Source organism: Dama dama, chromosome 1 (genome assembly GCF_033118175.1).
Source record: "Dama dama isolate Ldn47 chromosome 1, ASM3311817v1, whole genome shotgun sequence".
In the NCBI taxonomy this organism is placed as follows: domain Eukaryota; kingdom Metazoa; phylum Chordata; class Mammalia; order Artiodactyla; family Cervidae; genus Dama; species Dama dama.
In genome coordinates this window covers 29,366,269-29,437,713 of record NC_083681.1, presented here as the reverse complement: position 1 = coordinate 29,437,713, position 71,445 = coordinate 29,366,269, and the positions used below count along the sequence as shown (strand labels likewise).

Here is a 71,445-nt window from a genome sequence, read left to right as displayed (position 1 = left end):
ACAGGTTCGATCCCTGGTCTGGGAAGACCCCTGGAGAGAAAAATAGCAACCCACTCCAGTATTCTTGCCTGGAGAACCCCACGAACAGAGGAGCTTGGCAGGCTACAGTCCATGGGGTTGCAAAAGAGTCAGACATGACTTAGCAACCGAATAACAACAACAACTGAGTCTGGCAAATGGCTTTACGTCTCTAAGCCTCCAGTACTGTGAATATCAGATGATATCCTGCCCCTGCGTCCTGTTTTCACTCCGTGTGGTCCCCAAGATAAGATTTAGGGTGGAGTGAAGAAGAGCAAAACCTTGAGCATCAAGTGGTTGACTCTCTAAACCTGGCTGAGCCTTTTTGTTTACTGATACTCACGATTGCTCCTCCAAGGACTGTTGTGGGGGCAGGTGGCTTAACCGCCTAGAAATTTTCTCGTTGGGTTTCTTTTCCAACCATAGTGGCTTTTGCATCTTCCTCTCCCTCCCTGCTCTCTCACCTTTTAACATCTAGGTGGGGGATTTTGTTCAGAGTGTGAAACAGTCTTCTAGATCGTTCAGGTCTTCAGAGGTGTGAGGAGTTGTTTTTGTCCTTTGGTGGGGAGGGCATTTTCTGTGTAAGCAGAGGCGTGGGGCTGTGACCCCTCATACCCTGGGGCTACTGTGGTAGCCAGGGTCTGGCCTGAGCGTCCAGGGAAACTTGAAACTGGATTCCAGGGTGGGTTCTGGGGCAAGCTGCAGAGCCAGCCTAGTTGCTACATAGCCAGGCCCAGCAAGGAAAGGAGGATAGGCAGTCTCAGAGATAGGCTGAGAGATGTGTGAAGGAGAGGGCTCAGAGCAGGGTCTACCCAGCAGCACAAAATCTGGGTGGACAAAGAATCTATGGAAATTCACTCCAAGTTTTAGGGTGTGGTGTGCAAGGCATAGCCAAGAATGTCATGGAGTTTGCAAATAGAGTAACTCTGAGTCTCAGTTTCTTTCTCAATGAAATGGGGATAATAGCAGTTATTGCATAAGGCTTTTGCAAAGATTAAATTAATTAGATACATAAAAAATCTTTAGTACAGTGCATGGTGCATACAGTATACATATATTATGTGTATATATATATATATACACACTATATATATGTATATATATACCACAATTTCTTCATTCATTGTTGTTGGACATTATTATTTTCATTTTTGAATATTGTAAATAATTGTGCAGTGAATATGGGGGGTGCAGATATCTCTTCAACATAGTGATTTTGTTTTCTTTGAATGTATGCCTGAAGTGGAATTGCTGGATTAGGTGGTAGTTCTGTTTTTAATTTTTTGATTTTTTAATTTTTTAAATTTTTTGAGAGATCACCAAACTGCTTTCCACAGTGACTATACCAATTTTCAGTCTCACCAGCAATGCACAAGGAAATGTCCCTTTCTTCCACATCCTTGCCAGTATTTGTCTCTTACTTTTTTTAAGTAATAGCCATTCTGATAGGTACGAGGTGATATCTCACTGTGGTTTTGATTTGCATTTCTTTAGTGGTTAGTGATGTTGAGCACCTTTTCAGGTACCTGTTGGCCATTTGAATATCTTCTTTGGGAAAATGTCTATCCAGGCCCTATCCAATCTTTTTAAATTGGATTATTTGTTTTCCTGCTAATGAGTATGTTATTTATATACTTTGGATATTAGTCTCTCATCAGATATGTGATTTAAAAATATTTTCTCTCATTCTGTAGGTTGCCTTTTCATTTTGTTGATTGCTTCTTTGGCTGTGTAGAAGCCTTTTAGTTGGATATGGCCGTATTTATTTATAGGGCTAAATATATATAGCCCTGTATATTTAATTTGTTGCCTTTGCTTTTGGTGTCATATCAAAAAATTGTGGTCAAGGCCCATTTCAAATAATTTTTTCCCTCTGGTTTCTTTTAGGAGTTTTATGATTTCAGGTCTTAAGTCTGCTATACAATTTTAGCCAATTTTTGTGAGTAGTGTAAGATAGAGATCTAGTTTTATTTTTCTACATGTGAACATCCAATTTCCCCAGCATCATTTATTGAAGAGACTGTCTTTTCTTCATTGAGTATTCTTGGCTTTCTTGTCAAATATTAGTTGACCCGTATGCGCATGGCTTTATTTCTGGTCTGTTGGTCAGATTTGCTCTGTTGGTCGATGTGTCTGTTTTTATGACACAACCATACTGTTTTGATTATTAAAGCTTTATAATATAGCTTGATATCAGGAAATGTGATCCCTTCCACTTTGTTCTTTCTCAGGAAAGAATGCTTTGGCTATTCAGAATCTTTTGTGGTGTCATATAAATATTAGAATTGAATTTTCTACTTCTATAAAAAATGCCACTGGAATCCTGACAGGAATTACATTGAATCTATAGGTGGCTTTGAGTAGTACAGTCATTTTAGTAACATTAATTCCTCCAGTCCATGAAAACAGGATAACTTTCCATTGATTTGTGTCTTATTTGATTTCTTTCATCAATGTCTTACAGATTTCAGTGTAGAAAATTTTCCTCTCCTTGGTTAAATTTATTCCTAGATATTCTGTTGTTTTTGATGTTGTTGTAAGATTGTGGTCTTCATTTTTTGGATAATTTATTGATAGTATATAGAAACTGCTGATTTTTGTATATTAATTTTATGTCCAACAACTTACTGAATTCACCTATTAGATGTAACATATGGGGGTGTGTGTGTGGGTGTGTGTCTGGAGTCTTTAGGATTTTCTATACATAAAATCATGTCACCTGCAAGTAGAGACCATTTTACTTCTTCCTTTCCAATTTGAATGTTGTTTATTTCTTTTTCTTGCCTGACTGCTCTGGCTAGGACTTCCAGTACTATGTTGAACAGGGGTGGTGAGTGTGGGCAACCTTGTTTCTGATCTTAGAGGAAAAACTTTCAGACTTTTAACACTGAGTATGATGTTAGCTTAGTATATATGGCCTTTATTTTTGGTGAGGTATGTTTCTCCCATATCTAATTTATTGACAGTTTTTGTAATGAACAGATGTTGAATTTTGTCAATACTTTTTCTGCTATCAAGATGATCGTGTGATTTATTTTATTCTATTAATGCTATATATTGCATTTATTGATTTGCATATGCTGAACTATTCTTGCATCCAGGGATAAATTCCACTTGATCATGGTAAATAATCTTTTTAGTGTGCTGCTGAATCCAGTTGCTAGTATTTTATTGAGAATTTGTGCACTTATATTCATCAGGGATATTGGCCTGTATTTTCTTTTCTTTCAGTGTCCATGTCTGGCTTTGATTTTTGGCTGGCTTCATCAAATGAGTTTGGGAGTATTCCCTCTGCTTTGATTTTTGGAAGAATTTCAGAAGGGTTGGCATTAATTCTTATTTAAATATTTGGTAAAATTCACCAGTGAGGCCATCTGGATGTGGGCTTTTCTTTGTTGGGAGATATTTGATTACTGAATCAATCTCCTTCCTAGGAACTGATCTGTTCAGACTTTCAATTTCCTCATGATTCAGTCTTGGTAGGTTGTATGTTTCCAAAAATGTATCTGTTTCTTCTAGGTTGTCCAGTTTGTTAATATATAATTATTAACAGTAGCCTGCTTTGATCCTTTGTATTTCTGGGGTATCAGTTACAATGTCTCCTCTTTCATTAACAATTTAGTTGATTTGAGTCTTCCCTCTTTTTTTCCTTGGTTAGTCAAGCTAAAGTTTTGTCAATTTTGTTTGTCTTTTCAAAGAACCAACTCTCAACATTGTTAATCTTTTCTACTGTTTTCCTATTCTCTATTTCATTTATTTCTGCCCTAATCTTTATTATTTCCTTCTTTCTGCCAATTGTGGGATTAGTTTGTCCTTTTTTAGTTTCCTAAGGTGTAAAATGATTGGGTGGTTTATTTGAGATCTTTCCATTTTCTTAATGTATGCATTTATAACTATAAACTTCCTTCATAGAATTGTTTTTGTTGTATCACATAAGTTTTGGCATGTTGTGTTTCTATTTTCATTTGTCCTAAGATATTTTTCTATTTCCACCTTAGTTTCTTCTTTCATCCACTGGTTGTTCAGGAGAGTGTTGTTTAATTTCCATATATTTTTTATTTTTCCAGTTTTTCTCCTGTTATTGATTTCTAGTTTCATACCACTGTAGTCAGAGAAAATATTTGGTATGATTTCAGTCTTGAATTTGCTAAGACTTGTTTTGTGATCATACATGTGGTATATCCTAGAAAATGTTTCATCTGCACTTAAGAAGAATATATATTCTGCTATTGTTAGATAGAATGTGCTGTATGAGACTATCAGGTACATTAGGTCTAGTCAGTCAGTCAGTCAGTTCAGTCACTCAGTCGTGTCCGACTCTTTGCGACCCCGTGAATCGCAGCACGCCAGGCCTCCCTGTCCATCACCAACTCCCAGAGTTTACTCAAACCCATGTCCATCAAGTTGGTGATGCCATCCAGCCATCTCATCCTCTGTCGTCCCCTTCTCCTCCTGCCCCCAATCCCTCCCAGCATCAGGGTCTTTTCCAATGAGTCAACTCTTCGCATGAGGTGGCCCAAGTATTGGAGTTTCAGCTTCAACATCAGTCCTTCCAAAGAACACTCAGGACTGATCTCCTTTAGGATGGACTGATTGGATCTCCTTGCAGTCCAAGGGACTCTCAAGAGTCTTCTCCAACACCACAGTTCAAAAGCATCAATTTTTTGGCGCTCAGCTTTCTTCACAGTCCAACTCTCACATCCATACCTGACCACAGAGCATTCTTCAAATCTGCTGTTTCATTATTGATTCTTTGGATAATCTATCTATTTGTTGAGAGTGGGATATTAAAGTTTCCAACTATTATTGTATTGCTGTTTATTTCTCCTTTTAGTTCTGTTAGTATTTGCTTTGTATATTTAGGTGCATAAATGTTTGGTACATAAATATTTATAATCATTGTATCTTCTTGATAAATTGACCCCTTTATCATTATATAATGACTTTTTTTGTCTCCTTTTATCATTTTTAGTTTAAAGTCTATTTTTTATGATGTAAGTATAGCAACCTTCTACTCTTTTTTTTTTTCCCCCCTTTGGTTTTGTTTTGTTACCATTTGCTTATATCTTTTTCCATCACTTCATTATCAGTCTACATGTGTCTTTATTAAAGCTAGTCTTTTGTAGACAGCATATTGTTGGATCTTGTTTTCTCTCCTTTTTTTTTTTAAACTATTCAGCCATTCTATGTCTTTTGATTGGAGAATTTATTTACATTTAAAATAATTTTTGATAGGTTAACTACCTATGCCATTTTGTTAATTGTTTTCTGACTGTTCTATAGATCCACAGTTCCTTGTTTTTTATCCTACTACCTTCTTTTGTGATTTGATGCCTTGTGGTATCAGAATGCTTTGACTTCTTTATTAAGTTCTTTTGTGTAACGAGTACATGTTTTCCCCCTGTGGTTCCCATGTGCTTGCATCCTTAGTTGCTCACTTGTGTCTGACTCTGAGACCTCATGGACTATGTAGCTTGCCAGGTACCTCTGTCTGTGAAGTTTTCCAGGCAAGAGTACTGGAGTGGGTTGCCATTTCCTACTCTGCTTTGGGAATCTTCCCAACCCAGAGATCAAACCCATGTTTCTTGCATCTTCTGCATTGGCAGGCAGATTCTTCACCTCTGTTCCACCTGGGAAACCTGTGGTTGCCATGAGGCTTACATGCGTGTGTACATGATCAGTTGCTCAGTCATGTCCAACTCTTTGTGACGCCAGGGACTGTAGCCCACCAGGCTTCTCTGTCCATGGAATTCTACATGTAAAAATACTGGAGTGGAGCCATTTCCTTCTTCAGGGGATCTTCCTGACCCAGGGATTGAACCCAGGTACCCTGCGTTGCAAGCAGATTCTTCACTGTCTGAGCCAATAGGGAAACCCAAGGCTTACATAAAATATCTTAAAATTTTAACATCCTGTTTTAAACTGATATCTCAGCTTCAATAGCATTCCTAAACTTTGCATTTTTATTTCTCTTCCCTGTCACATTTTATGTTATTGATGTTACAGTTTACAAATTTTTTTAATTTATTTTTTAATTGGAGGAAAATTGCTTTACAATGTTATATTGGTTTCTGCCATACAACAATGCAAATCAACCATTATGATGCATATATCTTTCCCCTCTTGAGTCTCCCTCCCCCCACTCCCCCATTCCACTCCTCTAGGGCATCACAGAGTACCAGGCTCGGTCCCTGTGTTAACAAATTTTTAATATTGTATATCCAGTAACAGATTATTGTAGCTACAGTTATTTTTCAATACATTTACTTTTAAACTCTAAAACTAGAGTTATATTAATAAGTGAATTACAGACCACCATTACCACAATAGAAAACTGACTTTGACTATGTATTTACCATTACCAGTGATTTTTACACTACTTTCATATGTTTTTATGATGTTAATTGGTGTCCTTTTACTTCCATTCAAAGAACTTACTTTACCATTTCTTGTAAAGCAGGTTTAGTGGTGATGACACCCTCAGCTTTTATTTATTTGGGAACTTCTTTATCTTGCCTTTATTTCTGAAGGACAGCTTTGCCAGGTATAGTATTTGTGGTTGACAGTTCTTTTCTTTCAATATTTTGAATATATCATCCCAGCTCTCCTGGCCTAAAAAGTTTCTGTAGAGAAATCTGCCAATTATCCTGTGGAGGATCCTTTGTATGTGACTTGCTGTCTTTTTTTCTTGCTAGCTTCAAAATTCTTTCTTTGTCTTTGACTTATGACAATTTAATTATAATGTGTCTTGGTGTCGCCCTACTTGGGTTCAGCTTATTGGGAGTTCTTTAGGCCTCATGGATCTGATATTCATTTCTCCCAGTTTTGGGAAGTTTTCTGCCATTATTGCTTTAAATATATTTCGTGCCTTTTTTCTTTCTGTTCTACTGGGATTCCCATAATGCAGATATTGTTTCAATAGTGTCCCATAAGTCCTATATGTTTTATTAATTCTTTTTCATTTTTGTCTCTTTTTACTCCTCTGATTGGATAGTTTCAACTATCCTGCCTTCCAGGTCACTGATTCTTTCTTCCACGTGATTGATCTGCGGTTGGGGTTCTCTGTTGAATTATTCAGTCCAGTCAGTTTAGTCATTTTGGTTGTCAACGCTAGGATTTCTGTTTTTTTCTTTTTGTGTGTGATGTATTCTTTGTGGAACTTTTCATTCTGTTCATATATTGTTTTGCTAACTTATTTAGTTGTCTATTTGTGTGTTCTTGTAGCTTTTGAACTACTTTAAGAGGATTATTCTGAATTCTTTGTCTGACAGTTCATAGATCTCCATTTCCCCAGGGTTGGTTATTGGATCTTTATTAGTTCCTTTGGTCATATGTACTTGATTTTCGTGATCTTTGCTTCCCTACACTGGTATTCACACATTTCAGTAAGAAGTCTTCTTTCCCACACTTTATAGTTTCACTTTGGCAAAAACAGTGGTTCACTAGACCTCTCAGGTAGGAGATCTAGATGTGTCAGCTGGTAACATCCTTGGACAGGTGAAACTTACTATCCGGATCTATTTTTGGATGAGGCCACTGCCCAAGCTCTGACATTGGGGAACTCCATTGTCTGAGGACAATTAGATAGGACTGCTGGCTTGATTCCCTGCGCATGCAAGGCTATAAGATGGGTTCTTTAGTTGTCTGGGTTCTCTGATCAGGCTTCCTAGATTGTTGGTACTGGGTACCGTACTCAGTAGATGGGGATATGAATTAGCTTCCTTGCACTGACAGAGCCAGCATGACTTGTTATTTAGGGACCCAAATCAGACAAGAAAGTGCACTGGCTTTCCTGGCAGATGGGTGAACTGGTTTTGCCCTGCAGACAGGAAAAGCTATGGGATATGCTCTCTGAATGCCACTGGAAGGAGGGTTATAGGATGAGATACACGGCTTCCTATTTGCTCTGGTTAGGTTCCCTGACTGGACAGGCTGAAGGCTGTATTCAGCAGTGAGTGGGGCTCTGAGTTAGGTTCCCTGTTGGGGTAGGTCCTGCAAAGCTATTATTTAGGGATCAAACTTCCCTAGCCTGATGAGCCACCATCATAGTTCTGCAGATGGGTAGGGCCACTGGCCAGGTTCTTCACTCGAGTGGTGCCCTAACCAGAGTTGCAAGATAGCTCTGTTTAGGTTTCTTATTCAGGTCAGCCCAGGGTCTGTGCCAAGCTTTGGGCGGGGGTGTAAATTAGTTTCCCTGCTAGTCAGGGCTGCAGAACAGGCCTCAGGGCTGGCAAGGTTCTTTGCTGGGTGATCAAATCAGACAGACCTGCATGCTAAACTCCCTGGACAGACATGGTCACTGAGTGGGCTCTGCAGATTCAGAGCCACTGGCTGGGTTCTCCAGTCAAGCGCCACTGTAATCAGGGCTGTGGGGTGAGCTCCTGAGATTCCCAGGAGTTCCGTTTAGGTTTGCTGGCTAGCAGTAGTTAGGGTTGTGAGTTGGCTTTCCTGTCTGGGTGGAGGGCCAGACCAGGCTCTAGGACTGACAAGACCTTTTGTTTAAGGTTCCAAATTGGGCAGGCTTGTACCCTGCCTTGTTCCCTGATCAGACTGCACCAACATCTTTTCTCTACAGATGAGTAAAGTTCCTGATTGAGGCTACCACTTAGGAGCAGCTAGTAGGAACTTGGCCTGCCAAAATCCAAGCTCTGGTTTCTATGAGTCCTCCTCTTTTCTCCATCCAATCTGATTCCCAGTGGTTGAGCTCCACAGATTCCCCTGTGATCCCCCTGTGGCAAAACCAGAGTAGGACTCCCAAGACATTGGGGGAGCTGCATGTTCACACTTGCTCCCTTTTCCCTCTGGAGGTACCATCGGCTCAGGGACAACCTCTCAGTGTGGGGCTGTGCCAACCTAGGGGAAGGGCAATGTGGTCAGCATGTAGCTGTTCTTCATAACCGCCTAATATGGTCTGCTGGGTCTCTGTGGTACAGGAGGTGTTTCATCCTCATCTCCATGTTCTTGGATTTTTACAATGAATGTCTTGTCCATGAGTAGTTGTTCATTGCTCTTGTGAAGTGGAGTGAAGTCAATGACCTATGTCATCATTTTGGTGACATCACTACATCCTTTTCTCTGTATAATGCAAAGGTTAAACATTAAAATATATATATGGTTTTAATTATATTGCAGATACAATTTTCTATTTGGCTTTTATATTTCTTATTGTATCATGTGTATATATGATATATGTATGATATGTATATATATGATTACATCTATATATATGATGCATATGTATATCATATGTGTTATGATATATATCATACATATTTTTCATATTATCAAGTTATTGCTAACATTTACTGAGCAGTTACAAAGTGTTGAGCATTGTGTTGATGTTTTTTTCATTAATCATCTTGCTTAATCTCACAACAATACTATGATGTAAAAACTATCAGTACCCTCACTTTACGGATAGGTAGTTGAGACTTAGAAAAGGAATTGGTGAAACTGGTATTTCCAACCCAGATCCATTTGAGGCCAGAATACAGGCTTTTAACCACTACCCTATCCCACAATACTTTAAAAAGTTGTGATATAATTACATACAGTAAAATCCACAGATCTTAAGTGTATAAACTGGTGAGTGTTGACAAATGTATATAGATGTAATCACAGTCCTTTAAAAAATTATATTTATTTATTTGACTGTGCCAGGTCTTAGTTGCAGGACGCAGGATCTTAGATCTTTGTTGCTGCATGTAGGATCTTTTAGCATGAGAATGCTTAGTTGTGGCATGTGGGATCTAGTTTCCCAACCAGGGATTGAACCTGGGACCCCTGCATTGGGAACTTGGAGTCTCAGCCACTGGACCACCAGGGAAGCTCCCACAATCATTTTAATGACTTCATAACTCTCCTGAATCTAATCTGAATATTTAGCTTAGTAAGTAAGGGGATAGCCAGTGGTACCCTGCCCTGTCTTCCCTTCCAGGCTGCCCTGGATACCTCTCCCCAGTCTTTTCACAGTCTGGCAACTAGGAGGCTGGCATACTAGGGGCCTTCAGAACCTTTATTTATACTGGTTGTTTAAGGTTTTGGCTTTTATTTCCTACCTAGCCAATTCCTCTCTTGTGTAACATTAGACTAAAAAATTTCACTTAACACACCGCAGTGAACATACTGTACACCTCACACTCTTTGAGTGACTCCATTATTATTTCCTTAGAATAGATTTCTGGAAGTGAAATTACTAGATTAAAGGGCATGGACTTTTTTTTTAAAACATCTTTTGATCTATCAGTTTTGCGTGTAAAGGTTTTCTCTTTTTAAAATCATTTCCTTAGAGGAAATGTCAAGAACTGGGATTATTAGGGCATAAATATACCAAAGGTCTTTGATGTGCATTCAGGCAAGAGTTTTGCACCCTGATCAGGCTTCACTCCCTAGCTCACCTAGTGAATTTGAGTTTTGCTGAAGGTTAACTTCCCTTGGGCCATGTCTTTTCCATGGTCAACCCTGTGTGGGGATGAATGGGTCTCAGTGGGCCACGCCCCAACCTCTGGATGTGTCAGAAAAGATTATGTGGGGAAGGCAAGGTGTTCATATTTCTGGGAAGCCACCTTGCCTCTCTGGTTTATCTTCTGTCTCGTAGGGAGCTGTTACCTGCCTCCTCCAGCAACTGGAGGGCGTCTTGTAGAAAGGCAGCTCCCTGAATTCATCTCCATGCCTCCAAAGCCAGCACAGAGCCTCGTTCACACTGAAAACCAAAGTTGCTCAGTCGTGTCCGACTCTTTTGTGACCCCATGGACAGTCCATGGAATTCTCCAGGCCAGAATACTGGAGTATTTCCCTGGAGAAGTTAGCTGTTCCCTTCTCCAGGGCATCTTTCCAACCCAGCGATCAAACCCAGGTCTACCTTCTTCAGGGGATCTTTCCAACCCAGGGGTCAAACCCAGGTCTCCCACATTGCAGGCAGATTCTTTACCAGCTGAACCACCAGGGAAGCCCACCTGGTTCAATCTGGTTTCTGATAAATAGTGGTTAAATAAGTATAGTTAGTCACTATGAAGGAGGTTCTGCTCTGTTTGGTTCACTTACAGTATCAAAATTTGCTTTATTTTTATTTATTAAAAATTTTTTATTTTATTTATGTTCTTTTTTCTAAAAGCTTATTTTTAATTGGAGAATGATTTCTTTACAATGTTGTGTTGGTTTCTGCCTTACAACAACGTGAATCAACCATAAGTATACATATGTCCCCTCTCTCCTGAACCTCCCACCCCATCCCACCCTCTAGGTTGTTGCAGATCACCAGACTGAGCTCCCTTGTTATATAGCAACTTCCCACTAGCTAGCTATTTTACATATGGTAATATATATGTTTCTAATAAAGTAGCATTGTAGCAGCATCCAATTTAATGGATCCCAACAGATTGGCTTCTTTGTCTCTATTTATAGATGAGTTGCTCAAAGAGGAAAAAAACTTGCCTGAAATCACATAGCTAATAAGTCTCAAAGTTAACAGATTTGACTCCAGACATGGTATTTCTTTCCACTGTCTTTGGAATGTAATATGTGAGTCACACTGTTTCTATTTTTTAAAAGATATTTTCAATGTGGACCATTTTTATTTTGTTTGTTTATTTTTACTCTGGCTATGCTGGGTCTTCCTTGTGGTACATGAGGGCTTCTCTAACTGTGTCACGCAGGCTTCTCTAGTTGCAGCATGTGGGCTTGGTTGCCCTGAGGCATGTGGGATCTTGCCCCATGGTATGTGAGATCTTGGTTCCCTGACCAGGGATCAAACCCGTATCTCCTGCATTGGAAGGAGGATTCTCGACCACTGGACCACCAGGGAAGTCTCACACCATTTAAAAATAACTGTGAAGGGCGCTGGCTGTGCTCAGATGGAAGGCTGACACTGAGTTTTCAAGGAGAGGACTGTGGGTCAGAGACTCAGGGAGCAGAAAGGCTCTCTCCCCTCTGCTCCCTCACTCTCACCATCACTGTCTTTAGCTTTGCGTCTGTAGATATCAGTGAACTGCAAAGAGAATTGCCCCCCTCACGTTAATAGGATTTCTCAGAGTGGGCTGCAGACCACAGGGCATCAGAATCTCCTGTGGCATGCAGATTCCTGGGTATCTTCACAGCTATTCAATCAGATGTGCAGAGTCAAACCCAGTCAAATCTGCAGTGTAACTATTTCAGCAGGTGAATCTCATAAGCACACCCTCAAGTTTGAGAACCAGTGCCTTAGAAAGAAGTGTCCACAGCTGGAGCTGCAAATCTGGCAGGAGGGTTCACTGTCAGGGACAAGCATTCTCTGCTCAAACTTGAGTGGCCGAGGCGCCCTGCGACCATCCTGCATGCCCGAGGGAAGGCCCTGGGCTGGTCCAGTGTGGGCGTGTCATGCCTCTGACACTTGAAGCTGTGATGTGACCAAATCAGCGGTCCCATCTCAACTGACGTTTGATGCGAGTAAGATGTCATGTCGATTACTGACCAGACTGTCCCTGGACAGTGGAACAAAGCACTGTTGCCTTGAATCATAAGTCTGTTTTTTTTTGCTTTTTCTTCGTTTTCTTAGGAATGTTCTTTGACCTTCACTTTGCTTCTCTTCAGGGGCCAGAGACTTCAAAGGCTGACAGGGGTGTGGAGCGGGGAGAGGCATTTTAGAACATAAAGAGAGGAACTAGGTGGAGCCTCAAGTTTTATTGAGAAACCACCGCAGAAAAATATCATCTGTGGTTGTTCTGGGTAGAAAAGACTCTGGGGTTAATTGATTACTTTCTTCCAGCCTTTCTGTATTTTTAGATTTTCTTTAACAAACATGGAACAATAATACCTACTATTATGATACCAAGTGCTAGACACTGTTCTAAGCACTTACGTGAGTTACCTCATTTCATCCTCACAACTAGCCCATGGTGGAGGGACTATTTTTACCCCCCTTCTACAGATGAGTAAATTGAGGCCCAAAGATGTTAAGTAGTTAAAGTTTTCCCAAAGCTTCACAGCTGGTAAGTGGCAGAGGGAGGATCTAACCTGGGCAATTTGACTTCAGACACTATGGGTTTAGCTGCTATCCTCTACTGTATGTTGTGTTTATAACATAAGAAGGTGGGAATCAGAAAAAGATCTTGACACAAAATTACTCAGAGGCTGCTTGTGTGCTGTCTATTTCAAGCGGTAAAGTAACAACACCAACGTTTACCCGCCACTTACTTGGGACTGACTAATTTATTTCCATCAACTCATTTAATTTTTTATAACTTCCTAGAACTGCATTGCCCAGTGTGGCAGCTACCCGTTTATGTGAGGCCACTGGGTACCTGAAACCTGCTTAGTCTTAATTGAGATGTGCTGTGGATATAAAAATACATGTTAGATTTCAAAGACTTAACATTAAAAAAAATTAATTGGGTTAAATAAAATATGTGAAGATCAATTTTGTCTGTTTCTTTTTACTCTATACTGTATAGGTTGTTGTTGTTGAGTCGCTAAGTCATGTCCGACTCTTGGCAACCACATGGACTGCAGCACACCAGGTTTCCCTGTCCTTCACCATCGGGAGTTTGCTCAAATTCATGTCCATTGAGTAGGTGATGCCCTCCAACCATCTCGTCCTCTGTCGCCCCCTTCTCCTCCTGCCCTCAATCTCGTCACAGAGTCAGACACGACTGAAGTGACTTCGCAGCAGCAGCAACTCTTCACATCAGGTCGTCCAAGTATTAGGGATTCTCTTTATCATATAGGTATTAACTTTTTAAAAACTGCATCTGAGTGGTTGCATGTTTGGCTCACCTTTTCTCTTGGCTAGTGCTGGCCTGAAGGGAGGTGTGTGTTGCCACTGCCTCATTGTCCAGACAAAGAAACTGACGTGTTAAGGAGCCACCGGGATGATCCCGGAGGAGGCAGGATTGACATCCAGGCCTTGGGCTCCACCTTGCCTGTTGCACAGCATTGCTTTCCTCTCTGTCTTCCCAGAGTCTGTAATCCACACTGATCAGGCAATCATGTGTGCCTGAAATCAGTAGTGAACAAGGAGTTCCACCAGATTCCCCGAGTCACAAACACGTGCCGGGCACAGGTCACGTGAGAAGCATGGTGCCACCGCCCTCGCTGGATCCTGTACAAGGTGGCAGCTACGATCACTGCTGGTGCTCCTTGAGTGGTCCTCTGCCAGGCACCGTGTCAGGCACTTCATCCCTATCCCCTCATTTCGTCCTCACACATCCCCATGAGATGGCCCTTTGTAACCCTGACTTTACAGATGAGAGGACTGAGATTTGGCAAAGTTAAAACCATCGTCCAGGGTCACACAGTCAGGGTGGGCTGCATCTGGGACTCAGTCTTGACTTCACCCACATTGAGAGTTTGCACTGTTGAACTTGCCAACCGCAGACTAGGGGTCGGGAGGTAACACACAAACCCAGGGGGCTGTTACAGTGTAGGAAGTAACAGGGCAGCCAGCAGAGAGCAGCAGCGCAGGGCCCAGGGGCCCCTGTGAACTGGCACTGGTGAATGAGGGACGCGAGAGAGCCTTCTGAGGGCTGAGCTGGAAAATCAACACATCCCACATCAAATCAAGAGACCTGTTTGCTACTGGATAAGAAAGACTCACTACAACCTAGACAACATGTCTGCAGGAGAAAGATGTGTGGGTGAGAAGGGAGGTTGGCAGAGGAATCCAGGTCTCCCTAGCACTCAGAAGCTTGCAGGTCATCTGTCCTCAGGACTAGAATCTTTCTGGAAGGGTCTGGCTTGATCAGTCTTGGAGTGAGGAAGGCACTTTCAAAGGAGACCATCAAGTTCATTCCTCTGGGAATTGTCTCCAAATTGAATGAGCAGTTGGTTTCCTGAGGGTTTGCTTCTGGGGAGAATTTATTTCCCTTTAATTTCTCTGTGGTCAATTAATGAGCACAGCTTTGGAGAATGCACTGGTCTTATTGGGGTGGTGTTTGTCCTCACTCTTGGGCACTTTCCCTTTGGCTTTCTGCTTGTGGATCTCAGACTGTCTCCAAGTCTGGATCTTTCTAGAAGGGCTGCTTCTGGCACCTGTTCCCAGGTGCCAGTGGAGCAGTCCTGGATGAGTGGTGCCCAGCTGTGGGTAAGTGCCCAGGGCTTTTCCTGCCCTGCCTGCTGGGGAAAAAGTTCTAATACCCCAGGACTTAATGAACTTGAGGCTTTCTTTCACTTTCCTCCCTTGGTTTTTTCTAGGGTTTAGTGCAATAGCATCTATGAATAGGGGGGAGAGTTCTTGTTTTAGTTTGGTTTGCGGGGTCCACCTTAAAAAGTTTTTTTTAATTTATTTTTTAACTGGAGGAAAATTGCTTTACAATGTTATGTTGCTTTCTGCTGAACAACGCAAATCAGCCATAATTGTACATATATCACTTCCCTCTTGAGCCTTCTTCCCCTTCCTCCAACTCTAGCCCTCTAGGTCATCACAGAGCACCAGGCTGGGCTCCCTGTGTTATATAGCAACTTCTCACCAGCTGTCTATTTTACGCATGGTTGTCTATATACTGGAGAAGGAAATGGCAATCCACTCCAGTATATGCCTGGGAAATCCCATGGACAGAGGAGACTGGCAGACTACCATCCATGGGTAATAGAATCAGACACGACTGAGTGACTGAACCACCGAAACACCACCACCATCACCAGCAGTGTCTAGATGCCGATGCTACTTTCTCTGTTCATCCCACCCTTTCCTTCCCCCTCTGTGTCCACAAGTCCATTTGGCTTGGGATGCATCATTTCTTTAGGGCCTTGGCATCTCAGAGAATTCATAACGCCTAGGTTCTGGGTTTTGTTAGCTGAGAAACAGCCCCTAACTGAGGTTAAGTCATCAAGATAATGTCAAGTTGACCGGCTAGTGGCTTTCTTTTATGACATTTTCCACATCAGAGTCTCTCAACCTCAGTATGAGTGACATTTTGGTCTGAATAATGCTTTGTTGTGGGTCCATGCATTGCAGGGTGTTTAGCAGCATCATGGCCTCTACCCACGAGGGGCACATCACTACCAAAAATGTCTCCAGATAGCCAGGCGTCCCTGGGTGAGAACCACCATTCTGTACAGTCAAGGTCTCTTTCACATTTCAGCAGAGCAGCTACTGTGGGGGAGCCAAAGGAATGAGGGATTGATTGTGTGTGGGGGTGTTTGAGTGTTGGGGTGAGACAGAAGGAGAAATACTCATTAAAAATTTCATCTGTGTATGCCATCTGTGGGCTTCCCCGGTGGTAAAGAATCTGCCTGCCAAAGCAAGAGACTTGAGTTTGATCCCTGGGTCAGGCAGATACCCTGGAGAAGGGAATGGCAACCTATTCCAGTATCCTTGCATGGAGAATTCCATTGACAGAGGAGTCTGGTGGGCTATGTCCATGGGGCTGTGAAGAGTGGGACATGACTTACTGACTAAACAGCAACAATGACGCCATCTGTAGAGCCTGACTCAGGGCACAAGGTTAGAGTCAGACTTGAATTCTAATCTTCCACTTATGAGTCATGTCATCTTCAGCAAGTTACTTAACCTCTCTTACCTTAACGTCCACACCTGTCATGTGGAAATAACAGTGGTACCTAGGAGCAAGGCTAAAATGAGATACTGGGAAAAGTACAACTATGCAATAAGCATTGCAAATTCTTTCCCTGTTCCTTGGGATCTAAGATGGGTTTGAGCTCCAAGTCCCAGCCTGGCTGTGCTCTGAAGCCTGCTCAAGAGGAATTCCCAGGGTGACCTGTGAGCTCACGCTTGTCTTTTCTGTGTGTTTCTGTTTCCACATCATGTTTTCTCTTCTGTTCCTTGGTGATGATCACACTTCTTCCCTTGATATCCACCAAAACCAAAACAGAAACAAAAGTAAAAACTCCCTTGTAAAAAAAAAAAAAATCCATGAGTGTGATCAATTTACTGAAAATGTGTGACCACTTTCAGTGAATGCAGAATTTTGAATTTGTGTCTTGAAATTCCTGTCCTTTAAATTCACATTGGTTACCTAGTTTTGGGGGGCCCTCTCTGACCCTTCAGCTCAAAGCTGAAAGGCTATTACTCTGATTCCTTTCTCCCTCTCTTCCTCACACTTTGCTCTTTCCTTCCCCCTTGCTCTGTCTCCTCACCATTCAGATCCTAGTTCACCTCTCACCTTCTTGGAGAAGTCATCCCTGACATCATTTTTATGCAGTTCCCTCCCTTCTCTCCCACCAATCACTCCTTATCACCTTGTTTTCTTTGTAACACTTACTACTATGGAAGTCATCTAGTCATTTACTAGTCCAGCTGCTTTTTGCCCATCTCTCTCCACTAGGATGTGAGCTTCATGAAGGCAAGGCCATCATCTGCGCATGCAGAACTCCTGTCCAGACTGACTTGGGCTGTCTTGGAGACTCTCTTCCCACAATGAGGTTAGGTCTGTAAGTGGCATCATTTGACCTTAGCCTCCCTCCCCGTCTCTCACCCAGTGTTGAGTTATTTGACAATGCAGCTCATGCTTGAACACGCCCTTTGGACTCTATACCTTCTAGAAAATGTGCTGCATCCACAGCCTTTGATTGGTGGCACTATGGGGAGCAAAGCAACTTGGGTGTTTTCTGGTAGGGTATTTGGTGCAGAAAAAGAGGAGCATGTGAATAGGATGTAAAACCCAGAGCGGTGAGCAAAAGTTCCAGCACCAGCAGAAGAAGGAATGCAGATCTAAAGGAAACTCTGGGAAACAGGAGTCCCACTCCATCATCCTTGGAGGTGTGGGGAGTGACCCTGGCTCCCCATGTGTGTGGGCTGGGGAGCAGAGGGTAAAATCTTCAGATGACTGGAATGTGTTCAGTTCAGTTCAGTTCAGTCGCTCAGTCATGTCTGACTCTTTGCAACCCCATGAATCACAGCACGTCAGGTCTCCCTGTCCATCACTAACTCCAGGACTCAAACTCATGTCCATCGAGTCGGTGATGCCATCCAGCCATCTCATCCTCTGTCGCCCCCTTCTCCTACTGCCCCCAATCCCTCCCAGCATCAGGGTCTTTTCCAATGAGTCAACTCTTCGCATGAGGTGGCCAAAGTATTGGAGTTTCAACTTCAGCATCAGTCCTTCCAATGAACACCCAGGACTGATCTCCTTTAGGATGGACTGGTTGGATCTCCTTGCAGTCCAAGGGACTCTCAAGAGTCTTCTCCAACACCACAGTTCAAAAGCATCAATTCTTCGGCGCTCAGCTTTCTTCACAGTCCAACACTCACATCCACAATGACCACTGGAAAAACCATAGCCTTGACCAGACAGACCTTTGTTGGCAAAGTAATATCTCTGCTTTTTAATATGCTATCTAGGTTGGTCATAACTTTCCTTCCAAGGAGTAAGCGTCTTTTAATTTCATGGCTGCAATCACCATCTGCAGTGATTTTGGAGCCCCCCAAAATAAAAACTGATACTGTTTCCACTGTTTCCCCATCTATTTGCCATGAAGTGATGGGACCAGATGCCATGATCTTAGTTTTCTGAATGTGGAGCTTTAAGCCAATTTCTTCACTCTCCTCTTTCACTTTCATCAAGAGGCTTTTTAGTTCCTCTTCACTTTCTGCCATAAGGGTGGTATCCTCTGTATATCTGAGGTAATTGATATTTCTCCTGGCAATCTTGATTCCAGCTTGTGCATCTTCCAGCCCAGTGTTTCTCATGATGTACTCTGCATAGAACTTAAATAAGCAGGGTGACAATATACAGCCTTGACGTACTCCTTTTCCTACTTGGAACCAGTCTGTTGTTCCATGTTCAGTTCTAACTGTTGCTTCCTGACCTGATATAGGTTTCTCAAGAGACAGGTCAAGTGGTCTGGTATGCCCATCTCTTTCAGAATTTTCCAGTTTGTTGTGATCCACATAGTCAAAGGCTTTGACATAGTCAATAAAGCAGAAATAGATGTTTTTCTGGAATTCTCTTGCTTTTTCAATGATCCAGCGGATGTTGGCAATTTGATCTCTGGTTCCTCTGCCTTTTCTAAAACCAGCTTGAACATCTGGAAGTTCACGGTTCACGTATTGCTGAAGCCTGGCTTGGAGAATTTTGAGCATTACTTTACTAGCGTGTGAGATGAGTGCAATTGTGCGGTAGTTTGAACATTCTTTGCCATTACCTTTCTTTGGGATTGGAATGAAAACTGACCTTTTCCAGTCCTGTGGCCACTGCTGAGTTTTCCAAATTGCTGACATATTGAGTGCAGCACTTTCACAGCATCATCTCTCAGGATTTGAAATAGCTCAACTGGAATTCCATCACCTCCACTAGCTTTGTTCATAGTGATGCTTTCTAAGGTCCACATGACTTCACATTCCAGGATGTCTGGCTCTAGGTGAGTGATCACACCATCATGATTATCTGGGTCGTGAAGATCTTTTTTGTACAGTTCTGTGTTAGGAATGTGTTAGGGACATATAAAAAACTGATATACTGGGGACATTTTCCCTTAAGAGGATGATCAAGACCAAGGCCACACAAGAGGATTATAGGAGAAGTCTTGGAAGAGTTGATTCTGTCCTTCTGGTGTCCTGTAGCTCCTAGCCTGGAGGACTCTGAGGCTGGCCCAGGTGGGTAAGGAGGTGAACTGGAGAGCCTTTCCTAGAAGTGTCAGCAGGTGGCGCCCTAAGCCAAGCATGTCCTGGAAGGCTCAGCGAGCAAAGTTCTCCAGGCCCCTTGCCAGGAAATGACTCACCAGGATGACTTCATCAGTGGGCTGTTCATCACCAGGTTCAGTGGGGTGAAACCAGGAGGACTGCATCACCTCCTTATATCTGAGGTGAGGGTGCAGCTGGGGGTTCCCTCCTTGACTTACTCATTCATTCGACATTCATCAACATTCTAATGAGTGCTGGGTCTAGAGGGACACAGCAACCATTTCCACAAAGATACCTCTGTCCTGCTTCCTTTTGAGTTTGGGAAGTGGAGTGGAGGATGGGGGAGTGAAAGCCAAAGACTGGTGTCTGAACATGGAAAATGGGGGGTGTGAATGACAAAAGCCCAGCCCATGGTTCTTTCTTGCACCCTCCCTCCTTTGAAACTGTGCACGACTTCTTGACTGTTCTACGTCTCTGGCACTTATTGCAAACTGCCCTAGAGTCTGATAAGCTTTTTCTAAGTACATATCTTATCTCTCCAACCAGCTGAATGGTCAAAGATGCTAGGTCAGGAATGACGTCTCATGCGTTAATACTATCTTACTAACTCCCACTCCAGCTACCGCTTTGCCAGAATTCAGTACAGTGACTAGAACATAGGGATGGATGTTCAATAAAGATATGGTAATAATGATAATGGTGATGATGTTGATGATAAATCCATGGGCCATCTGTATTAACGTACTAGGAATGCTACAGAGGCCCTGCTGAAGTAAGCCCTGAATGTCACAGATACTAATAAAGATGTCAAAGGTTACTGAGGCAGGGTGGTGCATGGTTTGGACTTGAGGCTAACCAGCAACTCTGCTTTTGGAAGTAGTCATGTCTCAGGAAGCAGATAGCAAAGATAGCACACCCTTCATTATCATCCTGAATATTTCAGCTGATGATGAATTACATTTATCATAACAGTGTAGGACCCACTAGGCAAGCACTTAACCCTTAGCTCCTATTGGTTTGAAACCTCCCAGTGATAGAAGGATGTGGGGCAGTGTTACTCCCTGGGCACAATTATAGGTAGTGATATTCATGATTCATTCATTCATCTGTGCCTGCATTTACTCATTTCTTGAGCACCCACTATGTGCCAGATACTGCGCTAGATGCTGAGATGCAATAATGAGCTGAAACAGATATGGCCCCTGTCCTCAATGAATTTAAAATCTTGACAGAGGTCCATCCAGTTATCACACAAATACAGAATGACGACTGTGATAAGCACACGTGCACACAGTGTGATACAGAGGAGAGGAGCATGGCAAATGAAAGCTTGTTTTAGGAGAATTTAGCCAGGAAAGGAGCCCCTCTGTCACCCCCAGGCAGGAAACCAGCCTGGTAACACGTCTGAGCAAAGCTAGATGTGGTTTCTACTGAGATCACCTGACTTCCGTTCTCTCAGAGGCTAATTGACTGCTTTGTATTTGAATTTCAGGGATGTCATGTCCTGAGGGGCAGCTAGAAACTAAAACTCTGCCACATTAGGGGTTTGATCAAACAGCAAGATACCCAGTTGGTTGTCAGGATTCACTGATCATCTAATCTATCGTTTTAAATGGAAAGAGCTACTGAAAATAGGGAGGTACACATTTTAGTTCAGATGATCAACTCATCCTGGTTAACCGGGGGCTTACCCACTTTGGGCATTGAAAGTCCCACATTCTGGGATTGTCCTGGTTTTAGAGCTGAAAACACCACATCCTGGGAACCCCCAGGGTCCTGGGCAAACCAAGATGGTCAGTTATTCTAGTTCAAGCCTTCACTCAACTCTGCCTCTTGGTTTCCTCTTCTGTAAGATAAAGCATCTGGATGAGAACAGGGGTTCTCAGCCCTGGCTGCTCATTAGAATTACTAGGGAAGCGTCTCAAAGATACACGTGACCAGCTTCTCTTCCACAGCTTTGACTGGGGTGAGACCCAAGCGTCAGTGATGCAGTAATTCATCCCCAGGCTCAAGTGCTGGCCCATGTGGCGACTGTTGTTCGTTCCCCCCTCTCCAACTTCTCCATCTCCCTTTGTGGCTCTCGTGGTCTTTCTACCTTGAACTCATAGGTTCCTAATGCTAATTCTACCCAGCTAAGCCTACTAGGCCTAGATCAATCAACAACATCCCTTCTACTGTCCCTCCTCTGTCTTGGCCTTCCCCTTCTCTAGCCTCTCTCACTTCTCACTAGAGAAGCTGAAAGAGATCTCTAGGTTCAGATGTCCCTTCTGCTGGGACCAGAGCCAGGCACTGGCTGGGAGTCTTTCCCTTTCCTCTTCACAGTAGAGAACAATCCCTGTGTGTGCCCCCACCCAGGTGGGTCCTGGGCATCCCTCAGCCCATGGGTCATGTGGCTGCCCTAATTTCATTCCTACTCTGGGGTCAGAGACTGATATCTAGCTCCCTGCTTCAGACGCTAATGTGCTCTGTGGATACAGAAATAGACCAACATATATATGGTCAGTTGAATTTTTGACAAAGATACCAAGATAACTCAATAGGGGAAAGATAGTTTTGTCAATAAAGGGTACTGGAATAACTGGATGTTCAAAATGAAAAAAAAAAAAGAAAGATGGATCTTGACCTTTACCTCACACCACACAAAAATTTTAACTTGAAAAGGATTATAGATCTAAATGTAAATGCTGAAACCTTAAAACTTCTAGAGAAAACTAGGAGAAAAATCCCTTGGGTTAAGAAATAATTTTTATTTACTTTTTTATTAAAAAAATTTTTTTTTGGCCACATTGTGGCTTGTGGGATCTTGGTTCACAATAAGGAATTGAATCAGGGCCTGGTCATGAAAGTGCTGAGTTCTAACCACTTGATTGCCAGGGAATTCCCCAAGAAATGACTTTTAGATAAGTCATGAGAAACACAAACTATGAAGGAAAAATTGGTATGTTGAATTCCATCAAATATAAAAACTTCTCTTTAAAAGACACTGTTAAGAAAATAAAAAGATAAGCTGCAGAATGGAGAAAATATATGAAAACATATATACAGAGAGTGCAAAACATATTTAGAATATAAGGAGAACTCTTATAGCTCAATAATAAAGAGAGAAACAACTAGATAAAAAGGGGAGGGGTCAAAAAAGATCTGAATAAACACTTAAGTAAAGGAGATATCAGTTCAGTTCAGTTCAATTGCTCAGTGGTGTCCTACTCTTTGCGACCCCATGGACTGCAGCACGCCAGGCTTCCCTGTCCATCACCAACTCCCGGAGCTTGCTCAAACTCACGTCCCTCGAGTTGGTAATGCCATCCAACCATCTCATCCTCCGTCGTCCCCTTCTCCTCCTGCCTTCAATCTTGCCCAGCATCAGGGTCTTTTCCAATGGGTCAGTTGTTCACATCAGGTGGCCAAAGTTTTGGAGCTTCAGCTTCAGCCCAAGAATACTGGAGTGGGTAGCCTATCCCTTCTCCAGCAGATCTTTGAGACCCAGGAATCTAACCGGGGTCTCCTGCATTGCAGGCAGATTCTTTACCAGCTGAGCTACCAGGCAAGCCCAAAGAAGATACGGAGATGACCAATAAGCACAAGGGCTTCCCTGGTGGCTCAGATGGTAAAGAGTCTGCCTGCAAAGTGGGAGACCCAGGTTCGATCCGTGGTTGGGAAGTTCCTCTGGAGAAGGAAATGGCAACCCACTCCAGTATTCTTCCCTGGAGAATCCCATGGACGGAAGAGCCTGGCAGACTACAGTCCATGGGGTCGCAAAGAGTTGGACATGACTGAGCAACTTCACTTACTTACCTTATCTTAATAAGCACAGGAAAGAATGCTCAATGTCATTAGATACCAGAGAAATGCACACTGAAACCACATTGAAATACTATTATATACTCATTAGAATAGCTGGAATTTAAAAGACTGACAATAGCAAGCATGAGTGAGGATGCAGAGCAGCCAGAACTCTCATATGCTGCTAGTGGGGGTGCAAAAATGGTACAACCACTTTGGAAAGCAATTTAGTTTTTCTTACAAAGCTAAGCATAAACTTACCATATGACCCAGAAATTCCACTCCTAGATATTTTATACTAAAGAGAAATGAAAACATGTCCATACAAAGATGTACATGAATATTCATAGAAGCTTTATTTCTAATTTCCAAATTGAAGCAATCCAAATGTCAACCAACTCGTAAAGGGCCAAATTGCAGCATATCCATATAATGGAATAGCACTAGTGGTAAAAAAAAAAAAAACAAAAACAGACTGCTGCTATATGCCAAAACATTATGCTGACTGAAAGAAGTCACACATATAAAGAGTGCATACTTATGATGAAAATTTATATGACATTCTAAAAAGGCACAAAAAGTGAATCCATTGTTTTCAGGGTCTGGGAGTGTGGACAGAAGATTGATTGAGAAAAGGCATAATAGAAACTTTTGGGAAGATGGAAACAATTGTTTATTTTGAATGCAGTAGCTGCTATGCAACTGTAATATTTTTCAAACTCATCAAATTTCATACTTTAGAAAGTTGAAGTTTATGGTACATAAATTACACTTCATGACATTTGATTTTTAAAAAAACAAATCAGATCATGCCACTACACTCCCCCTACCCACTCCACCTACTTAAAAGAACACAATGGCTTTTCATTGTTCTTGGAATAAAATTTAGACCCCTGTCTGTGGCCTATGGGACTCTAGGACCACTCTTTTCCTTGTTCTTTCTGCTTCCACAATGCTACTCTCTTTTCCACGAAGCTCTTCCTTCTACCTAGAGCACTGCCTCTGATTCTTTCTCATTATCCAGGGCCTTCCCTGACTTCATCACCCAAAGCAACCCCTTCATTCTGCTCCATTTCATCAATTTTCTTTCCATTGCTACATGAAATGATTGTGCTTATTTACTTTTTCTTGCTTACTGTTTGTCTTCCTTTTTAGAACTTGAGCTCCATAAGGACAAGAACCTTATTTGTTTTCTTCACTAGAATTTGTTCAGATTTTTTCACCAGACTTGTTCAGAACCCTCAGCACCCAGCCCAGGCCTAACACACAGGAAGCTCTCAAAATTATTTGTGAAAAAGAGTTATCATATGACACCAATTCCAATCTTGGGTATATACTTGAGAGAATTGTAAACATGGGTATCCGCACAAAAACTTGTATATAAATGTTTGTAGTAGCATTATTCATAATAGCCACAAAGCAGAAATAACCCAAAAGCCCATCAACTGATGAATGGGTCATTTAAAGGTGAAATAAACTTGCAACAGAATATTGCATGTGTGCGTGCCAAGTCACTTCAGTCGTGTCCAACCCTTTGCAACCCCATGGACTGTAGCCCACCGGGCTCCTCTGTTCATGGGATTCTCCAGATAAGAATACTGGAGTGGGTTGCCATGCCCTCCTCCAGGGGATCTTCCCCATCCAGGGACTGAACCTGCGTCTCCTGTGGTCCTGCATTGCAGGTGAATTCTTAACCTCTGAGCAACTGGGGAAGCCCTGCAACTGAATATCATTTCACAATAAAAAGGAATAAAGTATTGATACAAGCTACAGCATGAATGAACCTTGAAAATATGGTGAATGAAAGAAGCCAGTCACAGAAGATCACATGCTGTGTGATTCCATTTACATGAAAAGTCCAGAGCAGACAAATCTGTTGAGACAGAAAGGAGATTAGTGGTCGCCTATGGGGTAGGTAAGCTGAGGAGAAATAGAGAGTGACTGCTAATGGGTGGCATGTTCTTTTCAAAGGCGATGAGTGTTCTAGAATTCATTGTGGTGATAGTTGCATAACTCTATACACTGTAAGCTGGCAAATTATAAGGAATATGAATTCTATCTCAAAGCTGCAATTTTGTGTGTGTGTGGGGGGGCAGGGGGATGAATTCATGAATCTGCTTCTTCTGATCACTTCCTGGCTCTTAGGGGAGACAAATCAAGTAAGACATGCCCCCATGAGCTGGTCTATGTGCTTGTGTGTGCTAAGTCGCTTCAGTCATGTCTGACTTTTTGCGATCCTATTGACTGTAGCCCACTAGGCTCCTTTGTCCATGGGATTCTCCAGGCAAGAATACTGGAGTGGGTTGCTGTGCCCTCCTCCAGAGGAACTTCCTGACCAAGGAGTCAAACCTGTGTCTCTCATATCTCCTGCATTGGCAGGCGGATTCTTTACCCGAACCTCCTGGGAAGACCATGAGCTGGTCTACTCTGCTCTATCCTGGAAACGCACAGTGATGCAAGAAATGTCCACACACATGTCCCGTCCCCCTCTGGGATTCCATCCCCATGGAGCATCCCTGGATGCTACGGGAGACCTCCTGGAGAGGGTGTCCTGGAGGGCCGCACAGGATCCAGGCCCAGGTGAGACTGCTGGAATTTTGTCTCCAGCTCTCCAGCTACAGCAAAGCATGCTCTTAGTCACCGGGCTCTGTCACCCCGCCCGGGGTTAATTGCCCCTCAGCCTCTGTGTGTGTGTCATCCACACACGAGGATGATTATACTAAACCCTGGGCTGATGACTGGGGCCACGTTGCATCACACCAGTCTTGGCCCAGTGAAGACTGGGAGAACTAGCTCTCCCGGGGGCTCAGGGTGAGTGGAAAGCCAGGGCACTCAGCACTAAGAGGAGAGGGGACAGAGGTGACAAAGAGGGCTCTCTGGTCTTCCTCACTCCTCACCCCAAAACTGGAACCCAGAGTGGCTGGAGCCGTGGAGGTTCAGGCTAGAGCTGAGGACGGCTGGCTGGCTGGCCTTGTATTTGGCCTTGAAGTATTGAACTTCATATAGGAGCGTCTATGGTTTGGTGTTGAACCGAAGAAGCCTTGGGCAGCCTTCAGGCTCCAAGATGTGGGCAGAGGCCTGGGAAGAAAGGTCACAGATAGGAAGTAGGTCTTTAGAATCCTAGCCTCTCAAAGCTCTGCCATAAGATGTCAGAGAGTTACCCTGCAGTCAGTAGTTTAAGAGATGATTCAGAAAAGAGGATCCCTGAGGTTCTTTCAGTTCGGACATTCTGAAAGCCTGATTGTGAACGTTCACTGGGCACTTAGTCTGTGCCATGGCTGTATATGCCCTGTCTTCATTCATCTTCACATAACCCCATGAGGTGTAGCCTGTTCACAGTGATTTTTCTTTGTGATAGGGAGATCAGTGGAGGAAATTTAGTTATTAAGCAACTCCTGATAGACACATAGTAGAGAGTCAATAAGGACTTGTTGAGACTTACAGAACAAACTTATGGTTGCTGGGGGAAAGGACAGGGGGAAGGGAGTTAGGGAGGATGGACATGTACACATTGCTGTATTTAAAATGCATAACCATCAAGGATCTACTGTTTAGCACAGGGAATTCTGCTCAATGTTGTATGGCAGTCTGGATGGGAAGGGAGTTTGGGGGAGAATGGATACAAGTATATGGGTGGCTGAGTCCCTTCTCTGTCCACCTGAAACTATCACAACATTGTCTGTTAATTAGCTATACCCCCATACAAAATCTGGAGAAGGAAATGGCAACCCACTCCAGTATTCTTGCCTGAAGAATTCCATGGACAGAGGAGCCAGGCAGGCTCCAGTCCATGGGATCACAAAGAGTCAGACACGACTGAGTGACTCTCACCCAATAATATCACTCAATAAAAAGATTTCTTTAAAAAATTAAGACTTGTTGACTGACTGACTGGTTGCTTAGATTTGTGCAAGACATTGTGAGGGGATGCAAAAGAATTACATGTCAATTAGTGAGTACTTATTGTGTGTATTCTTCTGGAAAGTATTGTCCAGTCTTGGAAGAGACACCAAACTTCTATGGGTTTTTTCATGTTGGCAATTAATTCAGGTAAAAGTAATACTGTCCAAATTCAAGAAAATACACTGTGAAATGAGAAGAAATATTTGTATTGGTCTCTGCTCCCTCCAATTCCTATCATAGGGCTTCTGCATCCCTTGTAAATAGAATGCTAGGAGAATCTTTTGTTTTAGTATTTTAGTCTTTGACCCTGGTTCTCGACTCAGGGTTCCTAAAGTTCTTTTAATCTCCTGGGTGATACGAGTGTCTTTTGTTCTAATGAGGCAACTCTGCGTGGGCCCTTGAGCCTTCCTGGATGGGGGCTGGCCACCAGAAAGATCGAGTCATGATAAGAAACTTGGACATTTCAGCCCTACCCCCTCTTTCCCTAGAAAGGGCAGAGGGGCTGGAAATGGGGTTGACAATTGATCATGCCTACCTGAGGCAGCCACCATAAAATCCCAATGGTATGGGGCATGGGGAGCTTCCAGGTTGGTGAACACTGGGAGGATGAACGTGGAGACAGAAACTCCTACCCTTCCAGACCTCACCTGTGTACCTCTTCATCTGGCTGCTCATCTGTGTCCTTTATCATATCCTTTAAAAAGGTAAGTGTAAGTAAATGTTGCCCTGAGTGTGGTGACTTGTTTTAGTCAGTAATTGAATCCAAGGGGGAGGAGGTCATGAGATCCTCCAGTTTGCAGTTTAAGTTGAATGAAAGTTGTAGGTAAGTGGAGACCTTATTACTTGCAATGGTATCTGAAGTTGGGAGCAGTCTCATGGGACTGAGCCCTTAAACCGTGGGATGTGTCAGAACTGAGTTAAATCATAGCACATTCATCTCGTGTCACAAAATGGCTTGGTGTGGGGAAGAAAACCCACTTTCTGGTGTCAGTGTTGTGGGTAAGGTAGGAATAGGGAAACACGAGAGGAACACCTAGTTTTTCCATCACAAACATCTCAATCCAACTAGAGAGAAGCTAGTTTTCAGTATTTGTTTTAGAGTTTCTAAATATGGTCAAAAGTTCCAATATTCAAGGTTATTGAAAAAGTTGTGCTTAAGAGGAAAGTTGAATGATAACATGTACTACCATTGTATTGAGTGTTGTCTCATTTAATCTTTGAAACTACATGGGATAGTAATGGGGTATTATTATTCTCTTTTGCAGATAGAGAAACTGAGATCCAGATAGTAAACTTGTAAGTAATATAACCAGAATTTCACTTTAAGGTATAGATTTTTTAAACCATAGTCTAGTTTACATCCTTAACCATTATAGACAAAATAGTAGCCTCACTCAGAAAACCAACCATAGAGAAAATTAGAAACTTCTTTGTACAAAGAATTGTCAAGTCACAGTTGTTTTCAAATACATTTCCATCACTTATTAGCTATGTGTTCCTGGGCAAATTACTTATCCTTTTTGAGCCTTGATTGTATCTTCATCTGTAAAATGGGAATAAAAGTATCCATTCATAAGTTTGATGTGACAATTGACGGAGACACTGCCTATAAAGAGGATTCAATACACTTTAGCTACTCTTCTGGTAGCAAAGTCCTGAGATGAGGAGTGTGAAGATGCAGGAGAATGAGGCTTCCATGGAAGGGTAAGTGTCATGAGGACAGACACCACGCTGGGCTGCTCCTGCTGTTTTAGTGGCCAGAGCAGTATTTGGTACATGATAGGTAACAGCAAATTATTGTTTACAGGTGTATAATAGTTAAGCAAGATTTCAGGGGCTGAGTGGTAAAGGGAACATATTTCAGCAAAATGATCCAGGCACTGGGATCAAACTAGTCAATCCTAAAGGAAATCAACCCTGAATATTCATTGGAAGGACTGATGCTGAAGCTGAAACTCCAATATGTTGGCCACCTGATGTGAAGATCTGACTCATTGGAAAAGACCCTGAGCTGGGAAAGATTGACATCAGGAGGAGAAGGGGGCAACAGAGGATGAGGTGGTTGGATGGCATCACTTATTCAATGAACAGGGGTTTGAGCAAACTCTGGGAGATTGTGAAGGATAGGGAAGCCTGGTGTACTGTAGTCCGTGGGGTCGCAAGGAGTAGGACACAACTTAGCAACTGAGCAGCAACAACAGGGACAATTACCTTCAAGGTCGGGGTCCTGAGCCTTCTGTTCTGACTCAAGAAAGGGAACCTAAATGTTCTACAAATAGTTTGGATACTGGCTGCTAGTGGGTGGTTCAAAGGGCAGGCACAGCACCAAAGGTCCATGGGATCTGGCTGTTTTGGGGGAGAATTTTGGAAACTAGCTGGAAATGTGGTCTTGCTCTGTGTAATGCCCACCATTCAGCGCTTCAAGGTTCTCCATCAGGAAACCCTAAACCCCTTTAGTTTTCCCTCAGTGTGTGAAAATTAAAGCTAAAAAGAAAACCCCAATATGAATTTATAGAACTTGGAAGGCTGAACTGAATTCTGGGAACATTTTAGCAGTCAAAAGCATTGAGTGAAGACAAATTTTAGGTAGATGTGTTTATACATAGTTTCAAGCTGATGGTAATAATATCTTATGTCCTAAAATTTACTTCAGTGTTTCCCATGAGCTATCTCACACTATCACTTGATCTCAAAGGGGCAGGCAGAGAAGAACTTATCTTTGCTAGGTGACAGCTGAGAGAACTAAAGTGGAGTGATTTGGCCAAGTTTCCACTTCTGGGGAAGGAACCAAGCCAGGGCTGGACCTGGGTCAAGGTGCATTGTCCCTAAGCAGTGTTCTAGGTTGGATATAAAGACACTTTCAAGGGAAGTTTTGCCTTCAGGAACTTTGATGTTGATCATAGTTACTAGGGGCCCCTGTTTGGGGTGTCCCATGAATATGAAGTGCACAGCCTTGCAGGCACTTCGGCTGCAGCCGGGCCCAACCAAGACACCAGCCTGCGGACCTAAAGACTCTCTGGGCTTCCTGAGGTTGTCACCTGTCCCATCCATGTAGGAGTGCTGTCCTAAGGGCTAGAGGAGAAGAGCTGAAAGTGCTTTGCAAATGTGGTTTCTAATGTCTTAATATCCATGAGGAATAATATCCATAGAGGAAAAAACTCATATTCCTATAGATTAATTTGATCTAAACCGAGAAATCTTTTGAAAGCCAAGAAAGCAGAAAGGCTCATGCTTTCTTTCCAAACTCTGAATAACCAATTGGAGAAAAGGAATAACATACTTGCCTGCTCGAATATCCAAAGTTCCTCAAAGACATAGATAACAAATTTATGTTTACAAAATGGGAAGGGAAGGGAGGGGATAGTTAAATTAAGAGTTTGGGATTAGCAGATACAAACTACTGTGTATAATAGATAAACAATGAAGATTTACTGTGTAGCACAGAGAACTGTTTTTAATATCTTGTAATAAACTATAATGGAAAAAAATCTGAAAAGTATATATATACACATATACATAAAACTCCGTCACTTTCTATACACCAGAAACTAACACAACATTGTAAATTAACTATACCCCACCCCCACCCCCACCCCAAAATATCTAAAGTTTCTCATGTTATCTAGATTTAAAGTCTGGATAACTTTGTATCTTTTTAAAAATAGTCAAAAAGCCAAAAGTTCAAAATGCACAATGTTTCCCTGTCACTGGGGAAACAATATAAATACCTATCTTTTGGTGACAGTTGGCAAAACACAGCGTGATTAATCTGGGGACCTGCAGGGCCTCACCTTCCATGACTTCACACTTCTCATCTGCTCTGATAAAAACACATCTGAAGCAGCTGGAAAAATGAAGCTAGGAAAAGAGTTATTTACATCCAAACGAAGTCGTCCTTTTAAAATACTGAGTTGTAAAGAATAAAGGTTCTAACAAGAATGTACATATTTAATACTTTAAACTTCATTATCCAAACAGCATGTTGATACTTAAGAAAATTTAAAAATATGATGACCCATTACACCGGTCTATGGTAACTGACACTATCATGGCAAGAACAGAGATGTGAGGCAGAAAATCTGGATTTGAGCATTAGCTCCATCCTGCATAAACTATTGACAGTGGCAAGGTTATTTCCTTGACTCTTTGCTTCCTTGTTGCAAAATGAAATTGTATTCTGAGGACAGAATGAAATAATATTCATGCAAGTGCTTTGCAAATGTGAGTTATTATTTCTTGGTGCTCCTTTTATATATAATACACATATATATATAATTTTCCCTTCAAATTCTTATTTACTGCACATTGCACCTGTTTTTCTTTCTCTCTGGGTTTTGATCACCCTTCTGTTCTTGCCTTTCTGGGAAAACTTTGGTGGCATTTTCTTCTTTCTTGAACTATGATTCTATTTCTCTCTGTCAGATTTTCTGTTCCTCAGCTCTTCTGCAACAACCTCCACACTGCCTGGTCCCCTTCACTGACTCTCTTCTCTTGTGCCCAATCTCTCTGCTTAGAGATTAGGTTCTCCAGAGTTGAAAAGGACATCACTTTTTAGAGGTAAGGAAGCCAAGACTAGGGGCACCTGGGAAGAAGTTGCTTAAGAGTAACAGAGCAGCAAGAAAAGCCCAGTCCTGAGTCTTAGCCCAGGGCTTCCCTCCACCACCCTTCTAGCAAGGGATCCTTCTCTTGGGCTTCAGATTCAAAGCATGGACTTTAACCCTCTCTATACCTGCTCAAAGCAGTATTTGCTGTTCAACCAAATTTAGAAATTATATTATATCACAATGGCTACTATTTATTGGTGGGTACTATGTACCAAGCCCTGTGTCAAGTGTTTTATAACAAATGATTTCAGTGAGTGGACATAAATACTTATTTGAGAGGAACCATTATCCCCATCTGAGGAAACAGAGGCTCTGAGATGAGGAGTAACTTGCCCAAGGACACAGAGGTGGTACCCAAAGAGCTGAGATTCTATTTGTTGTCGTTCAGTCTCTAAGTTGTGTCTGACTCTTTGCAGCCCCATAGACTGCAGCACACTGGCCTTCCCCGTCCTTCACTATCTCCTGGAGTTTGCTTAAATTCAAGTCCATTGAGTTGGTGATGCCATCCAACCATCTCATCCTCTGTCATTCCCTTCTTCTGCCTTCAGTAGTTCCCAGCATCAGGGTTTTTTTCCAGTGAGTCGCCTCTTCACATCAAGTGGCCAAAGTATTGAAGCATCAGCTTCAGCATCCGTCCCTCCAATGAATGTTCAGGTTGATTTCTTTTAGGATTGACTGCTTTGATCTCTTTGTAGTCCAAGGGACTCTCAAGAGTCTTCTCCAGCATCGCGGTTTGAAAGCGTCAATTCTTTGCTTCTATGCCAGATCTCAAAGTCTGTTGTACAAACCACTCAACACTCCTTGCTCTGAATGTTCCTTTAAGGCCTCTCACATCCCCCCGGCAGCCCCAGAGTGCCAGCCTGTCTTACTGCCTGTCTCTCACACCTTCTGGAATCTCATCTCCACCTCCAGAAAGCCTTCTCAGATGGATCAGAGGAGTAGAGACGTTGCTGTCTGAACGTGGGAGTCTCGTGGTCACAGCAGTGTCTCATTTGCCCTCACACTCTGTAAGTATTTGACTGGCTGTGCCCAGGTGGACCCAGCGTGCCTCTGCAGGGCATAACCTCCAGCTGTCTGTCAGCACCACCGGTCTGCTGCAGGTGCTTCCGTCCTGTGGAAAAATTAGCAGCATCGGTAGGTGGTCCTGGTGAACCACTGTGTGTTCTGCCGCCCAGTCATGTCCCACTCTTTCTGACCCCATGGACTGTAGCCCACCAGGCTCCTCTGTCCATGGGATGCTCCGGGCAAGAATACTGAAGCGGGTAGCCATTCCCTACCCCAGGGTATCTTCCTGACCGAGGCATCGAACCTGGGTCTCCTGCATTGCCGGCGGATTCTTTACCACCTGTGCCACCTGATTTTATCTCAAGGAGGAGCCCATGTAAATATGACGGTGGGGGCCCTGGCTCTGGGCCCACATTTCAGGAGCCCATGGGCTCGATTTTGGAGAAATCCATGGAGGGAAGAAGACCTTGACATCCCCTCACACCAGGAGCAGGCGAAGGAACTGGGTGTGTTCAGGTGGGCCAAGTGCCAACTCAGAGGGTCACCAAACCATTCCCTCGAGTGTGAGGGGCTGTCGTGCTGAAGCGGGACTTGACTTCTGCAGGGAGGGGGACTGGGAATTTGGAAAGATGGGTGTGGGCGAATCACGAGGAAAAGCAGCTGCGCCAAATCCTTCTTTGGAAACAGGTGGCACTTAGGACTGTCTCCAGATGGTGCATCTTCCTCTCCCATCTGGGCACAGCTGGGTGGCTTCCAGGGAGGGACATCACAGAGGGTCCATCTGAGAAGGCTTGGCTGCAGTGGCCTGGGACATCCTGGAGGACAGACCCAGCCTTCCTCACTGCCCACTGTTAGAGGGGGCAGGGGCCAGAATGTGCCAAGGTAGCCCAGGGTTCTGCCAGAGGCTTCTTACCTAGTTTATCCTATCTAATGGTGGGTTTGGGGTGATGCTAAGCACCCCAGTGATGGGAACTATGATGGTGACGGGGAGAAGACCCGTGGGACCTCTCTGCCTCCTGTTGATCCTGTACCAGACACAAGGGGTAGCAAACTCCATGACTAAGGGGAACGCTGGCTCCTGGGTTGAGGGTTCCGGACGCTCTGAGGCACTCAGCTGGGGGGTCACCATGTGGTCCTTTGGCCACGCCCAGGCTTCCTGCCCACCTTTCTTTTCTAGGTATGCCTGGCCTCGTCCCTCTGCTCTCCCCATTACTCAAGCCAAGAGGCCCCTTATCTGCTGTACATGGGACGCCTCAGCCGTGCCCCACCAGCCAAGCCCCCTCCAGTCTTCCTCAGGGTGCCCCAGGGGCCAGCTGGGACCAGGGACATCGTTTAGACACATGGGTTGTTTCTTCTTGGTTTGAAAAAAAAAAAAAAGCCACCACTCTACCCAGTCTCCCCTTATACTATCTGGGAGCATCCTTAGCCAAGTTCCTAGTGTGGACCCGGGCCAGTGGCCCTGCTGGTCTGGACTCAGGGAGGGTGCTGGACTGGGGGCTAGGGGTGGGGAGCAGGGGCTGGGGGGGAAGTACAGAGGGGTGGGGCAGGTGTCTTAGCCCAAGGGGTCTCTCCTAGGGACTTACTCCCTTGAGGGTCGGCTTGGTGTGTCTTCTCTGCCTGGCCTCTAAGTATGTGGTCTGTGTGTCCTGGCTTCCCTTAGACTTGAAGGGAAACCCCTCAGTGGAGCTCTGAGTGATGGAAAAGCTCAGAAGTGGGGTGCCTAGGAGGCAGGGCACTCAGAATTTCCACAGAGGAAGCAAGGAAGAAATTCGGGAGTGAGGCTGATGAAGGATTCAGGAGCCAGGACTGTTGGCAACCAGGTGCAAATAGAATGGCTAAGAGCCTCGATTCCCAGTCTATAGCCCTAGGAAGGAGCTCGCAAGGACCTGGGTAGTGGCAGCTGGAGCAGCCGCGAAAGCGGAGCACTAAGAGTTTAGTCTCAAAATAGTAGTGAGATTTCCGTCACTCTTCACCCTCTTGCGGTTGCCTTGAGGCACTTGCTTGTTTGCATGGATGATATATTTTATGTGAAACTCCCTCCACCCTGAAGGAAAATGACCCAGAGGCAGGAAAGGACAAGGTTACAGATGGCCTGGGGCCCCACTGCAGAGGAGATAAAACGCAGAGCAAATGAACACCTGGGTCCAGGGCGCTGCTTGCCTCTGGGTGGGAAGTGGTCAAGGTCAGGTCCCTGGGCAGAGGGAACTGAGGATGGTGTGACCAGGTGTCTTCCTTCTATGGAGACAAGAAAGTGCAGAAGCCAAGGGCAGAGGTCGGTCTTCCCAAGGCCAGTTCTGTTGGGGGAGAGTCCAGACCTTAGGCCAGCCCAGCATCTACCCCTCTGGAAAGAGGAAAACTACCAGCAAAGAATTTCAAGCCTCAGGGTCCCTCAGCCCCACCTCGCAGCCCCAAAACATATACTGCGTGTTCCCCTCGACCCTGGTCACGGTCCCCACCCTTCTGTTCTTTGCCACCCTCACCCCAGCAGCTACTGCAGGGCCTTATGCTGAGCCGTCAGCACTGATTGAACTGAACCAATGGCTGGTGGCGATTTCCACGTGGGTGAGAAGGCTTGGTCAGCAAGGATGCTGAGACAACCTGTGTCTCTGATGGATCCAAAGAACAGAGCAAGAAATACAACTGACATCTCTTCAGAGCCTCGTAGTGCTGGACATATTATCTGGGGGTGGACATGTCACCACCATCTTCCAGAGAGTGAATCTGAAGACCTCCAAGTTCACATAGCTGGCCTTTATCTCCGAGGTGGGGTTCCCATCCCTCCAGGCTGGCCCGGAACCCCAATCCTGAGCTCTTACCAGAGGCTGGTGGGACCTTCAGGAAATGAGGTGAAGTTAAGGGTGACCCTGGGAGGCCAGTGGTCTGCCTGGGGGACAGGGTGGAGGGTCCTCAAGTCTGGCGCATGGAAGGAAAGGCCCAATGCCGGTCTCCAGCCTTAGTCCCTGGTGGCCTGAGTGGGGGTGGGTGCCTCCCTAGGAAAGAGGGAAGACAAGGCACAGTTTGGCATCTCCTTGGGACTGGACAACCACATGGGAGGAGTCCCTCTGCCATGGCAGGCTGGTGGAGGGAGGAAGAAGGGGATGGGGCTAAAGCTGAGTTCTTCTGGAGAGCCAGGGCAGTGACATGCCAAATCACCCAAATCTGGAGATCCCTGGGGTCTCTGCCTGGGCCCTCCAGGATGCCCCTCCTCCATCTTTCTGCCTTGGGATTCAATTTCCTTCAAAACACCTTTGGAGCCAATGGTTTCCGATCTGATCTAGAACTTTCCATTTTCCTGTCTGTAAATGGAGAGAATAGTAGTCATATCCCTTGTTGTTGCTTGAGTGTCCCCTCAGTGAGGCCCTCCTGACCTTCCTGTTTCGAATTGTAATTCTGCCTCCCCAGCCCTCCCAATCTCCTTCCCTGCCTTGTTTTGCTCTATGACCCTCTCCCCTTTCTAACACACTGTATCGTCTGTCTATCACCATCATTGCTATCTATCTGTTTATTTTTAAAATTATTTTTGTCTGCCCCACCCCCCAAATGCTAGTGTCATAGGGCAGGGGTCTTCACTTATTTTGTTTCCTGGGTCCCCAGCACTTAAAATGGTGCCAGGAACATAAGAAGCCCTTAACACATACTTGTTCAATGAATGAGTGAAGGATGGGTGAATAGGATTGTTGTAGGGATTAAACGCATCGCTGTATGTGAAGCATTTGGTAGGATACCCAGCACCTTATTATTATTTCTGCTGTTGCTATTGTTTGTTAGATGTGACTTGTACAGATTCCTCAGGCTCTTGGCTCTCCAGCTGTCCATCTATAAAATGAGCAGATTGACTCACTAGATGAACTCTCAGCTTCCTTCAGGCTCTAAAAGATCTGCAGTTCTATGATCTTTGTGCTCCAAATACTCAGAGTCTGGAAGGTTCTTCCTAAAGTTCACCTTCTGCTGTTCTCAGCAGCTCAGCTGGGTGTGGAGGTACTAGGTAACCCTTCATGGCTCCTCTTGCTCTGTCTCTTTAGACACTATTTCTTTTGACAGTATAGGGCAGAGGTATGGAACCATGAGTCAGCCTGGTATTTCTTGGAACCTTTTCCCTTCAAAACATTTGTATGTTTTATTTGCACTGGTTTTGATGCCTTGTTTCATAACATTTTATCACTTTCAATAGAGGCAATTCATTATGTGCATAATCAGAAGCTGTTTGATTTTAATTTCCTTAAGTGTTTTTATAGAAATAAGCAAAAAAAAATTCTTTTTGCCAGACCACATGTCCTGACTTGAGGTGTGGACTTGCGGTCCTTGGAGACGAAGGTTCACACTGCCCTGCCGTGGGTGGGCCTCTGAGCTTGACCGATCCCCGTGGGGACAGGATCATACCTCAGAGGGCTCAGAAGCACCTGCTTTAGGAGCCCCCGTTGGCAGGGCTAAGATCATCCTCACAGGCACTGTGAGGACATTTTGGGCCATTATGTCTCCCCAGAATCCCCTTCTGAAAGAGGCAATCTGGAACCCCTGTTCTCCCCCACAGCTGACTCTGTGCGGGCAGCTTTAGGAATAAAGGTAGCTTCATCCTCTGGGTATCTGGCATTTGCTGACTAACTGGGGAGGCCTTGGGGGAGGGGCAGGGGACAGGTCTGGCTAGTTCTGTGCTGTTGTTCATACATGGGATTACTTCACATGTCCCAACCAGCTTCCCCGCCCAGCTGCGGGGGGGTGGCCCTCAATTCCAGCCCCCTTTTCCCTACATGCCTGGGACGCCAGAGGCCAACATGGAGCTTCCCTTCGACACCAGCTGAGTCCGGAGGCTTCAGCCCTTGGGAGACCATGGAAAGGGACAGTCACCGGGTGAGTGCGTCTAGGGACCTCGGGCCAGAACCTCCTAGCACTGGGAAAGCAGGGACGGGTCTGGCAGCCAGGTGTGGCATGGGCACCCGCGTGCGCCTTGGGTTCCAGAGGAAATTGAAGGTGACTTTTCTAGGAGCTACTTGCCAGCTACTCGGGCAACCTGCTTTATCACAATTCCTAGAAGGGGCCGCATGGGAGGAGAAGCTGATGGGATCTGGAGACTGGTCAGGAAGCACCTCTGGGCTCTGTGGCTGGATCCTGGGTTCCCATTCTGTGGTCCCTGAGAATCCCAGCCAGTGTGTGTGCTCTTGGGAAGTCTGCTGGTTTGAGAATCACAAAAAATTATTAATAACATTCTAACCAAGCTTCAAGATTATCTCAGGTAACTCCCTCACTAAACCATCCTGGAAAAGGTGACTTTCTATGTGTATTTAAGATCTTCAACGGGCTTTTTCAGCTTTCCTTGGTCATTATTTTGAGCCTCAATAATTGTTACACTTGGAAAGTGCTTCCTTATGTCTAACCATGATTCCTTCTGCTACAACCAAGGTGACTTTCCTCTTCTGCTTTTGGTGGTAGAGAGCAGCCAACTGTCCTCTGTGGAAAAGCCAGCCATGTACATCTGAAGGCTTCCAGAGACTTTGTTCGACAATTCCTCAGCTTTCTTTTCTTGAGGGACATGCCTCTTGTGCTCTAACTTCTCCTCGGGTCTTATTTTCTGCTCATCTCCAACTTCTTCTGTTCTCTGCTAATGTGGTAGAATCTAGGACTTGGGGAAGGATGGGCCACCTCGGGAACTGAAGCCTATGTTCTGGTTGATAGTGGGCTTGTGGTCCATTTTGAACCCCGGAAGTGTTTCTGCAAACTTTACCATCATCTCTCTTGCCATTTTTTTCTAGCTCCTTCTTGACTTTTCTGTCCCAGGTTTTCTCTCCTGCCCCCTGCTCTGGACTCCTTGGCTCATGTCTCTGCCTTACCAAGGTCATTTGACCCTAGGCTTCTAGGGGTCACTGGAGCCTCTGGTGAGCAGTAAGGGTAAAACAGAGGGAGTTTCGTCTGAGGTATAGGGAAAATGAACGCATGGTCTCAGTCACAGGTCATGTTCCTCGGTAACTTGCTGGGAACCTAAACTTCATGGTTCCTAGACATGAGGGGTGAGAACAGAAGCTATCTGAAGGGTCAGTCCCTGGGACAGGGTGATGGGAGGTGATACCTGCTAGGACGCTCACCTCTCCAGAGTTAGGGACCAACATGGAAGGTCACTGGAGGGGCCTAGGATGGAGTGCAGGCTTTTCATTATTGACGGAATAAATGACACGTGTATGGCAGGTGCCATGTTCACTCTGGGGGGCCATACTAACTTACCTTGGAATGAAAGAACTGAATAATTGCTTCCTTAATTAGGGTTCTTAGATTTGTCCCCTTATTTAAAGTGGAACCTCCAAGATTGTGAGCCTGAGGTGGGAAAAGAGAGAGCTTCCTGAGGATTTTAATCTTATCTGCAGTGGGTTTCTTAATACAAATGAAATTCAATAAGAGCAAAGTGGGAGTAATTGATCATCCAAGGCTGTGTCTTCTGCCTGAGGACTCCATTGTAGAAGGATACGTTGTACTTTTTGACCATCAGCTCCATAGAGTAGTGAGAAAGATGGGGGCAAGTGCTCAGGGCTGGTGCACTGGGAAGACCCAGAGGGATGGGATGTGGAGGAAGGTGGGAGCAGGGATCAGGATGGGGAACACATGTAAATCCATGGCTGATTCATGTCAGTGTATGGCAAAAACCACTACAATATTGTAAAGTAATTAGCCTCCAACTAATAAACATAAATGGAAAAAAAAAAAAAAGAAATGGTGGCCAATGGACTTAAGCCTGATGAAGCTTCTCTGTGAGCTGGTTGGGACTCCAGGGGAATCTTGGAAAGAAGGTGGAGAAGGATCAGAGCTTCTTTGTATTCAAAAGAGAAGCTGTAGGGTGTGGTGGACAGAACACTGACCAAGTTCCAGGTCAGCTGTGACTTTGAACCAATTCTTAACCTTTCTGCACTTTAGTTTCTTCATCTGTGAAATGGAACAAATGTAGTATCTATTTCAAGGAGTCTTAGAATAGTATCTTTCACATAAGAAGGCTCTTTGAGGAGAATATCTAGCATAGTTAGATAGGTATAGAGGTAGACATATATTCATAGCTAAGATTTATTGTCATCATCATCATTATCTAGGGTCTAGCCCTAGTACCTCTAAATTTGGACAAATATCTTCTGTTCTCTGTTCCTCAGTTTCCCCACTTACAAAAAGAGAGGGTTGGACAAATTGCCCCGAGGTCCCTTCCTGGTTCCATGACAGTCTCTGGGATCACATAGAGTGGAATTACAGATGTGCCACAATGGAGATGCACATTTATTCTTAAAAAATAGCGTGTATTTTGTGTTTTTTCATAAGGCATCACATTCTTAATCCTTAAAGAAGTGTCACATTTATTAAAGAAAGACAGAAATAGACCCACTGATAAAGCAACAATTCTCTGTAGAGTGGATTTTCCCCTCCTGGGTCTACTTGAAGTGGAGAAGGTTTTCCAAGACCACAGATGCAGTGGACTTGAGAACGGCTGGAGATGCCGAGTCTGGTCCAGGATGAGGCCACCTCTCTACAGGGGCCTTGTCAGGTTCCCACGATGGCAGACAGCAGGTTCAGGTGACTCTGCCGTTCCCTAGACCCTGAAGTGTAGGCACGCCCTAGGACCTCCGGCACCTGCCCTTCGTCCCTGCAGGTATGCAGCCCTCACCTGAGACCTCTGCTGGTCTCATGTTGGTCCCATGTTGGCACTGGTGCTGAGCGGCCTTCCACCAAGCCCATCCTGCCTTGCCTCCCCCTGTGTGGTCTCTGTGATCTAGCAAATGTGAGCGTGAATGTGGGGGTGTGTATGTACGGGGCTCCAGGCTGGGTGCTGGGCAGGAAGACCGACTGATGTAACAATAGCCACTTAGCTTAAGTGTCTTGGGTAAGTGTTTTGGCAAAACAGCTTCCTCTTGGTACGGCAACAAGGGGGTGGATGGTGCCCAGCCAGGCAGGGAGGGTGCTGGGTTGGGGCATGAGGGAAGCTGGCACAGGGAACCCTGGGCTCTGTCAGCCAAGAGGAGGCCTTAGTAATGCCAGGTGGAGTCTGTGATAGGGTAGCAATACCCAGGACTGCCCATGGGGCTCCCATTCATAACCAACCTTGAACTGTGTCAACACCCCAGCATTGGCAGAGAGGGGACATAAGGAGAAACTGAGGACCAAGTTCCTGGGAAACCAAACATTGTTTGCTTGGCAATAGGGGGTACTCAGTACTCTTTGAACTATTTGATTAATCATTGAATGAATAGGAAGGTGTTTTCATTCTGGTCTAATAGGGATCCCCAGCTTTTTCACATGTATAAGAGGCATCGTAAACTAGAAGGAACTTTAGCTCCCAATCAGGCTGGCAATTTTCAAGTTCTTTGTAGCAGCAGCCTCTTTCATTCAGATGGAATCTTATCTGGAGCCCATTATATCAAACTGAAAAGTTAATCTGCTCTGTTTGAAGTGGGATAAATTTAGGACTTGAAGACTTTTACTTACTAAGCTGGATTCCAAGGCATCTCCACGGAACTTCGAATGCTCTGGAGACACTTGTCTGAAAATGGCTGGTTTTTTTAAAAATTTATTTTTACATTTTTTATTTTGTATTGGGGCATACCAGCCCAGTAACAAACGACACTGTGAGAGTCTCAGGCGAACAGGGAAGGGCCTCAGCCATACACATACATGAATCCATCCTCCCTCGAACTGCCATCCCATCCAGGCTGCCACGTAACACTGAGTAGAGTTCCCTGTGCCAGACAGTAGGTTCTTATTGGTTATCCATTTAAAATACGGCAGTGTGTACATGTCCATCCCAAACTCCCTGACTATCCCTTCCTGTCCTCCCCCTACCCCGCACGCCCCAGCAACCATAAGCTCGGTCTCAGTCTGTGAGTCTGTCTCTGGAAAACAGCTGATTGTTCAATCCCTTCATTGTGTAAAGTTGCCAGCTCCAGAAAGGAATGCCGTTATCCCTCAGGTCACAGAGCTGGTTCAGAGCAGAAGCAAGATTCCCTGGTGCCTTCGGTGCATGAGGCGAGGGGCACCTCACAGCTCCGGCTCCTTGTTCTGGAGCCCAGTTTAATTCCAGGCTGCCTTGGGCCCCTGAGGCTAACATTGCTTGTGTGTGTGGGGGGGGGGTGGGGGGGGTGGGTGGCGGGGGGCGTGCTGGGGGCTGGGTGGGAGGAGATGCTGGGGAATCTGCCAATGTTCTGAGGGCCCTGAATCTGTGGGGTTTCTCTGGGTCCAGGGAAGGGAGGGGAGGAGTCAGCCCTGTGTACTGGACATGCGACGAAACCTGGCTTGGGCAGTGGGGATGGAAAGAAGCCTGAACCTCTCTGATCCAGTCCAGTTCACGCTGTAGGGTGTTCAGGCTTCCCTGCTGTGGCCCAGGGGCTCCCCAGGCTCCCAATAAGCCAGGGCGCTTTTCAGGTGCTGTTAAAGGGGCTCCTGATCTTTCTTAGTACCCCGGCTTCTGCAGGCTTCTTAGTACCACCTCTTCCTGCCTAGCCTGGAGTGCTGGGGTGCCCACCCCTCAAACCTCCTTGATGCTCAGGATCCCTGGAAGAGAGACACTGCCACAGGGGCTGCAAGCTAGTGAAGAGTCCATCCTTTTCTGAGCTTGTTAAGGGGCAGGCAGTGGGGGGGGAGCCTGGAGGTGGGCAGCAACTGAGGACAAGAGTCAGGAGGTCCGGATTCCTGGCGCTGCCCCCACTGGCTGTGTGACCTTCAGCAAGTCACACTGCCTTTCTGGGCCTTAATGACCTCAGCAGTAGGAAAATGGGTTGGACTAGGGGGTTTTCAAGATGCTTCTAGTCTATAGACAGCCTTGAGCACAGCCCAGGGCTGAGGAGGGAGGCCCAGTCAGTCCAGGCTGGACTTGAAGGGCCCTGATGGACCTGCCCTTGGCCATGAAGACATGTTCAAGTTGCTGTAGGTGGACCTTCTTTTATTTTTTTTAATTAAAAAAATTAAATTTAGTTTTAAAAATTGGAGTAAAATTGCTTTACAATGTTGTGTTAGTTTCTGCTGTAAAACAATGTGAATCAGCTCTGTGTGAACATATATCCCCCCTCCACCTGCCCCCGGCATGCTGCAGTCCACGGGGTCGCAAAGAGTCAGACACGACTGGGCAACTGAACAACAACAACAAATCCCCTCCCTCTCAAGCCTCTCTGCCAGCCCTACTCCCATCCCACCCCTCTAGGTCATCGTAGACCACCTGGCTGAGCTCCCTGTGTTTTGCACACGGTTGCGTATATATGTCAGGGCTGCCCTCTCGGGGCTTCTCAGGTAGCACTAGTGGTAAAGAACCCACCTGCCAACCCAGGAGATGTGAGAGATGCAGGTCAGGAGGGTCCGCTGGAGGAGGGCATGGCAACCCACTCCAGTATCCTTGCCCGAAGGATCCTATGGACAGAGGGGCCTGTGGGCTATACAGTCCACGAGGTCGCAAAGAGTCGGATATGACCGAAGTGACTTAGCACCGACAACGCAACTCTCTCAGTTCGTCCCATCCTCTTCTTCCCCTCCTGTGTCCACAAGTCCGTTCTCTACGTCGGCATCTCTATTGCAGGTGGATGTTCTTAAGTCTAGCGTGAGACATTATTAAAGGGTACTTTTCCCTGTGCTGCCCGGGGCTCTGAGTGACGCACAGACTGCAGGCTGCCGTCTGTGGGTAAATAACTGTCTCTGCGGAAAGCCCAGGGCACAGTCCATGGCGGCAGCCACATAACTGCTGAGATGAAGCAATCTGAGAGTGCCTGTTACACCACTCAGCACAGCCAGACCGCCCCCCCCCCCCCCCCAGGCACCTCTGGATGCAGAGAGGCCAAGGGTAGGACACACCCGGGGCTTGTTAGCTCACTCCCATCCCCCACCAGGTAAGGGGCCAGGGCAGAGTCACAGCAGGAAACCACAACCCTGACCCAGGAGCCATGGTGACTCTACCCCGGACGCTTTTGGTGCAGAGGGCAGGTCTCTGGTTTTAGTCCCTGTTCTGCGATTAGACGAGACTTACCTGAATGACTTTGAGCAAAGCACACAAGTAATTAGGGCCTCTACTTTCTCATCTGTAAAATGGACATAATAATCCTCAGCAACTCCTGGCCAGGAAAGTGCTTGGAAAGAGCCCCAGGGCCCAGGGCCAGGCCTGCTCTTGTCAGCCCTCTCCTTGGCCCGTCCCCTGCTGCCTTCCTGCGGACCCCGGCCCCACCTCCCTCCTCCCGCCCCAGAACATCTCGAGGAGACTGGATGAGTTTTGAGTAGGGGTCCCTGGGAGCTGCAGAGACACAGGCAGGTGGTAGTAGTGGCCACCTGGGGTGTCCATAAGAGGGCTCTATTTGTCGAGGGGGTAAACCCAGAGACCATGCCAGGGGTGGATGGATTAGATAGGAAGAAATGGACTGGCAATGCTAAGCCAGGGAAATGGCCCTGAGTCACTCAGGCTTTGGCTCTGCCCTGTCCCCTGCCTCCCAGGGAAGGCCGAGAAGCCTCTGGTCTGCGGGCAGGTTATGGAGAGCCTGGGCCTTGGTCCTCTGAGTTCCATTCCTGGGTCTGCTGCTCACAGGCCAAGGCCAGGGGTCAGGCTGGTTCTGGCCTGGGCTCTGCCCCTTGTTCTGGGACCTGGGGCAGGAAGTGTCCTCCCCGCCCTGTTCCCCACCTGCTCAAGGCATCTGCTCTGAGGGTGAGGTCAGGCCTCCAGGAGGGATGCTGGAACCTCAGCAACTGCTCTCCAAGAATGGAGGAACGGAAATGAGTTACTGCTCTAGTAGGCTAGACATCAGGAAGGACTTCTTGGAAGGTGGGGTGGCAGGCTGTGAATGGCCATGGAACCTCCTATTCTGGGGGTCCTGGAAAATGAGAACACCCAGCATGTCCTGTGATGGTTTGGAGTCAGGAAGATGGAGTCAATGGCCTCATTCTGACGCTGTGTTCCTCTGGTCTTGGGGCCACCCTTCCATCCTGCTCTCCCCGCTAGGGGGACACACTTGGGTGGCTTCCCACATGGGCCGCTCTGTCTGGCATCTGGAGGTCCAGGACTATTCTCTCGCCCTGGTCCACGGGCTCAGAAACTCTCCACCCGCCCTCACACTGTCTGACACTAGAGGGCTTGCTCTCCTGAGGCCGGGGCCTCTGGGGCCCCCAGCCCCTTCTGGGGTATCACTCTTTCTCCCCTCTCCAAAGCTTCTTCTCCACCCCCACCCCAACCCCCACTTCCCAACCCTGGGAAGATTTTGTGACTGGAGATGACTCACCCTTCCACCTGGCTCCTTGGGCACCGAGCCCCCGGGTTGGTTCCATCTTACAGTTCCCACCTTCCTCTAGACTCAGAGAAGAGGGACCCAGGTGGGTCTCCTGCTAGGACCCCAGAGCTCAGCTCATCTCTGCTTCCTGCTGGTCAAGGCCTAGGGTGGGCAAGTTGGGACCTACCTGTGAGTGAACCCAGCATCAGGGACAGGGACCCTGCCTCCCTGGCTGCTCTTGGCCTCCTGCTCTGCCTGCCCACCCCCTGTTCCCTCCAGCCTCCCTGAGGTACACTCACCCCCGTCTTCCTCTGGGCCTTCGCCACTGCAGGCCTCTCAGCCCTTTCTCTCTTACGTGGCCCCTGCCCGTCATGATGGGGTTAACAGGATCAGAAGCTTTGATCAAGTCCCAAGACCACTAATCCTTTTCGAGGTTTTAGGCATGCTCTTGAGTGCCTCTGAACCTCAGTTTCCTCATGTATAAACTGGAGATAAAAAATTTCTGTCCAGCTTGTTAACTAACAGCCTTGTGAAAAATGGAATAAAGGGTATAAAAGCTCTTTGCAAATTGTAAATCCTGAAGAAGTGCAGGAAGTTACTCTGGGTCTTCTTGATACTCTGGGGCCAGATTCTACTTGCTCTGAGGGGGCCTAGTGAAAATCCAAGCCCATCAATGAACTGAGATGTGAATTTGGGCATATTCTCAACCACTTTGGAGCTCAGTTTCAAAATCTATAAAATGGAGTTAATAATACCAACCATGAAAAGCTATTATGAGGTTGAAATGGGATCAAGTAAGACGTCTGGTGGGCTGTTACATTTGTTATAGCGATGAGCATTTATAAACTGGGCTCTGTCATATTGATTCCTTGCTTATCTGGGGGAAGGAGACAAGATCAATCCCATTTCACACGTGGGGAGACAAATTCTGAAGGGTTAACTCACCTGCCTGAGCCAGTTAGGCATGGTTGTCATCATATTTGAACACCGATTTTTCCATTTGAAGCCCGATGTCTCTAACAAACAAGCAAATAGACACCTACCCACCCGCCATCACCAAGTACTATGGTCACCGAGCGCTTACTCTACAGAATCACCCATCACTGCAATGCTGTGAGGCAGGGTGACCAGCTCACTGTACTGATGAGGAAACCAAGATGCACAGAGGTTAAGTCACTTTCCCAGAATTACCACCTGGCTTCGAGAGTACTGGAGGGCTCCTGACCACCAGGTTCCACCCAATCCTCACAGGCCACTGGGACCAACCCTGCTTCCCACCAGAAAGTTCCACAAGGTCAAGATCCCTGTAGGAACCCCCGGCCCCACTCCCAGATCCTCTCTGATGCTCCCGGCCCTGCAAGGTCCCAGGCCTGATTCTCAGGCCACGTCACAGATGCAGAACAAGCAGCCCATGCACAGAGAGAAGATGTGCCAGGAGCCTCTGGCTGTTGACTCAAGGAGGCAGGGGACTCAGATGCACGCAGGTTTGTGGCAGTTCCGGACTACGGGGTTCTGGGCAATCTGTGCTTTGAGCCTTGGAGTCCTCATCTACAAAATGAGCTTCTAGATGTGTCAACCTCCCAGGGATGGAGCAAGGACCCCAGGAGGCCACAGATATGCAGGTTTATTGTAAACTCTAAAGTACCACACACTGGGAGCTATTATCATATTATTGTCTTGAGTTATGGGAATTTCCCCTGAGGTGGGGATAAACTTATATTATGAGCATCACAGAAGGAGGCCTGGTAGGCCAAGGTCCCCAGGCAGGCACTGAGGCTTGGGTGACTGGTGGGAAGGAAGGACAGGACTCTACCTAGTCTGAGCTTGTCCCTCTCATGGCAGGACCTTGGTCTGGTCTTTTTCCAGCTCCCTCTTTCTCTAAAGATGAGCTCACACCACCTTATAGCCCTCTGGTCATGCCCCAGGGCTGTTAAATCTCAGCATGGTGGGTGCTGAGTGCACCAGTGCAAAGGGGGAGAGGAATGACCGTTTCCTGCTGGACACAGGCCAGAGAGGTCCTATTTTATCTCATTGAATCCTCAGAACGATTAGTCCTCTTCTACAGATTAAGAAAAAGGAAAGTTGAGGGGCTTGTCCAAAGTCACACTTTCGGTGAGACCTAGGATTGGGGCCCAGGTCTGCCTGACACCAAAGCCAGTGCTGTGAACAGAGGCATTGTACATTTCCACATATTCTCACCTCCTCTCCCTGCTCTGACTCCTATCCTGTTGCCCTTGAGGCTTCCGGGGGCATAGCCTATCTTTGTTCTGTGGAGCTCTAGCCTCTAGGCAACGGGGGTAGGAGGGAAATTTGAGCTCTGGTTCACCTGGGTCAGCAGCTGCTGCAGGTGCTCTTCACGCCCCTAAATACACACGCGTGTGTCCCTGCTCTGCTGGCCGGGGCCTCTGGACCATGTGTATTTACCCACATCTGTCAGTGAACCCCAGTGACTAGTGACTCCTGGGATAGTCACTCCGGGTCCCTGCCCCTGGCAAGCTGAGAGTGGTCAGGAATGTGACATTCCTTCTTGGATTCATCTCACAGCCTCCAGAAAAACAAAGAAGTAACTAAATCCGTTACCTCTGACTCTTAGAAGATGGAGTTAAAAAAAAAGCCAACCCTGTCTGGTAGGCTTGAGTGTTGACTTGAGTCTGATGTTCTAATAAGCAGGACTTTTTAGTAACTGGGCTGCTTACTAATAATGTCAAATGCATTTAAGCACAGTGGTACGTGACAGATGAAAAGGAGGTGCCTGAGGTCCAGAGCCCACCCCCTCCTCACAGCCCTGCTGACTGTACTCCCAGTGCAGGGACCCTGAGCACAGGTCCCGGCTCCCCCCCTTCCTGCTGCTCCCCCATTGCCCTCCTTGGTGTTCAGTCAACCTTTAGCAAAAATGAGAATGAGGGGCAGATGTGACCCCCTAGGCCAGGCTAGTCCCCAGCTCCCCCTGCTGTGCTGGGGACTCGTACAGGGGCTTAGAAGGCAGAGGTGTTGTGAGGGAGGGCAGAGAGCTCTGTAAGGGGCCAGGGAGAGGCGAGAGGAGGCCTAATCTGGTGACAGGGCCTGGGGGTCCTACAGACCAGGGCATGGCTGCCACCAGAGGCTGCTCGAAGACTTTCCCATCAGCCCTGGCTGCTCACCAATTCCCAGTCCCAGGATGCGTGCACCCAAAGTCTTAGGCTCTTCATGGAGGAACAGCTCTGGTGTTCGTGGATCGCCCACTCTGGCCACAGCTGTTTTAACTCTCACCTCCCTCCTCAGAGAGGCTGCAAAGCCTCCTGGTTGAACATGACCTTCAGAGCCCAACTTTCTGGGCTCACATCCTGGGTCTGCCACTCTCACATGAGAGTTTGACCAAGTTTGATCAATCTCTCTGCCTCTGTTTCCCTGGCTGCACAATAGGGATAATCAGAGTTCCTCTTCATAGGGTTGTTTCTCAAGATCAAGTGAGTAAATCCATATAAAGCATGTTAAGTCCTCTGAAACTACAGATTAAAGTGCTAAATCTAAACGAATGAATCACTTCTCCTATAGCTGAATAAGGTTAAGGACCTTGGTCACCTTCTTCCCCTGCATTCTACCTTCTCCTGCTATATTGTTGTGTGTGTGTATGTATGTTTGTGTGTGTGAGTGTGCACGAGTTCCCTTGTTACTGAGAAGAGGGGAGAACAAGGCAGGCCAGGGCTTTTCTTAAGCAGTGCTTCTCACACTTTTTGATGACAGCTCAAAGTAAGAATGATGTTTTATAATCTAACACATATACACAGAAGGATGGGGTGCCGGGGAGTGAAGAGGGAAGAAAGGGTGGTAACTCCCAGCTCAGAGTGAGGTCTGGCCCATCAGCCTCTTTTTTGAGGGTCCCTAGACACATGTAGCCCCTGGAGGAGGGCATGGCAACTCACTCCAGTATTCTTGTCTGGAGAATCCCATGGACAGAGGAGGCTGGCGAGCTACAGTCCATGGGTCACACAGAGTTGGACTGAAGTGACTAAGCACAGCACAGACACATACAGCCAAAGCAGATGCCCCATGTTCTAGGCAGATGGCCCAGTGCCCTCTGCCCACCTCTCTGTATGGGGAGAGACCACAGGGAGTTGGGGACAGCAGGCTCTGAGCTTTCATTCCATCCTGAGACACTTTCTTCCCTGTTTGGGGGCTCTGCTCAGCCCTTAGCCACCTGCCCCAGGACCTCTGTCTCCTGGGTCAGCAGGGCTGACCACTGGGTGAGTTAATAGAGGAGCAGCCTGAGGGACAGCCTTTGATCTGCTTTCAGAATGCCTCCCCAGCAAGGACGCCTCCAGCCCGGGCATCCCCGGGCCGAGCACCCCCAGCCCGAGCATCACCTTCCAGGTCATCGTCTGGCAGGTCCTCGTCTACCATGTCAGCATTCACGACATCATCTCCAACTCGAGTGTACCTTGTCAGAGCCACGCCAGTGGGGACTGTCCCTGTCCATGCATCTCCTGCCAGGGCCACACCAGCTGCCAGGGCCGCCGGGGAGAGCCCAGGTAAGGGGACTCCTGCAGGGAAGGCAAGAGCAACAGGGAAGCCGTCCGAAGGCGGGGTGGGGGGGTGGTGTGTGGTGGAGGTGAATCTCCAAGTTGGGCGCTCACTGCTTCTCCTCTAGTTCTTGGATGACAATGTCTGGGAAGGACGGGGGATGGTCTGGATGGGCAGTGGGGGACCTGGGGAGTTGGGGGCAGAAAGAAACCATGACACACAAACCTAAGACCGTGGGAAATTGGGGCAAATGCGGTAAAGCATAAGAAATCAGGACCAACAAAGCAGGTATGACTTTGGAGGCTGCACAGTCTGGGTCAAGGTGCAGATTTTGAGAGCCAGAGCTCCTCATTAGAAACCAGGCCTCTTTCCGAGGGCTGCCCTGGAGGGTCTGCCGGGGAAGCTGGGGTCTACATGGGAGTACAGCGATGATCAGGGGCCTATATGTGGGTGGAGGAGCAAAGGGAGAGATCCTAATCAGACAGGCACTCCCCACCCCCAACTTCCCAAGCTGGCCATTATGATTCAGCTCATACGGAGAGATGCCAAGTGGGCCTCAGGAACTGGCTCTGCCCTTAATGAAGCAGCCCTTTTGCCCCCATCCCAACTTTGCCCTCCTCTTGCCCTCGAATTCAGTCTGCCCCAGTACAAACAGGCCTGGATAAGGATCTCAGATTTGGGGCCCGTCTTGCCCTCTGAAGAGTCAATGAGGCACTTTGGTGTAGAGATCTTTGGCATCAAACACATTTCATCTGAATCCCTGTTCTGCCACTCACTAGCCAAGTAACCCTGAGCAAGTAATTTAACTTCCACGAACTTCAGCTTCCCCATCTATAAAACGGGTATAATAATGTCCATTTCACACAGTTGCTGTCAGAATTAAATAAGATACCACACACAAATGCCTAACTGGCCCATAATAGATGCTAAGTAAAAGGGAAATTGGTATCAGGCAGGGATGGTACCATATTCTGGGTGGAGAGGGCCTAACTGGGTCCTCCTGGACCAGCCTTCTTTCCCTACCCCTTCTCCTCTGTGCCAGACTCCCCTCTCACAGTCTCACTCTCCCCTGCTGCTGGCCTGCTCCTAGGTATCACCTTGCCCAAGTTCACCTGGCGGGAGAGCCAGAAGCGGCTGCCGCTCATCGGATGTGTCCTCCTTCTCATCGCCCTCGTGGTGTCGCTCATCATCCTATGTGAGTTTAACAGAGGGAGCAAGGCTGGCCCCTGGTCACTGCAGGGTGGAGTGGGGTTGGGGAATGGGGGCACTCAGCAGGGAGACAAGAGTGGGGAACACACACCAGCTGCCGTGTCCATAAAGGGAGGCTCCTACAAGCGTCCTTGAACCCTGGCACCTCCAGGCCCCTTGGAGGTGGGTGGGCTGAGAGGGTGGGAAGTCAGAGGAACCGGGAGTGGGTCCCTTCTGTAGAAGTTCACCAGTCTGAACTCAGTTTCTGTGTCTTCAAATGGGATTGAATCCATTCATTCATTCAAGCTAACATGTGCTTAGTAAAATATCCTGAAGATTTCACTGGGTTATGAGGAATAAAGGAGCTAATGGCACAGTGCCCGACACAAAATGCCACTCTAAAAATCTGAGTTATTTAAAAAACAAGCATTAAAGACATTGATGAGGTAAAGGCCCCTTGGGCATTTTTGGTCAATGGGATTAAGTGTTCAGGGGTCCAATCTCCCTGAAATCCACACCCTCTTCTGGAAAAGACACTTAGGACCTATCCCAGGGCTCCCTGAGGGGGTGTCTGCTCTGAGCCCAGCACAGTGGGATACCTTAGCGGGAAGCAAAGGGGAGTACCCACTGTACCCCTCAGTCCTTGGGGCGAGTACAGTCCCCTGGGGGACAGAGATGGAAATGATCAAGGCCAAGTGGATTTGGGTATTACCATCAGGAAGAGAGGACAGCTGTGTAGGTACGGAGGCAGGGGACAGCTCTTGAAGGCTGGGGGGCCAGATGAGGACCTAGAAGATGGCAGGGAGGGGAGGATCTCCTGGGCAGGGCATCTAAGTGGGGCAAGCAGCTACAGGAAGTGTGGGGGGGCAAATGGGCAAGTTGGCACGGGGAGGGACCCGATTCACCAGGGTGAATACTCATGCAGGGACCTGTAGGCTGTCCTTCGGTTGGGCGCGGTTGGGCCACGCTGTAGAGAGCTTGAAGTGCCAGGCCGAGGAGTGAGGATTCTGTTACAGAGGCCGCACGGGGCGGTGACGGGCGGGCTGGGTGCCCATAGGGAAATCCCCAGCAGGCAGGGCTGTTTGAGGAAGAGAATTGCGGGGAAAGAAGTAGCTGGTTACAGGGGCAGCTTTAGGATCAGACAGACCTGCTGAAGCATCTCGGCTCAGCCACTTAAGTTAATGAACTTCCTGAGCCTCAGTTTCCCCGCCTGCCTGACAATGCCCATGAAGGTGTCAGCACAGAGCCTGCCTCGTGGCCCCCGTGTGAACCTCCCACCAGGATGCTCGACCCTGTTCCCTCCCTTCCCCACACAGGGCACACGCTCCAGGGGAGGCCCCTGGCAGTGCACAGAGAGCAGCAGGAAATAACCCAGGGGGAGGTGAGAGGGCAGCCTGGGCAGGGGAGCTCTCAACTTGATTTCACAGCACTTCCTGAAGTCCCCTGGCCTCCAGACTTCCTGGGGAGGTGGTCACTGTGCAGCTTGGCAATGTGGTCAGGACTAGAGCCCCCGCCTCCTGAGAGCTCTCTGCTACACACCAAGGCGATCCCAGGAGCCTCGGTGCCTGGGGTGGGGGGTGGGGGTAGAAAGACCAGGGGCCAGGAGGAAGGGAAGTCCAACAGGTTAGGGGGACTGGTGTCTGGACCAGGGAGGAGCAGTCACACAGGGGGACCTCCAGCTGGGGTGGAGGTGGGACCTCCAGTGGGTCCAGCGACAGAGGCGGGGGTCAGGGCTGAGAAACAGGTTGCAAACAAGAGGCAGGGTGAGGGGTCAGACCCCGGGCTTCCTCAGGCATCCAAGGTGAGGAGTTTCCAGGCAGGAGGCATGACAACTCCCGGTATGGAAAGAGCTCTTAGGAGAAGTTGTGGAGCTGATGCTCACATATGGTTTGTAAAGCTGTTGGCTTTTCAACCCAACTTGTACATTCGGGAATCAGCTACCTAGAGTTGCTCGCTGAGTGGGAAGACACTCATTTATTTATTTTTGGCTGCGCTGGGTCTTCATTTCCATGTGCGGGCTTTCTTTAGTTGTGACAAGTGGCAGGCTACTCTCTGGCTGTGGTGCAGAGGCATCTCATTGTCGTGGCTTCTCTTGTTTTGGAGCATGGGCTCTAGGGTGTGCAGGCTCAGTAGTTGTGGCTCGCAGGCTTAGTTACCCTGAGACATGTGGAATCTTCCTGGACCAGGGATCAAACCTGTGTCCCTGCATTGGCAGGTGGATTCCCAACCACTGGACCACCAGGGAAGTTCCTGGGAAGACAGTTAAAGGCCTTGAGACAAGCCATGGGGCAAGAACTGAGCCTAGGGAATAGCTCTTGTTTAGAGAAGAGGGAGGTGGAAGAAAATCTACGAGTTTTCGAGGCTGGAAGGACAACCTCTGAGAAGACGGGACAGGCAGAGATGGTGAGGATGCTGGACTGGGTCTGAGAAGGGGCCTCTGGGATACTGAAAAGGAGGATTTCTCTGAACAACATTCTGGCCAGCACGTAGGGCAGGAGAGCTTCCGGAGTATTACTCATCTCCATACCTCCCTCTCTTACTCTCTCTCTCTCTGAGTGGCTGCTTTTGAGTTTGCCTGGTGCTGTCCTGCTTGAAGGAGATTTCTGGAACATTCCAGAGCATTCCTGAGCAGCCTTTCTCTCCATACAGATGGGGGACGAGAACCCCAGAGTCCAAGAGGCATTGCAGGTCGGTGTCTCAGAACCCCCAGGGCCTTGGGCTGCATCATCTCATGTCTCTCTGGGGCTGGCAATGACCCAGCTTCTGCTTCATGGTTTTTTTTTGTTTGTTTTTTTTCAGTTTACTTCTGGCGGGGTCACACAGGGGTCAATTACAAGGAGCCGAGAGAGAGCTGCCCTAGTCACGCTGTGCGCTGTGATGGGGTCGAGGACTGTAAGCTGAAGAGTGATGAGCTGGGCTGTGGTAAGGAGGTTGGATGTGTGCGTGTGTTCGTGCGTGTACTCTGGGGGCTGTAAACTGGGTATCAGCTCAAATGGGAGGTGATGGACAGAGACCTGGAGGATCTGGGTTCCAGTCATAATAGACTGGGGTCTGGAACCTGGCTTTGAGTGTGACTTAGGCAAATCACTTACCTTCTCTGGGCTTCAGTTTCTTAATTTGCAAAATGTGTGCATTGGACAACATAAGTGCTTCTCAGATAAAATCTGGCAGCTCCCAGAAAAGCAGAGTTGCTCTACAGCTGGAGACAAGTGTGGGGTCCGAAGCCCTGTCCGTGTACCCCTTCTCTTTGCCCAGCAGGTAACCTCTGACCTGCCACCTCTGTGGTTTCATGAAGGTCAGTTTGTAAATGAAGCTGCAGATGAGACGAAGACCTCTTTAAGTGCTGTCCTCAGTGGTTTTTACAGGCATTGTCTATGTACAGCCCTGATGTGGGTGTCTGTGGGTACATCACCTGCCCCTTCCACCTGTGTGCATATGTGTGTCCTTGCCCATGACCACATCCATCTGTGACTACACAGGTCGAGTGAGCACTCAGTTGGATCAAGGTTCCCCTTGTCACTCTCTTATTTGGGCATGTCACTGCCCTCTTGGGGTGATGCCTCCTGGCAGTGCTCACCCCTTCTCCCAGCAAAGGCTCCTGGGTCCTGTTGGACAGAGCGCTCTCTGCTCTGCTCCAGCCCCTTGCCTTGGCTCTGCCCTCACCGAGCATCTTGAGCTCTGAGCACTGGCTGATGGCCATCCTGTCCCCCGTCAAGCTCCCAGATGTTTGCAAGGCCTCAGCGAGAAGCCTGGGGACAGGAGCATCTCAGAGCCTCACTCGGTTCATTGCTCAAGAGCTTGGAGCCTCCTGGTGTTGAGGACCTGCCTTGCCCTTTTCTTGACCGGCAGTGAGGTTTGACTGGGACAAGTCTCTGCTTAAAGTCTACTCTGGATCCTCCCATCAGTGGCTTCCCGTCTGCAGTGACAGCTGGAATGACTCCTACTCGAAGAAGACCTGCCAGCAGCTGGGTTTCGAAAGGTAAACCTTCCCCTCCAGTCCCCACTTCAGGGACGTCTCAGACTCTTCACCAGGGCATCTCAGGCTCATTGAGGGTCATGAGCCTCGACTTATTCAAAGGAACAGTAGCCTGGGGAGCCTAGGTCTGGGGGCAAGCTGTTTCCAGGAGGCCAAAGTACTTATTTGCAGATTTGCAGCAGGATGGCACTCCTATACAGTTCTTTGCATCAAGCACTCTCATGCCCACGATCACATTCAATGGTCGCGGTGGCCCTGTGAGGTGGGTGTACCTTTGGGCAGGTCTTGTCTTCTCTTCACATCTGATAACTAGCAGCTCAGGCTGGGCAAACCCTTCAGTGGACTCTGAGCAGCTGCAGCTCAAGCTAGGACTCATCAAACGAAGAGAGAGATGGGCAGATGTGGCCAGGTAAAGTCCTTAGCATCTTTGGCTCTAAAGATCTGAAACAGGAAGCTGGTACCAGTGGGTGGAGTAGGGAATGAGGTTTACCATGACCTTCCAGCTTGAAGAAACCCTCCATTTCTGGCCACATAGTCACCTCCATACTCCCTCTTGGTCTAGGTTTCAAACCAAGTAGTTTGGGGGGTTCACTAATGTGTGTGAAGTTCTGGGGAGAGGGTTTATTAAGGATCTCACTGTGGGTTCTCTGTAGAAGAAGCACCCGGAAAACTGGGCTTGGGCACTAGGACTGAGAACCAGTTCTCTGACCTGGGTGATCTAGTTAGAAGACAAACACGGTTTATCATTGAGTTGTGTGACCTTATGCAAATGTGAACTTCCGTTGGACTTCAGTAGATAGCATCATTTATTCAAAGAATATTCATCGAGTTTTTATTATGTGCCAGACACCCAGACAAGATCCCTGTCGTTGGACAATCTCTGGTATGGTGTGGGCGAGAGAGGCTTTAACCAATAATCACAGCACTGTGTGATGTGTAATGGAAAGAATACGTGGGAAGCATTATGTACACACAACAGAGAGGGTGCCTGACTGCACTTGGAGGTCAGCACAGCAATGGAGGAAGAGCGCCCGCAAAGGCAAGCTTGCATGTAAGGGCGTCCCACATCCTAGAAACACACCAAAGTGCCACACAGATAGTAGTCCATGGATCACCCACAGCAGAATCACCTGGGGTGCTTGTTGAAATGCACCCTGAAATCAGAATCTCTGGGATTAGGATTTCAAACCCTGAGCAACATCCCAGGGTGGTTCTTAGGCACACTCTGGTCTAAGGAGCCAAATGGTTCTCAGGCTTTAATGTGCAAACCCATAACATGGAGATCATTAAAATGCAGAGCATGGCTCAGCAGGTCTGGGTGGGGGGCGGGGAATGCTGCTGCTGTGGGTCCATGGATCACAGTTTGGATAGGAAAGGGCTCAGTCGGTGTTTCTCAAACTCCAGAGTGCAGCAGGATCACCTGGAGAGCCTGGTAAAACACAGAACCAGAACTGTTGATTCAACAGGTCTGAAACAGGGCCCCCAGGTTTGCATTTGTAACAAATTCCCAGGCAGTGCTAATATTGTCCCCTGAGATGGGACCATATTTTCAAAACTACTGGGCTAGTGTGTAAGGCTAGTCAGGGGAGTGGTGGAATATGTGGGTGGGGTCTGAGATCATTGGATTTTAACTGCCTCTGGCATCTGGAGCAGGGCTGGCCGGGATTCTCATGTGGGTCTGGGGACCAGGGGTGGGCGCTGTCTCAAGGTGGTTCATTCCTCTCCCCTCTCCTCCCTTGCAGTGCTTACTGGACAACCAAGGTGGCTGACAGGAAAGTTGACAGCAGTTTCTCAGTCTCCGAATTTAACTCCACCATCCAGGAGAGCACCTACACGTACGTGGGGTGGGCCCGGCTGTCTGCTGCCAGCAGGGGTGTAAAGGACTGCTTTGAGTCCCTTGGCCTTTCTGGGACCCCCTCCTCCAGGAGTCCTTCGTGAATGTCCAGAGCATCTCAGAAACAGCTCTCATTCACTACCTGCCTCCTGACTTGGAAGTTATCAAAACTTGGTGCAGAGCACCTCGAAGTCATGGGGACCCAAGAATTTACCTGGTTGCCAAAGACAACGAATAAACCTTGGGGCCACTGATCAGCCTGATGTTAGGACTGAAAGCCGCTGCAGGGAGGGCGCTTGGGGCAGAGAGGGAGAAACATCCCTGGGGTGGCAGCGGGGAGGGGGAGTGCCAGGTGCAGGCAGTCAGGGGCAGGGAGGCCCATCTGGGGAGCTCTGCCATCTGTCACTCTGCACTGCAGCTGCTCTTGTCCCAATGCCACTGGGTGGAGGGGGATGGGGGGTGCTCCACCAGCTAGCAGTGTTTACCCTGGGGACAGCAGAGAAGAAACAGGCGTGGGGAGGGCAGGAAGGCAAATGAGCTGGCTCCTGGATTCCTGCTTTGTGCCGGGTGGTTCACGTGCTGCACTGCTGGTAGAGTGTTGAGCAAGTGTCAGAGGAGCGTTGGGCCACCTGTTTAGCTGTGGAAAGATGCTGGGATAGTGAAGTCGTGAGTTCAGAAGACATGACCTAGCCAGTATGTGCAACCTGCCACAGAAAAACTGGGAGATGGGGAAGGTGGGGCTGGTTTGCACTAAGCCACCCCTGTTTCTAGAGAAAGAATGGGAAGGGTCTGTCGCACTGAGAGGGAGAAAGGTCAGAATCTCCATCTTCTTGTGTGAAGGAGACAGGATAGAATTTAGCAGGAGCCAATCATGGAAGGCTTCCAGGAGGCGGTGGCTGATGTGCCCTTCTCTCAACTTTTGTATCTCCTCCTGCAGGTCTGATTGCCCTTCCCAGCAGTATGTTTCTCTACAGTGTTCCCGTAAGAAGACACTCTTCCTCATGGATTGTGGCCGGTGTGGGGTGGGAGTCAGGGGACAGAGGGATGGGGTCCTTGTGAGGAAGAGGGCCAGCCCTGGGGGTCGGAGCCAGGAAGAGGGGCTTGAGCAGCAGGCCTGTTTCAGGGCCAGGGTGTCTGTCAGTCACCTGGATAGACACTCTCAGGACAGCATTTCCCCTTCTCCTGACTCTGCTCAGCCCAGCAACCTCACCATTCAAGTGTCCTGGATTCTGGGCAGGGGGCAGAGGATTGGGAGAGCATGTCAGAGCCACCTTAAAGCTCCAGCTTAAATCTCCATATCAGTAGACATGGAGCTAGATCCAGAGCCCAGATTTGTGGAGAGCATTGGTTGCTGAGGCACTATAGCTTTATAAATATGATTGCATTGAATTCTCATGAGGAAGGTGCCATTATTGTCCACTTACTGAAAAGAGACTGAAATGCTTGCCTTAATTAAGGTAAGACATCTGGTAGGTGAAGAGCTGGTATTGAATCGTGGGTCTGACCACAGGGCCCAAACCATTAACCAGTCCACGAGTGCTGTGTTCTCATGATGACCAGGTGGGGTGCCCCATAGCAAGTGGGCACAGTGCTATGGACAGAGCCCCCTCAGACCACCGCTGGCTCTTCACTCTCTCCTCCTTCAAAGGAAAAAGGAAACTCTGTGCATGATTTCAGGGGATGACTCACTCTAGGACATGTTTGGAAATGTTCCCTTGGGGCACAGGGTCCCCAACAGCACTAAATGACCCCCTGAGAAACCATGTGGGCACCAACTACTTGTGCATCATGGGAAGGATTTTACTCCTTCGTTTTGAAACAATCCAAATCACATTGCTCATCAATTCAGAGTTGTGTTAGACTTGGTCTGCTTTCCAAAGCTCCTGACAGCAGCCCTGGGGTTCACCATTGTGACCCTAACACCTGGCACATCACCCAAAGCAGGGGGTACTTAGGATGCATTTGTTGAATTACTGGAACAATAAATGAAAGAGGATATTTCCTAGGATCAGACTTCCTACTGGATGATCCCAGAAAGCTAACCCACCATGTGGGAGCTCTGTGTTGGCAGGAAATAGCTGTGCCAAATCAGAATAAGTTGGCAAAGTGGCCTCCGTGGGTGGGTGGTGCCCTCATGCCTGAGCCTCCCTTGGCCTGGGAACATGGTCGCAGCTCTAAGAAAATCAGACTTCATAGTTCATCTCTTCTGCTTCTCCCCAGACTGTGGACTGAGGGCCATGACCGGGCGGATCGTGGGAGGGGCACTGGCCCCAGAAAGCAAGTGGCCATGGCAAGTTAGCCTGCAGTTTTCCCGCACCCACATTTGTGGGGGCACACTGATCGACGCCCAGTGGATTCTCACCGCCGCCCACTGCTTCTTTATGTAAGTGCCTGAGGGAGCCGTGATGCGACGAGGCTGAGGGTCAGGGCCGCCAGGAAGGGCTGAGGGCAGACTGACTGCTCTCTGTGGAGGAGGACTTTGGTTGTAAGCCTGACCCCGAGGACTGGGCAGCACATGTGTGGTGAGGACCATGATTTGGTCCTGGGAGTGTGAGTTGGGGTTACTTATCCTGAGCCAGTGCAGAGTGAGAAAATACCATTGGTGGCTTCAAAGGAGAGAGAGGGGAAGGTAGACGGGAGGAATTGGGAGCCTGCTCTAAACAACAGGGTGAAATAAAGAGGTTTGGGGCTTGGAGCTGCTTTCAAAACCTGGAAGTTACAGGAGGGGAGCTGGAGACATCGGGAATGCTGCCCCAGGAACTGAGGGATTGGGGCTGTGGGCAGGGCAGTGCAGTCAGCTTTTGACAGCCACCAGCCAGGCTTGTCCTTCGAGTTGGTGACAGGAAAGGGCTGGGAGATGAGGCCTCAAAGGCACTGGCTTCCCCAGCAGTGAGTCTTCAGTGGGCCACTTTGTCCTATCGAAAGCCCCGCTTTTGCTGAGAATACTACCACTGAAATGTGTCCCATCCACCTCATTGGATCCTTGGTGGCATCCAGAGGAGACAGTGGGGCCAGTGGTCCCAGAAGTCGTACTCATCTCCTCCCACTTTCTATTTTTAAAATTTTATTTATTTATTCATTTATAGCTCTGCTGGGTCTTCATTGCTGCATGGGGGCTTTCTCTAGTTTCAGCAAGCCAGGGCTACTCTCTAGTTGTGATGCATGGGCTTCTCGTTGAGGTGGCTTCTCTTGTTGCAGAGCAGTGTTGGGGTTTCAATAGTTGGGGTGCATGGAGTTGTGGTTCCCAGGCTCTAAAGCATAGGCTCAACAGATATGGCACATGGGCTAACTAAGCCCACATGCTCCTCAGCATGTGGGATCTTCCCAGACCAGGGATCGAACCTGTGTCTCCTGCATTGGTGGCTTTACCACTGAGCCACCAAGGAAGCCCCCATTTTCTATTGTAAGGTACAGAACCACCAGTTCAGAGCAGCTTTTTGAAAGTAGAGGATTGTTCTAGACCCCTGGGTAACATAGAGTGCCCCCTCCAGAGGTCATTTCATCCATCCTCCTGCCTCCAAGCTGGTGCTGGGGCTGAAGCTCCTGGTGTGCAGCAGATGTTGCCAGGATCTCTGCCAGGTGGTAACTGGCCCGTGCTCTCTGTGGCTTTGGCAGTACCCGGGAGAAGATCCTGGAGGGCTGGAAGGTGTACGTGGGCACCAACGACCTGCACCACCTGCCCGAGTCAGCCTCTGTCGCCCAGATCATCATCAACAGCAACTACTCGGATGACCAGGATGACTATGACATCGCCCTCATGCGGCTCTCCAAGCCCCTGACCCTGTCCGGTGAGTGAGCCGCCCTGCTCAGCCAGCACCCCTTGGTGCTGAAACTTTGCTGCTAAGAGCAGCATCCACAAACCCATCCCAGGGTCCAGAGCTTCAGCATGGCACATGTCAGTCTTTGAGATCATTTGGTGGAACTCTATCTTACAATTGGGAGAACTGAGACCCAGAGGTTGGAAATAAACTTACCCCAGTGACCCCTCTTCTATTGCAAATTGGTGACAGAGCCAGGGTTTAGGTTCTGGGCTTCATTAAGATAAACAGATCGAGTTGTTTCACTGGTATATCCAACTAAACAGAGGCCAGACACCATGGTAAGTGTTGTACATCTACAATTTCATATACTCCACGACCGGATCCTGTGAAGCAGTTACTATTATTAGCTTCATTTTCCCTTTGAGGAGAAGACCTTTAGAGAGAGATTAATTCCCTGAGGCCATGAAATAATAAGGAGCAGCTTCAGGACTGGGTCCAGGTGGGTCTGCCTCGCAGGCAACGTTCTTCCCACGCTGCTCTGTGCTGGCAAGTTGCCAACACCGAAGCTGCAAACACAAGCAAAATACCTACGCAACCAAACAGCCAACTGCTGCAAGGTTGGAGCTGAGACCTTGAGAACGAAATGGGGCTACAGAAAGGAAATGCTACCGAAATTCTCAGGAGATCAGTTTTTGTTCATTACTTCATCCTCCCATTTGTTCACGTATCAAATACAGTGTATCTACTACCTAGCGGCTCTGCAGTTCCCCAGCAAAGAGAACAAGGCTGATGGCACGCACAAACAGCCGCTTAGAAGCTAGTGATGTGACGTCAGGGGGCCCTGGGGGGGGAGGGCACGGTGGCACAGATGTGGGCACCTAATCAGTCTTGGCAGGCTACAGAGTCTTTTGGAAGACTTGGAGGGCTTTCTGGTTAGTCCAGCCTTTCTGGCGCTATGAGCCTGTGAGCTGGCCTTTCCTAGCACATTAGCTGCGGAGGTGGGGTTGGTCCTGAGTCAGAGCAGTTAGCGTACCAGAGTGGTGTCGGGAGGAGGAGTCCAATTCCCAGCACAAGATCCGGTTGGGTGGGGCCAACCCAGAGCCACGCCCACCTCCGGCCACGCCCACGCTGCGAGCCCTCTCTGCCCTCCGCCTGCCCCTCCCCGCCATTCTTGTCTGTGGAGCCTGGGACTGTGAGCGGAGGGGTGTCCTACTGCCCCTGCCTTGCCCCTCATGCACACGTAAAAGGGGGCAGGCAGCCTGCAGGACCAAAACAGGCCTTCCCGACCTTGTCAAACGCAGACTCCATTTGGCTAACCATCCGGACCTCACTTGCCATCAACCCAACCCCCCATTAATATTATCTGAAATTCCAAATCTAATTAAATAATCTGTAAAATGAAATTTAAGTTATTATAGCATTACATATGCTTTTCAGACTACAGCAGTCCCTCCCTAGAATTCTGATAGCCACCCCTCCCCGCCCCCCACTTCTGCTCAAGCAGCATCTTTGTAGCATCATAAATCACAGCTAGGATTTATGTAGTCCTGTGGTCAGACCATGTGCCCTGATTTTTGGTTTAGAAATCAGAGCAGATTTTCTTAAACTGCCTGATAGGCTGAGCACTTTGAAATCACTGTACTAGCTGAGAAAGCTTGTGAAAACTCACTGATAAATTTAATTACCCCATAAGAAACGCAAGTAGATATATACTAGTGTTAACAGGTTTTTAAGACTGTATGTCTCAAAAATAGGTATAGACTAATTTTCTTTTGCTATACAGTAGGTTCTTGTTTATTTTTAAATTTTATTTTCTAATTGAAGGATAATTGCTTTACTGAATTTTGTTGTTTTCTGTCAAACCTCAACATGAATCAGCTATAAGTATACATATATCCCCTCCCTTTTGAACCTCCCTCCCATCTCCCTCCTCATCCCACTCCTCTAGGTTGATACAGAGCCCCTGTTTGAGTTACCTTAGCCATACAGCAAATTCCCGTTGGCTGTCTATTTTACATATGGTAATATAAGTTTCCATGTTACTCTTTTCATACATCTCACCCTCTCCTCCCCCTCCCCATGTCCATAAGTCTATTCTCTATGTCTGTTTCTCCATTGCTGCCCTGTTAGTAAATTCTTCACTACTGTTTTTCTAGATTCCGTATATATGCCTTAGAATATGATATTTATTTTTCTCTTTCTGACTCACTTCACTCTGTATAATAGATTCTAAGTTCATCCATCTCATTAGAACTGACTCAAAGTCATTCCTTTTTATGGCCGAGTAATATTCCATTGTGTATATGTACCACAACTTCTTTATCCATTCATCTGTTGATGGACATCTAGGTTGCTTCCATCTTCTAGCTATTGTAAATAGTGCTGCAATGCACAATGGGACACATGTGTCTTTTTCAATTTTGGTTTCCTCAGGGTATATGCCTAGGAGTGGGATTGTTGGATCATATGGTGGTTTTATTCCCAGTTTTTTAAGGAACCTCCATACTGTCTTCCATAGTGGCTATATCAATTTACATTACCATCAACAGTGCAAGAACATTCCCTTTTCTCCACACCCTCTCCAGCATTTATTGTTTGTAGACTTTTTGATGATGGCCATTGTGACCAGTGTGAGGTGATATCTCATTGTAGTTTTGATTTGCATTCATTGGAAGGACTGATGCTGAAGCTGAAACTCCAACACTTTGGCCACCTCATGCAAAGAGTTGACTCATTGGAAAAGACCCTGATGCTGGGAGGGATTGGGGGCAGGAGGAGAAGGGGACGACAGAGGATGAGATGGCTGGATGGCATCACCGACTCGATGGGCATGAGTCTGAGTAAACTCCAGGAGTTTGTGATGGACAGGGAGGCCTGGTGTGCTGCGATTCATGGGGTCGCAAAGAGTCGGACACGACTGAACTGAACTGAATAATGAGTGATGTTGAGCATCTTTTCATGTGTTTGTTAGCCATCTGTATGTTTTCTTTGGAGAAATGTCTGTTTAGGTCTTTTCCCCACTTTTTGATTGGGTTGTTTGTTTTTCTGGTATTGAGTGGTATGAGCTGCTTGTATATTTTGGAAATTAACCCTTTGTCAGTTGTTTCATTTGCTATTATTTTCTCTCATTCTGAGGGTTGTCTTTTCACCTTGCTTATAGTTTCCTTTGCTGTGCAAAAGCTTTTAAGTTAATCAGGTCTCACTTGTTTACTTTTATTTTTATTTCCATTACTCTAGGAGGTGAGTCATAGATGATCTTGCTTTGATTTATGTCATTGAGTGTTTTGCCTATGTTTTCCTTTAGAGTTTTATAGTTTCTGGTCTTACATTTAGGTATTTAATAAATTTTGAGTTTATCTTTGTGTATAATGTTAGGAAGTGTTCTAATTTCATTCTTTTACATGTAGCTGTCCAGTTTCCCCAGCACCATTTGTTGAAGAGGCTTTCTTCACCCCATGGTGTATTCTTGCCTCCTTTGTCAAAAATAAGGTACCCATAGGTGCATGGGTTTATTTCTGGGCTTTCTATCTTGTTCCATTGGTCTATATTTCTGTTTTTGTGCCAGTACCATACTGTCTTGATGACTGTGGCTTTGTAGTATAATCTGAAGTCAGGTAGCTTGATTCCTCCTGCTCCATTCTTCTTTCTTTCTCTTTCTTCTTTCTCAAGACTGCTTTGGAAATTCAGGGTCTTTTGTGTTTCCATATGAATTGTGAAATTTTTTATTCTAGTTCTCTGAAAAATGCCATTGGTAATTTGATAGGGATTGCATTGAATCTATAGATTGCATTTGGTAGCATAGTCATTTTCACAATATTGATTCTTCCTACCCAAGAACATGGAATATCTCTCCATCTGTTTATGTCATCTTTGATTTCTTTCATTAGTGTCTTATAATTTTCTCTGTACAGTTCTTTCATCTCCTTAGGTAAGTTTATTCCTAGATATTTAATTCTCTTTGTTGCAATGGTGAATGGGATTGACTCCTTAATTTCTCTTTCTGATTTTTCATTGTTAGTATATAGAAATGCAAGTGATTTCTGTGTATTGATTTTGTATCCTGCAACTTTGCTAATTTCACTGATTAGCTCTAGTAATTTTCTGATACTATCTTTAGGGTTTTCTATGTACAGAATCATGTCATCTGCAAACAGTGAGAGATTTACTTTTTCTTTTCTGATCTGGGTTCATTTTATTTCTTTTCCTTCTCTGATTGTTGTAGCTAGGACTTCCAAAACTATGTTGAATAATAGTGGGGAAGTAGACACCCTTGTCTTGCTCCTGATCTTAGGTGGAATGCTTTCAGAGGCATAGACTATTTTAAGTCATATTTTGTGGTTTTGGTTAGTAATTGGTGCCGTGCTCTCATTTACATTTTATTTGTTTACACTCTAGCAGATAAATGTGTTAGACTCCCAATTTTTTTTTTTTAGACTCCCAATTTATAGGAAAAAATTTTTACATTTATTCCCCCCTCCTTCTCTCTCTCCCCCTCCCTCCCTTCCTCGTTCCCTCCTTCCCTTCCTTTCTTCCTAGGAGCACAATTCTAGGTACAGGAAGCTGCAGCATGCATAACACTGTGAATATCCTCTCTAGGGCTTCCCCAGTGGCTCAGGGGTAAAGAATCTGCCTGTAATGCAGGAGACTTAGGTTTGATCCCTGGGTTGGGAAAATCCCCTGGAGAAGGAAATGGCAACCCACTCCAGTATTCTTGTTTGGGAAATTGCTTGGACACAGGAGCCTGGCGGGCTATAGTCCATATGGTCACAAAAGAGTCAGACTAAGCGACTAAACAACAACAGCAAATATCCTTTCTATCAACTTTTTTCCTCTTGCAAACTGGTCAGTGCTCTAGTCCACAGGGGAGCATTAGTCCTCACAGGGAACTTATGAACTGATGCACAATAGCACCTTCTATACGATTCTGAGTGTGGTAGCGAGTGAGCAGCAGTTTAGTGGGCTGTGCCTCTAGGGATGCACTCTTCCCACTTGGAGAGGTTGTCTCACCCTGGAGGGAGAGTTTCAGGCCCTGGCTAGCCAGGGGTGCCCTCTCCAGACCAAGCAGGACCCACCACTGACACATCATGGCAATAATACCTGGCATTTCGCCGGTGCTGCATCTTGCTCTGGGGGACAGGTGTGGAAGAGACTCAGCGAGGACAGCTGCTCTTGGAGTGGAGACACCCTCAGCCACCCAGTATCAGGTTGGCACAGGGGAGCTCCAAGGCACATGCATATGCCCACATGGCACCCACTGAAAAATCAGAATGTCTGGGGAACTCTGAGAGTACCCTGAAGACTGGAGGGTCAAGATTAAGTGATTGAATTTCTTGCCTGGTCAATTGAAGGCCTTGAAAGATTCAGGAGCACTCTAGGGGGAAGGAGGATGTCCTAGGATGTTGGTACTCCTGTCCCTCCACGCACCCCTCCAAAACCTCCAGCCTCTTCCCTTCACTGATGTCTTGAGGTCTTGTCACAGCTCATGTCCACCCTGCCTGCCTCCCCATGCATGGACAGACCTTCGGCCTCAATGAGATCTGCTGGATCACAGGCTTTGGCAAGACCAAGGAGACAGATGGTGAGAGGCAGATGCTAGACTCTGTGTGTGTGTGTGTGTGTGTGTTTGACTGTATGCATGTGTTTCTTTTCTTTCTTCTTTTATTTGTATTTTTTTGTGGCATTTATTCTCAGGCCATAAGTTTTGTTTCTTCAGTATCTTCTGGGGGTATCTTTTTCTTCTGTACAACCTCCTTTTCTGGTTTAGGAAAATCTGCCCTTTTTTTAGTAAGGATCATCTCCATGTGGCAGGGAGAGCTCATGTATGGGTTGATTCGACCATGAGCTCTGTAAGCCCAGTGCTCCATCTTGGGGGCTTTGCTCATTTGGGTGTGCTCAATGACCAGAGAATCTGTATCTAAACCCTTAAGTTCAGCATTACTCTCTGTATTTTTGAGCACATGCCATAAAAACTCAGCACTCTTCTTGGGCTACCAATCCTTTCCAGCCCCACTGTTTTACCTGAGCACACATATCAGCTCCATTATTGTGACGACAGAATGGAACACACTTCAAAGTGACACCCTTCAGATGCTTGGTGGCTTTTCAGATATGCATACCCTTAATGTCCTGGGCAGTTTCACGAATGTTCTTAGAGTGAACATGAAGATTTGAACCTCTTGATTTGTACAATTTTGTGGCATTTTCTGGATCAAGTGAATAGTGAACCATTTTTAGAGGTCACCTCAGGTTGCTTATCAGAAAAACTATACATGTGTTTCTATGTATGGGATGATATGTAGGGGTATAGAAATGAGGGTCTACCTAGATGAGGGTTTGGGTATATAGATTCATGGGCCTGGATGTGAATGTGTGTATATATACACCTGCATATACATCAAAGCCGGGCTTCCTTGGTGGTTCAGTGGTAAAGAGTCTGCTGGCAATGCAGCACACACAGGTTCAATCCCTGGGTTGGGAACATCCCCTGGAGGAGGGCCTGGCAACCCACTCCAGTATTCTTGCTGGGAATTCTTGCATGGACAGAGGAGCCTGGCGGGCTACAGTCCATAGGGTTGTAAAGAGTTGGACATGACTGAAGTGATAGCACGCATGCAAGTGTGTTATAGGGTGAACACTGGGTTGGGCATTTTGGCCTTATTTGGGGTCCGTGTGCCTGCTGGTGATGATCAGGGGGGCTTTTGGCAGTGGTTACAATGGGACTTAATCAATTTTGGTGGTGGCCTTGGTTCTGGGCTCCTTGTCTGTGGCCTTGGTGCAAAGCCTCGCACCTGTGATCTTGGGATAGGACTCCACAGATATCTTAATAACCTCATCTAGAAAGAGTCAATAGACTAAGCCTAAACCTATAGATGATGAAGAAGTGAAAAAGCAGCAACCACTCATTCTGGCTGGAAGAGGGGGCCCTTTGGTCCTTTTGTGATGTGACCTACTTTGTTTGTGGCTGGGCTGAAACAAGGTTAGCAAGTGGTTTGGTCTTCCCTCACTTCATCATGATTACTGGGCGGCCTTGTCTGGTGTCAGTTCTGTTGGATTGTTGATACTGGGCAGGAAAGCACAGCAGTCAGCTGGCCTTGCCGTCAGGCTCATGAGACTGGCCCCTGCAGGTGTCAAGACCTTGCTCATGGGATGGAGAAGCGACTGGCTGGGGGCAGCCTTGTTCTGATCTTAGCTCTCTAACTGACTAGCTGGGTGACTGTACATGCGTGCTCAGTCACTTCTGTTGTGTCTGACTCTCTGCAGCCCTATGGACTGTAGCCCACCAGGCTCCTCTGTCCATGGGATTCTCCAGGCAAGAATACTGGAGTGGGTTGCCATGCCCTCCTCCAGGGGATCTTCCCAACCCAGGGATCAAACCTGCATCTCTTATGCCTCCTGCATTGGCAGGTGGGTTCTTTATCACTAGGGCCACCTGTGACTGTGGGCAAGTCCTTCTTCAGCCCTAAATTTCTTCTTCTGTAAGTGGATTCATCACACCTGCTTTCCTTAAAGCACATCATTACCAAAAGCAATGAAGTGATCTATTGGGTTGACTGAAAAGTTCTTTCGGGTTTTCCATTCTATCTTTTCTGCTTTGAATACAGAAAAGCATTGTGCATGTGTCAGGCAGCCTGATAGGCTTGTGGGTTTGTCTCTGCATGTGTGTCTCTGTTATGTGTAGTGATTTGTGTTTGGTGTGAGGCTGTATGTGCCCCTGTGTCCTGGGTGGCCCACCATGGGAATGGTTCCCTCCATGCCTGGGAGGTTGCCAGTCTGGGGCCTGGGGTGGGCAGCTGGAAGGCCTCAAAGATGCCCGGAGTCTCACTCCCTTCCCACCCTTTCTCTCCTCTACCCCACCACACTGAAGAGAGGACTTCCCCCTTTCTCCGGGAGGTGCAAGTCAACCTCATTGACTTTAAGAAGTGCAATGACTACTTAGTCTACGACAGCTACCTTACCCCGAGGATGATGTGTGCGGGGGACCTACGAGGAGGCAGAGACTCATGCCAGGTGGGCTTGCCTCTGCGTGGGGCTCAGGTTCTGGGGCCCAGAGGGAAGGGAGGAAGGTTGGGGTGCGGTGGTCAGAGGGAGAGTCGGGGGCCCACCGTTTCCTGCTCAAGGACCACCTTTCCCACCCCACTGACGTGCACGCTCCCTCGCAGGGAGACAGCGGGGGGCCTCTGGTCTGCGAGCAGAACGGCCGCTGGTACCTGGCAGGAGTGACCAGCTGGGGCACGGGCTGCGGCCAGAGGAACAAACCAGGCGTGTACACCAAGGTGACCGAGGTGCTCCCCTGGATATACAGCAAGATGGAGGTGAGGGCCCTGCCGGAGGCGTGGGACCCCCCAAGGTGGGGTGCCTGGAAGTGGGCCTGGCCTTTCCCCAGGGTCTCAGCTGGGTCTCCGCAACCCCCTGCCTCTGGGGGTGTTCAGAAGTTGCCAGGAGAGAACAGGACAGGTGTCAAATGTTGGCCAACCCCAGCTGCCTGGACTTCTTCCCCTCCTTTTCCTCCTGCAAAACACAGCTCAGAGAGCTGGAAAGGGGTGGGGGCTAGGCTGGGGGCCGGCCCCCAGTACTGCTCTCCTCTCCCCCGTGATGACGGAGTTGGGGAGGCCTCCCCTCCTCGGCAGGAGGCTGCGCTCCCAGGAAACTGGGCATCTGGAAGGGGAGGTCTGCCCCACCTCTGCTGACCCAGTCCAGCCCCTGCCTCCCCTGGACCCCCATCCTTCCTGTAGCTGTGCCGGCCCTTCCCTTCTCCACCCAGGCAGTGAGAGCTCGGGTAACGGTGGGGAAGGCCGCTCTGCAAATCCAGGGTGGAGGGTCTCTCAGAAACTGCTTCCATCTTGTCCCCTTGGCCGCCCCACTTCCCTGAGGGACAGTGCCCCGTGACGGCTGGGCTGATTTTAGGCTCTGAGCCCGCATCGCCTCTGTACACACCCAGCCCAGCTTCACACTGTTCTCGCTCTTCTCTTCCTCAGAGGGAGGTGCGCTTCCGGAAATCGTAAACAGCTGTCCTGCGCCATCTCAGAGTCCACCGTGAGGACTCTGACCAAAGGGAATGAGCCATTTGCAACCTCCTCCGGGCTAAAGGCCACCATCATTACTGCCACCTCCACTGTCTGCTGCCTCTGTGAATGCACACGTGTGTGTGCATGTGTGTATGTTTACGTGTGTGTGTCGCTGCTCTTCCAAGGTCCTCAGAAATCAGGAGAGCTGTCAGCTCTTCCCAAACCCCTGGCTGGAAATCACCTGAAGACAACCGTTTGGGCCCCAAGAGGGGTTCCCCAACATGGAAGTGTCCATCACGGATGGAGGAGGCGGAGCCCAGGGATGGTCTGGAAGGCCACGTCAGGAATTCTTGTTTCCCCGACCCTCACTGGAGACTAGTCCAGAACAGGCAGCCCTCTGTGGCCCAGCCATCACCGCCAGCAAGGGACAGTATCAGATTTCACGGAGTGCCTGGACAGCCTCTAGTGGGAAGACATTCCCGTTGACCTTCAGCCCATCCCGCCCCCTCTCAGCCCTCTCGCTGGATGCAGAGAGGGGCTGTGCCCTGGCTGTGCATGCTGACCACTCAGCACAGGGCTTACTGCTTCATTCCGTCACAGGCTGTCGGAGGCAAACTTCATTTCATTTTTATATTCAAGTAACAGAAGTAAATGTATTATTTAAAGATTCTCCCAAAATTCCAGGAGCCAAGAGAGCTAGTCACTCAATCGCCCCAAGAACTCTGAGGGGCTCCTGGCAGCTGTGTCCCCCTGGCATCCCGTGGAATGCTCTCGGCCTCAAGGGGCCAGATGAAGGGGCCCTTTGAGATACTCAGGGAAGCAGATCCATCACCAAGACTGCCACACTGCTGCTGCACCTGGGGGCTACAGGAGCACGAGGGAACCGAGGCTGCTTCTCTGTTGGCCCCAGAGCCTGGGACAGTCCAGGCGGACGGGCATCTCTGGTACACAGGGATGTCCTGGGACTTTGGAATTTCTTCTCAGCTTTCCCCATCTTTCACCTTCTCAGGGACAAGTGTTGCCGTGAAAACTGCCTCAGAGAGAAAGCTGACTCTGTCCCCAGGCTGCCTCCAAACTGCTCTTCTGAAGGATCCGAGTTGCCCCTCCTGTGGGGCATCAGTGAGTCTGACCTCTGAGTCAGCTGAAGTCCCGGATCGTCTGCATCCTTTTCTCTGGGGCACTTGGTTCTCCCACTGTCTCCTACCTTCCTTGGGTCTATCTGATGTTGCTGTGACTCCTAGAAGCGGAGTCCAAGCAGATCAGCCCAGCCCAGCTAAGGCAGGTGGCAGCTTGGGGGATAGACTGTTCTGGAACAGCAGCTGGGATTGGCTATCATGGCTCAGAAGGTTCTGAGGGGGCTGGTGATGTGTCATCAAGGCTGAGGTTGGGAACAGCAGTGTTCATGTCCATAGCACCCCAGCAGTGATCTTCAACAATAAAAACTATGTGACCTGAAAGATTTGTTATTGGAGGTTTCAGTGGTACCCTTGGTAGAAAACTGAGGCTGTCTACCCAGATGCCCAGGCATCCTCAGTTTGGTTCTTAGTTTTGGTTCCTCAGCTTTGGGTTCTGCTCATTTAATCATATGATTCGTTTATTTATTCATTTACCCACCACACTGGTGCCTGCCCTGTACCAGGAACTTGTACCAGGCCCAGGAGGTAGAAAAACAACAGTGGTCCTCAGGAACTCAAGGTCATGACCCAGTGTGATGGAAGCTGTGATTCAGTGTGGGTACTGTGCTTGGAACACAGCCCGCAGCCTCACCTAGAGAGGTCAGGGAAGGCTTCCCAGAGGAGGTGAGGTTTGAAATAAGTCTTAAAGAGTATGTGAGTCTCCCCCAAGCAGATGGGTGGGGGAAGAGCAGTCCAGCAGTCCTTTTTGCCTCCTTCCTCTTTCTCTACCTCTGACTTTGCCAGCTCAGCAAAAGGCATGTTTACGAAGAAGCCCCAGTGCTTACTCAACTGTTTCCAAGAGAATTGGATGGGTGGTTCCATTGGCCTCTTCTGAAAGATCTAGTCCTTCTTGCTCCATACTTACTTTTCCTGCATTTAATATATTGATCTCTTTCATATTGTTGACCTCATTTAATATTATGTTCCCACGATGAATGCCCAGC

The 71,445-nt window shown here is 47.3% G+C and overlaps 1 protein-coding gene across 1 annotated transcript; it reads left to right on the top strand.

The window, feature by feature from the left end:
* Positions 1–37,626: 37,626 nt before the first annotated feature.
* TMPRSS13 (transmembrane serine protease 13) lies at positions 37,627–70,738 on the top strand. The gene is made up of 13 exons (XM_061129163.1): positions 37,627–37,716; positions 49,336–49,570; positions 50,653–50,757; positions 53,550–53,672; positions 54,600–54,729; positions 56,469–56,561; positions 57,498–57,541; positions 58,781–58,943; positions 60,176–60,348; positions 65,801–65,899; positions 68,186–68,328; positions 68,481–68,633; positions 69,297–70,738. The coding sequence occupies exons 1-13, from the start codon at positions 37,696–37,698 to the stop codon at positions 69,321–69,323; spliced, it is 1,509 nt and encodes a 502-aa protein (XP_060985146.1). The 5' UTR covers positions 37,627–37,695; the 3' UTR covers positions 69,324–70,738.
* The last annotated feature ends 707 nt before the right edge of the window (positions 70,739–71,445 follow it).

Coding starts and splice junctions, on each gene's coding strand:
- TMPRSS13 (XM_061129163.1), top strand. CDS start 37,696: ATGGAAAGGGACAGTCACCGG. Junction 54,730..56,468: donor CAGCAGCTGGGTTTCGAAAG/GTAAACCTTCCC, acceptor CCTCCCTTGCAG/TGCTTACTGGACAACCAAGG. Junction 60,349..65,800: donor CAAGCCCCTGACCCTGTCCG/GTGAGTGAGCCG, acceptor GTCTTGTCACAG/CTCATGTCCACCCTGCCTGC.